We start from the raw sequence: 72,089 nt of genomic DNA, 5'->3' as shown, positions 1-72,089 counted from the left end.
ACCTCCAATAATGTAGAGGATAAGCTCATCATCACTAATTTGATGTCCTCCTGCCATTAGAGCATCAGCCAGGCATCTCATCTTGAGGATGTATTCATAGTTTGGTGTAGATCCTTTCTTTGTCGATTAAAGCATGCCTCAGGGTTGAAGAATTCTTGCTCAAGATGTATTGGAAAGAAATTGTATCAACACATTCTAGAGTTCAAAAGATGAGGCACATTGAGCTACATGTCCTCGCATGAATTCTAAGATGGAATTGAATAACTAGCTCATGAGGAATTAATCTAGACACATCCAGTCATTGAAGGCATGATTTGACACTACTCTCGTGGTATCAAGAGGATCAAGAATGGTTACAGGAGGTCAAGGACGAGAACTAGTGAGAAATCCTGCAAGTCAATGAGCACGAGCAGTGGAAAGCACTTGAGATCAACAGTACACCTAATTAGTGTGATTGAGACATAGATTGAGAGGGACTAGGTGATGTTGAATCACAAGCTCTGCTACGATTGGAGGAAGAAGAGTAGTAGCGAAAGTCGAGCTTTTAGATCGTGGAACAGAAGAGGAGGAGGCCATTGTTGAGAGCTTCAAGAATCACGATGAACAAAAAAAGGAAAAAAAATGGAACCAAAGCTCCAATACCAAGTTGAGAATAGTATATGAGATGAAGTGAGCTTGAGTGAAATTGTTACACAACTTTGAACGATGAATTATATTTATATGAATTCAGTGTATACAAGGCATGAAAAAGAAGATTGTTATTTAAAATGATTGGCCAGATGTGAAGAGTAAAAAACTCTATCCTACACGCACAACTGACATAACTAACTAACTCCTAACCATATTCACTAATATGGCCTAAAGCATGAACAACAAAGTTTATCAACCATGTCATGAGGAACAAAAATAGATCAATAAGAATAGAGAATTGATAAGAGCTAGGAATTTAATATCGGCCCCATATATTTTAACTTAATATTTATTGTAAAAATTGCTAAATACTTATAAGCTGTTATTTCATAGTAGTAATAGACACCATTAATACCTAATAGTAATGCTCATAAGAATATGCTATATTTTTACTAAAATATATATTATAAATATGGCTCAATATATATATATTTTAACTTATGAACCGTTCTTAAACAAATGTTCTTTTATTTTGATAATTTTCATATGCTTGGTATTGTAACATTTATCACACAGATAATGAACAAAATTAGGATTACTTGTCTTCTTCTCACAAATCTCCAAAAAAAAAAAAAAAATTAATCAACACCTTTGATTGTCCGTATTTTCCCCTAGTCATGACACGTGGATCCCCATTAAAAGGAAGCCTCATGAAAAGGGTCAAAAACATCATTGGTGCAATCACAAAGAAGGACCCGAGATTGAAATGCCTAAATGATTTCAGAAAGTTCATCCAATCGGTCTAAGTCAGCTTCAACCAAGTTATAGTTAGAAAAAGTCAACTATTTGGTGAAGCATCAGTAGGTCGGTAACGTCAGTGAAGCCAACTTCTCACCATGGTCTCAGGCCCATGCCTAAGAGTCTTGACAGTAAGCTACTTCAAATCATGATAGTTTTCATTGAGGTTATTCAAGAATGGAATCCAGTAGGAGTGAACAACTTCCTGTTGGGATTTTATGCCCTAAATAAAACTCATTTCAATATAATTTAATTTGTTATCAATAGAAGATTAGAAGTCATTTATATTTACATGTAGTATTCATGCTGATTGTTTAATATACAATTTCTGTTAAATCCAGAACATATAGTTATTCACAATTACAGTGATGTCAACACAGTGGAAGGTAATTGTGATTATATGCTTCAAAAGATAATGTCCTATGATTCATCAGTGTACAGGATTAACACTGATGTGATAGTCAGCGATAAAGCTTACTTTTACCTTGGATAAGTATTATGTTCTTTCCAGAACATTAGCAAAGTATGCTAGTATCGGATGTATGGAGTATACATTGGACTGGGACCGTTATTGATCTTGGTAAAGATATTATAATCTTACCATTCTATCTTTCTAAGTCAATATCACTAGTTGATCTTAGATCAAATGATCGTAATCTTGACATGGTTAGGTTTGATATCAAGATTGTTATTTGTGTTCTTTGAGTTGTTAGTTAAAGCCTACCATTTGGTTTAGGTCACACACACATCTTGGGAGCATGATAGTACAATTGAGTGTGAGCGTTAAACATAGATATGGAATCTATAGCTTCTATCTGGACATAGAATTGGAATAGTGATTTCCTTCGAGCTTGGCTTAATAGAGATAAATGGAAGAGCTCTTATTTCAGTGATTATATTAGTTTACAGAAATGTCATTTATAGGAAGCTAAGTATTTTAAGGATAAAATACATTGAGGGGTGAAACGGTAAATTTGTCCCTACTAAGTGTTAATCATCTATAGAGGATCTTTGATTATTGGGATTAGAACGATGGTTAGATTTTTATAGTGTATCTATATCGTGAAACATATAGAGCGTTCTATATAATTGAGAATGCAATTCAAAATCTATAGTGGTGCAAGGAGGAATTAATAAGTTAGAGAATTTACTTGGTAAATTCTAAATCTGCTTATTGGAAGCTTGGTTATATAGGCCCAAGGTCCCCATACTAGTTCAGATAGTACTGCTTGTAAGACTCATTTAATTGATTTTAATTAGTCATTTATAATTCTAAAATTAGATTATGTCTTATTTATGAATTTTCACTAAGCTAGGGCTAAATTGTGAAGAAAAGAGATTCTAGGATTTATTTGTTAATTAAGATACTTCATTAAGTTTGATTAATAAATATATTAAATGACAATTTTATTTGATAATTATTTTAATTATTCAATAAATAGTTTTGGCATTTAAGTGGTTGAATTTAAAAATATGGCATTTGTGAAAAATAGGATAAATAGTTGAAAAATGGCAAAATTGCAAGTGGTGGTCCTACATCCTATGGCCAACCACAAATTCTTATTTTACCATTTATTTATCAATTTTTTAGTGCCAAATAATTCAAACCTAAACCTAGAAGGATTCTTATAAATAGATAGTGATGGACTCAAAATTGACAATGGATGCACTTAAGACTTTTAGTGAAAATTGAGCCTTCTCTTTCTCTCTCTATTTTCAAATCCTTCTCTCTTTCTCTCTTAAATATTTGAACCCCTTATAGTGATAGAGTACATGCCCACGCATAGCAAGTTGATACTCAATTATAGTGTGTAAGGCTATGAAGAATCCAATCAATTGAAGGAGCGTCGAGCTCAGATCTTGATTAAACTCTGCGACAGAAAGAAAAAAGGGTTAGAGATCTAAGTGGAAGGAGTCATTTAATTCCGCTGCAACTAATGTAAGGTTCCTTGAACTTTATATGTGTTTAAATTCTATTGTTTTAGAAATTCATGTTTAGAATGTTAAACAACATACATGGTAGTAAATCTAGATCCTGGTAAGATAATCCCCAACAACTGGCCTCAGAGCCATGGTAATGATTTACTTTCATGAAATATGGATTTAAAACAATGTTTGTGTTGATTTGGATGTGTTCATGTTGGTTTATGTGCATATTTGATGATTGTATGGAAATCACAATTTTATGATGATAAATATTTTTTGCTTTGTTTTCAAAGTATTTTTTCTAAAAATTAGATGAAAAATTAATAAATTTAGGCTTTTAAATAACTCAATTTTGATTTTTTATGAATTAATTATGATTTTTTGAAGATAGAAAAATATCTGAGCTAGGGTTACTATGTTGGGTTTTGTGCCCTAAATAAAACCCATTTCAATATAATCAGATTTACTTATTAATAAAGATCAGAAATAACATTTAATGTTGCATGGTTCACATGATTTATTTCATGATTATATATACATAATGTATGAATTCTATTTAAGTCCGGAACATATAAATTTGTTAATGATTATAGTGTTGTCAGCACAGTGGAATATAATCTTAATTATATGTTCAAAAGTTTATTCCCTGATTTGTCAGAACACTGGATTTAGACTGACATGATAATCAGCGATAGGTATTCTTACACCTTGGATAAGTGTTATGTCATTTCCAGGGCATTGGCAAAGTTTACCAGTATCGGATGTATGGAGTATACATCGGAAGGGACTGATATTGAACTTTGATTAGATATGTTAAAACTTTCCGTAATATCTATTCAATTCAATATCACCCGTTGATCCTAGATCAAATGATCTTAATCCTGATATGTTTAGGTTCGATCTCAAGAGTGTTATACATGTTCTTTGATTTGTTAGTTAAGCCTACTTTTGGGTTAGGGTGATACGTACATTTTGGGAACATGATAGTATAATTGAGTGGGAGCGCTAACATAAATATGGAGTCTATAACTTCTATAGGAATTTAGAAGTGAAACGATGATATCCTTCGAGCTTGGCTAAACAGAGATAAATGGTGGAGATCTCATTTCACTTCGCTGAAATATGATTTATACGGAGCTAAGTGTTTTAAGGATAAAATACATTGAAGGTGTAACGGTAATTTAGTTCCTATTCAATGTAGATCATCAATTAGAGGGTCATTGATCAAATTAGGATTATAACAATGGATAATTAATTGCGTATCTATATCGTGGAACATATAGAGCGTTTTATATGACTGAGAGTGTAATTCCAAGTTCTAAGTGTGGATTCAATAAGGAATTAATTAGTTAGGGAATTTACTTGGTAAATTTGGTTTGATTTATTGGAAGCTCGAAAATATATGCCCATGGTCCCCATACTAGTTGAGACCATACTGCTTGTAAGACTCAGTTAATTGATTTTAATTAATCAATTATAATTCTAAAGTTAGACTATGTCTACTTTATGATTTTTCACTAAGCAATAGCGAAATTGTAAAGAAAAGAGATTCTAGGTTTTATTTATTAAATAAGAGACTTTATATGTCTAATTAATAAATATATTAAATGAAAATATTATTTAATAATTAATTTTTAGTTATTAAATAATAGGAATTGGTATTTAAGTGGTTAAATTGGAAAATTGGCATTTTTGAGAAATTGGGATGGAAAAATGACAAAATGGCAAAATTGCAAAGTGGGCCCAATCCAACATCCTATGGCCGGCCACACTAAGCATTTACCATTTATTTTTCTATTATTTTAATGTCAAATAAATCTAACCTAAACCTAGCTGGTTACCTATAAATAGGTAGTGATGGCTTCAGGAAAAAGATGATGCATCTCATTCCTTCAGAGAAAATCTTCTAGCCGCCACCTTCTCTCTTCTTTTCTTCTTCAATTTTGAAATCCTTGAGTGATAGAGTAGTGCCCACACACATCAAGTGGTATCTCAATCATAGTGTGTAAGACTGTAGGAGATTCCAAACAACAAGAAGGAGAATTAGCATCAAAGGAAGGAGAGAAAGAGATCCAGGTTCAGATCTTGATTATGTTCTGCTACAAAAAGGAATCAAGGGCTAGAGATCTGAACGGAAGGAGTCATTATATTCCGATGCACCCAATGTAAGGTTTACTAAACTTTATATGTGTTTATTTTCATTGTTTTAGAATTCATATTAGGATGTTAATGAAACATACATGGTGTAAATCTAGATCTTGGTAAAATATTTCCAACAACTGGCCTCAGAGCCATGGTAATGATTTACTTTCATGAAATATGAATTAAAACAATGTTATATGTTGATTTGGATGGTTTCATTTGGTTTATGTACTTATTTGATGATAGTTTGGAAATCGCAATATATGTTACTGAAATATTTTTTATTTCGATCTGTAATTATTTTTTCTGTAAAGTAGACAAAAAAATAATAAATCTAGGCTTTTACAGAACCTAATTTGGATTTTTTATGAATTAGTTATGATTTTTTGAAGTTGAACGAAAATATCAGGGTTTGAAAGCACACTCGCGCGCGCATGGGACAAAATCCCTTCAGACAAAGCCTTGTCCGAAGCATACCCTTGTCCCGCCCGTGTCCCTTGGTCAGATAGGATGCATGCAGCCTTGATGCTCGGTCAAACACCCCAATCCGCGCGCACAGGGGTATGCAATGTATACCCCTGTGCCTCAAACTTGTTTTCGTCATAACGTTTGATTCAAAAATTGTTTTTCATTGAAACAAAAGCTAATTTTTGGTAGAATTTTGTGTAGAATCTGAATTTTCAATTAAAATTAGTTTCTCATATTAGTAGGCTTTGAATTTTGAAAATTTGATTTCTCACAAAGGAGCCTTATGGTTAATTTTGAAATTTTAGATTATTTTAATTAAATTTGAATGATCTTACTTTGATATTAAATTATTATCTTTTAAAATAATCTTGTTCAAATTTCAAAGTTTGCTAACCATATTATTTTTTTAAAATTTTTTTATTTTTTGAAATAAATTTTATTAATTAAAATTATAAGATTAGGAATATGTTAGGTTTCACATTTTATCTTATTAGACATTTTTATATTTTGGCAAAAATAACATGAAGATTTGAAAAATTTGTTAGTTTAGTTTGAATAGATATTTTAGGGTTTCAAACCTTAAATTTTTCAAACTTATTATTATTATTTTTAAAAAAATATTCTAACCATATAAAATATCTTATTTTTCAATTATTTTATTTATGTAATATTTAAATTTATTAAATTATAAGACTTAGAATATAATAATGAAATATCTAAATTTAAAATTCAAGATATTTTATTATATTATCTTATTAGAAATTTTGAATAAACTTGATATTTGAAAAATTGGTTAGATATTTTTTATTTTTTTGTTAGAATTTAGGAAATTTAGGAGTTTGTTGAATTTTTAATTTTTTCAAATATTCTCTAACAACCTAAATTTGAATTCTAGTTAAGATATTTATTTTAAAATTTAATTTTTATTTTATATTATAAAATTGAGATATTTTAGCTTACTTTCCAGATATTCCAGATCAGTTATTTGTTTGTATTGTTTGTTTATATATTAATATACAATTTTTTTTACAAACTTATTATTTATTTGATCTAAATTGCTATGATTAACTTGTTGACAGATCTAATGATTTGATTTTAATCATAGTCCAATTGTCAATCGATCTTATAAATCATTTGTAACAGGTAAATTTTTACAATTTCTTTCATCTGTGTAAACCTAGTAACATGATAGGGCCCATCCAAATCATTTGACCTGTGTGAGCCTATATGTTTGCTATTGGGCTTAGATGCATATAGGAAGCCCATTTAAGTTTTTATTAAGTAAATGGACTAGGTTGCTAAAATAAATTTTGACATAAGTAAATTTATTTAGGCCCAATTAGATTTGGACTTATTCAATGAATAACAATTGTTTATTTAAAGGATAAATTCCTCTCTTTCGGGCCTTGTGTGAGAGTTGGGGGCCAATAGAAGTGGGTACGATATACTGAACCCAGCTCCCCCTCACATGAGCTACCCCAATTGTGAAGGCCCATTTGCCTTATTTAAATAATTGTATTAGGTTAATTATATTAGTCTAACCTAATTAAAATTGAATTAGCAACATAATTAACATTTAAAATATATGAAATTTATTTTTCATTTAATATTTTAAAGTTAATTTTAGAAAAACACTTAGTAAATGAAATATATTCTAGATAGTTATTTCTAGAACTAGTTATTTTTTTCTAATATTTAATTAGGAAAATATCATAGATTGTGAAATTAATTGTTTAATAATTAATTTTGGTACAATCTAAGTTAAGTATATTTTTCCTATTATTAAACTAGAATTAATAATTAAGTCTCCTCTATACTTAATTATTTATTTCTTGAATTTAATACATTTAATTAAATTGAAAATTCAATATCTAAGTTGATTTTCATCATGACACTTAAATATTGTTATTTTCATGATATTTAATTAAATAGAAAATTATTTTAAGTTTTAAATCTTATTTCAGAATAACTTAAATTTGAATAATTTTCAAAATATATATTTTATTTTATTTTATTAATCTTTTCCCACAATTTCGAAATTGCATTTCTTAAATGCAGAAATTTCGAATTTTAGATGAGTTGACTGCTAATGAATGATATCTTTGACTCTCGCCTAAACGGGACACTGTATTAGTTTGTTGGAAACTTTGGAAATTATTTAGGATTGTTTGTTTTTGTATTTTGACTTGACATTCCTACTTGCTAAGTGCTTCATAATTTCTGAATGTGTATGATTTTGTATTGAACCTTGATTTCTATTTATTTATATTGTAGTACCTAATATGACTACGAACAACCCCATGGTGTCACTGTTGACTGAAAACAAGCTCTGTGGAGCTAACTTTGCCAAATGGAAAGAGAACATTAATATTGCTCTCATAGGTGAAAATTCTCTGTTTGTGTTAACTGAAGAGGCTCATGAGCAGCCAGGTGAGAATGAGACCAAGGCAGTCAAGGAAAAGTTTGAGCGTTGGCTGAATGCTAACAACAAAGCTCGATACTTTATGCTATCTAGCATGGTCGATACCTTGAAGACAAGGTTTGCTAATACTCTCACGGTAGCAGAAATCATGAAACAATAAATTGAACTGTTTGGGATGGCGTCACATCAAGCTCGGTTTGAGGTGACCAAGAATTTTATCAATGCACGGATGAAACTTCATCAAAACATGCGTGATCGATCACCTACTCCAGATGGCTAGTTACTTCCAGGAAGCTGAGAATCATGGAGCTATTATAGATTAGGAAAGTCAAGTGAGTTTGATCTTAAATAGTTTAACTCCAGCTTTTCTACCCTTCACATCAAACTATGTCATGAACAAGTTGATTTTTGACTTCCACGAGTTAATCAACAACCTTCAGACATTTGAGAATTCGATTGGAGGACCACAGAAAGGAGGAAACAAAGCTCTTAGTTCTGGCTCTGCTAATGGTACAGCGAAGGCTGAGGCAAACATTGCCTCTACTTCGAAACCCAGCAAGAAGAAGAAGTTGAAAAATAGCAAGAAGCCTTTTAAAGCTGTTAACACAACTAATAAGAATAAAAAGGTTGCTGATTCAAAGGCAAATCAAAAAGGAAAGTGCTTCTATTGCAACGAAAAGGGTTCTTACGAAACGGCTTTTAATCAATTATCTGAAAAAAATTTTAAAAAATTTCAAAGTAGAGTGGGTTTGCAATATATCATGTATTTCTAGATGAATTTCGGTTAATCATACACACACACATATATATATGCCTCTCAAGTAATTTTAAAGAGTAAAACTTTGTAATTACTTGAAAAATGATTCAACTTTATTAATAATTGAAGTTCAAAATTGCTGATTCAAAGGCAAATCAAAAAGGAAAGTGCTTCTATTGCAACGAAAAGGGTTCTTACGAAACGGCTTTTAATCAATTATCTGAAAAAACTTTAAAAAATTTCAAAGTAGAGTGGGTTTGCAATATATCATGTATTTCTAGATGAATTTCGGTTAATCATACACACACACATATATATATGCCTCTCAAGTAATTTTAAAGAGTAAAACTTTGTAATTACTTGAAAAATGATTCAACTTTATTAATAATTGAAGTTCAAAATATTACATCAAAAATAGAGATTACAGCATCAATTTATTTGTAGTAGGGTCGCAAATGCTCCACGTTCTAGTGGTTCTTTATTAGCGAGCGGTTCAGCCGAGCTAATCTGTAAACCCTTGTTCCTACTATTGCCTCGATCACATAAGGACCCACCCAGTTTGGGTTAAATACTCCTGCAGATGCATCCCTCGTGTTTGTAAACACTCGCCTCAGCACCAAATCACCGACATTGAAAAGTCTCTTCTTCACTTTCTTGTTGAAGTATCTTGTCACTCGGTGTTGGTAGGCTGCATTACTAATCTGCGACTTGGTACGTTTTTCCTCAAGTAGATCCAAGAACAATTTTAAAAGTACATGGTTTTCTTCTTGATTATAGAAGCCTTGTTTGTGGGTTGCAATATTAACCTCTACTGGCAACATCGCTTCCGAGCCAAATGTCAGCGAGAATGGAGTATGCCTTGTTGCTATTTTCTCAATTGTCCTGTGAGCCTAAAGTACTTGAGGTAGTTCATCGACCCATCTACCCTTTGCAGCATCCAACTTCTTTTTGATAGTATCCTTCAAGGTTTTATTAACAGCTTCTACCTGTCCATTCGCTTGAGGCCTTGATACTGACGAGAAGCTCTTAATAATCTTGTTCCTCTCGCAGAACTCAGTGAATAATTGACCATCGAACTAAGTTTCGTTTACTATCTTAATGGGTATTCAAAACCTACAAATTATGTTCTTGACGACAAAGTCGAGAACTTTTTTGCAGGTTATGGAAACTAGAGGTTCAGCCTCTGTCCACTTTATAAAGAAGTCGACAGCCACTACTGCGTACTTTGCTCTTCCTTGCCCTATGGGGAGTGCCCAAATCAAATCAATACCCATATTGTGAATGGGTAGGGCGAGATCATCATTCTTAGTTCTGTTGGTGGCATGCGAGGTATATGTGAAAACTTTTGACGCTTATCGCATTTTTTGACAAATTTGTGTGTGTCTTTGTTTATAGTTGGCCAGTAATATCCTTGTCGAATTATTTTCTTTGACAAGCTTTTCCAACTTGCATGATCTCCACAAAAGTCCTAGTGGATTTCTCTGATAATCTCGTTTGCTTCTGTGGGGAGAACACACCGTAGGAGAGGCATTGAGTAACCCCTTCGATACAATTTGCCTTCTACTATTGTGAAAATCAAAGGGACGCCTGGTCAGACTCACATCGAGTCACGAACAGATGCATTCGACATGTGTCACCCATTCAAATGTAAAGTCAGCTCGGATGAAATCTACACGTAACTTCGGAAGTCCCGTACAGACTTGGGGGCAAATGTTATTCCAATTTTTACACTTTGACGCGGCATCACATGCTGGTGACACGTGGACTTGATTCTCCATACCTGCCTGAAAGAGATGTTCCGAGTAGAACAGTGCATATACCTGCACAGACGAGGTCCTCCCAACCAAGCAGTGGACAATCCGAGCCGCATATCAACACTTAGCATTTCAAGCAATTGGATCGTGAAACACAAGAGCAATCCCTATAACTCTGGGATCATATCACATAGATATGGCAAGCTGTCCAAATCCCATAATCTGTGTATTCTATATATGTAATCTGTATTCTCACCAATCATAGACATTTTAAGCAAAAGGGAAACCTTCCCTCAAACATGTAGCCTTATAAATAGTGATCCATTCTCACTGATAAAGGGGGCGAAAGAATTACTTGAGGGAGATCTAAGAGAGCATACTCAGAGATTTCATCGTAAGAGCTTTAAGAGAGGAATCATTGTATTCTTTGTTCTTAAGTCAATACAAATCAAGGAGAGTAGACTATTACTGTTGGGTTTTGTGCCTTAAATAAAACCCATTTTAATATAATCAGATTTACTTATTAATAAGATCAGAAATAACATTTTATGTTGCATGGTTCACATGATTTATTTCATGATTATATATATAATGTATGAATTCTATTTAAGTCCAGAACATATGAATTTGTTAATGATTATAGTGTTGTCAGCATAGTGGAATATAATCTTAATTATATGTTCGAAAGTTTATTCCCTGATTTGTCAGAACACTAGATTTAGACTGACATGGTATAATCAACGATAGGTATTCTTACACCTTGGAAAAGTGTTATGTCCTTTCCAGGACATTGGCAAAGTTTACCAGTATCGGATGTATGGAGTATACATCAAAAGGGACTGATATTGAACTTTGATTAGATATATTAGAATTTACCGTAATATCTATTCAATTCAATATCACCTGTTGATCCTAGATCAAATGATCTTAATCCTAATATAATTAGGTTCAATCTCAAGAGTGTTATTCGTGTTCTTTGATTTGTTAGTTAAGCCTACTTTTGGGTTAGGGTGATACGTACATTTTGGGAACACGGTAGTGCAATTGAGTGGGAGCGCTAACATAAATATGGAATCTATAGCTTCTATCTGGCGAATAGAAAGTAAAGGATGATTTCCTTCGAGCTTAGCCAAACGAAAATAAATGGTGGAGTACTCATTTCACTTAGCTGAAATATCATTTATACAGGGTTAAGTGTTTTAAGGATAAAATACATTGTAGGGTGTTACGGTAATTTAATCCCTTTACAGTGTAAATCATCTACATAGAGGATCATTGATCAAATTAGGATTATAACAATGGATAACTAATGACGTATCTATATCGTGGAACAAATAGAGCGTTCTATATGACTGAGAGTGCAATTCCAAGTTCTAAGAGTGGATTCAATAAGGAATTAATAAGTTAGGGAATTTACTTGGTAAATTCGGTTCGACTTATTGGAAGCTCAGTTGTATAGACCCATGGTCCCCATACTAGTTGAGACCACACTGCTTGTAAGACTCAGTTAATTGATTTTAATTAATTAATTAAAATTCTAAAGTTAGACTATGTCCACTTTATGAATTTTCACTAAGCAAGGGCAAAATTGTAAAGAAAAGAGATTCTAGGTTTATTTATTAATTAAGATATTTTATATGTCTAAATTAATAAATATATTAAATGACAATATTATTTACTAATTATTCTTAAGTTATTAAATAATTAGAATTGGCATTTTAAAGGTTAAATTGGAAAATTGGCATTTTTGAGAAAATAGGAATGAAAAATAACAAAATGAGAAAGTTGCAAAGTGAGGCCCAATTTCCTTATATGGGTCGCCCACTGTGCATAGGCTTTTACCATTTTAAGTTTTCATTATTTTAATGCCACACAATTCTAACCTAAACCTAGAGGGCATTCTATAAATAGAAAGTAATGGCTTCAGGAAACAACACACAATTGCATCTCATTCTTTTCAGAGAGAATTCCTGAGCGCCACTTTCCTCTCTCTTTTCTTCTCTAAATTTTGAAATCCCTTGAGTGAATGAGTAGTGCCCACACACATCAAGTTGTACCTCAATCATAGTATGTAAGACTATGGAAAATCAGCATCAAAGAAGGAGAGAAAGAGCTCCAGGTTCAGATCTTGATTATGCTCTGCTACAGAAAGGAATCAAGGGCTAGAGATCTGAATGGAAGGAGTCATAATATTCCGCTGCATCCAATGTAAGGTTTTCTTAAACTCTTATGTGTTTATTTCATTGTTTTAGAATTCATATTAGGATGTTAATGAAACATACTTGGTAGTAAATCTAGATCTTGGTAAAATATTTCCAACAATTACCGAACTGCTCGGGGTCGAACCTCTTTAAGAAACCTTGTGTTCTTTATTTATCTTTTCATATTATATCTGAATTGTATCCTTCATCGTTTATTATCAAGACTCATTGTTGTTGGCTAAAAGCGAGGTCAACACTTAGCTAAAAATTATAACTTTAAAATAATTTTTCTTATTTAAAATATAATTATATATATTTTTTTAATAGTTTGTATTATTATTGTTTAGGCTAATTAGGATTTTTGCTCCGTAAACTTTGACGTGTACGAAATCATGTCTCTCAAACTTTTCATGTCATTAAAAAATTTTCCCGATCTAGTGAGATTGTTGGATTCAAGGACTTTGGTCAAATTTCTTTCAATTTTATTAAGCTAACAATTGTCCATGTACTAAATTGTGCCTCTTGAAGTTTAATATCTACCAAATGGCGCCCCCAAACTTTGACATGTACTGAATTGTGCATTTTGAACTTTCATCCACGTCCGATTTTTATTAGTAAAATTAAACAAAAAAAATTTAGTCCAACGATCTCAATAGTTCAAAGAAATTTTTTTACGTACGTGTTGAAAAGTTCAAGGAGTATAATTTGGTACAAGTCAATGTTGGGGGAAAAAATCATAAATAGTCTATTATTATTATTTATGAGCTAATTAAAAAATTATAATAAAATAGTTATATACTTTGTTGATAAGATAGAAAACATATATTAAGTATTAAGCGTTAATTTTATATTTTATTTATTTTTTACTTACATTTTGTTATAGAGCATTGTTATCAGACATTAGTGGTGTTTATCATTATCTAGATGTGCAAGCTCTATGATTGGTCAGTGATACTCTTAAAAGTTATTAATCAAATTTTATAAGATATGATACTTAATTGCGTCAATAGTAATATGACATCTAGGAAAATACTAAACATCAATAATGTTTTTGGCATTACTTTAATTTTTTCTATTAAAATGTATATTATATTGATACAAAATTATTACTAATACATTTATATTTTTTTAATAAATAATAATTAATAAAATATTATAATATATATAATTTTAATTTTAAAAATTAAAAGATTATTTGTCTGTAAAATTGAAAAAAAAAAATTAATAATTTAATATATAGATTTGATTAGTATATAAATATTTTTTTTGTAAGAATTATTTTTCATTATAAATACATTACTAAAAAAAAATAATATAAAGAATAACTCCTTTAAGAAATAATTATGTATTTTTTTATACAAAAAATTATTTATAGAAAAACACATTAAAAAATTACATTATTAGAGTTATCTTATTTTGTGAATAATTATTTGCTTTATTTATTAATGAGGTGCTAATTGAGTGCCACATGCTTGATATGTGTTTCCAAAGAGTTTAATATCTCTTCTATTTTCTTTAAAAAAAAAAGACAGAATTAATAAAACACTTTTCTAATTTATATAGGTGGCGTTTGGTAACACTTTTTTAATCAGTTTTCTGTTTTTAAAAGTGGAAAAGTGAAAATATTTTTTAAAAACATGTTCTATAAAACTGTTTTTACTTTTCAATTTTATAATTAGAAATCAAAATTTTAAAAACAAAAAAAAAATCACTTTCAATATTTTTTTAAACAGTTTTTTTTTTCGTAATCAATCTTTTGGATTACGACCAGACCCGGACCAAATCTCCTCCCCACGGCCCTGGCACTGAACCCGGCTTCTGATCCGAACCCGAATCCGACCCCAGACTTAGACCCGACTTAAATAAAATCAAAAAATAAAAATAAAAATGAATTTTACAGAACACACTTTTGTCTTCTGTTTTTAAAATTGAAAAACAAAAGTTGTTACAGAACGCATTTTTGTTTTTCAAAAATAAATTTTTTAAAAACAAAAATTTTACTTTCATTTTGTGATTAAAAAATTGAAAAACAAAAGTGTTACCAAACGGCACCATAATGTACATGCTATTTCATAATAAATAGTTTAAATCTTCAAAAATTAACATAATCAATGGCTAACAAAATATCTCAATTCTATATAAACAAATAAAGTATTCTTATTGTAGAATTTTCCAATAAATATATATAATATAGTAGAGGAAAACAAAGTGCTTTGAACGTTAATATTTAGAAGTAAAAACACACATCTAATAATATTCACAAAATGTGAAATAATTTTTTTCATTCTTCTTTCTTTCTTCATGTATAGGGGTCTTGAAAAAGGAACATATTTCAATCGTTGATTCTTATCTTAAAAACTAAAATAATAATAAGTACAATTTTTTTTTCCCTATTTGGTGTTAAATAAACAATTATTTTTCAAAAGTTTTGTAATGCGTTAAAAAAAAAAAAACAAACAAACAAACAAACAGAACATAAACTGAAATAGAGCAATTATTTATTTTAATCAAATAAATTTTGTTTGTTGCAAGGCATGGATCTTTTTTTTTTTTTTTTTTTTTTTAGAACAAGGCATGGATCTTTTCAATACATATAAATATAAGAACGAAAAAGAAACTATATATACAAAGGGTATTTTGTTTGAAAGATGTGAGTAGCACCAAATTTTTTATCTTTCCATTCTTGATTTTTGTAGTCGAAAAAAAAATGTAGTCTACGTGCTATTTGTCATTAATATTTGGAATTTTAGCAGTTAAAACACTTGAATTTTAAATTTTTTAGCACTAAACCACAAAAATCGATTTTTTGGAGGCAAAACTACCTAAACTCCCATTCCGTTTTGATCTGTACCCCTCCGTCCAAAAATCACAGTTAAGTGCCACAGTGGATTGTCCACGTGTACACACTTATACACGTGCCAAATTTTTAGTGGCCCACATAATATTAATTTTAAAAAATAATTATAAATATTTAAAAAATTAAAAAATTAGAAAAAAAATATAATTTTAAAAATATTTTCGTTTTGGGATATTGGAGGCTAAACCATCCAAAATTTAAATTTTTTAACACTTAACCACAAAAATCGATTTTTTGGAGACAAAACTAACTAAACTTACATTCCGTTTTTAACACTTTTCCTTTTTCTTTTCTTCTTCTTCTTAACTAAAAAAACCCTAGCACCCAATCACCTACCCCACAACCCAACCTTCTCTGACTCCCCTTTGACACACTCTCTCTCACGATACACAACGCCGGCCTTCTCCGACCACCCCATGTCAAACGGGCCACAGAACTGAACCCCACGACCCAAAAAATCCCCACCCCGATCTGCCCTCTTCTCTCTCTCCTTCGATCTTTCTCCAACCCCATCTATTTTTTTTCGTTTAGTTCGATTCCCCTCAGGCGACCACCACGAAGAGAGAGAGAGAGAGAGAGAGAGAGAGAGAGAGAGAGAGAGAGAGAGAGAGAGAGAGAGAGAGAGAGAAAGAGATGGCAAATGGCTCCAGCGAGGGCCTGGGTGCTTTGGCTCCAACGAGGTCTTGGGTGGTGAGACGAGAGAGAGAGAAAGAGAGGGCCTGGGAGGTAGGGCTGAGAGATTAGGGTTTCAAAAAGCTTAAGACAGAAAGAAGAAAGAATAAGAAAAAGTAAAAAAAAAGTAAAAAAAAAATTTTTTAAAATTATTTTCGATTTTTGTGGTTAAGTGTTAAAAAATTTAAAGTTTGGGTGGTTTAACCGCCGATATCCAAAAAAAACAATATTTTTAGAATTATTTTTTTCTGATTTTTTAATTTTTAAATATTTATAATTATTTTTAAAAATTAATATTACGTGGGCCACTAAAAAATTGCCACGTGTACACGTGTGTAACGTGGGCAATCCACTATGACACTTAACTGTGATTTTTGGACGGAGTGGTATAGAGCAAAACAGAATGGGAGTTTAGGTAGTTTTGCCCCCAAAAAATTAATTTTTTGTGGTTAAGTGTTAAAAAATTTAAAATTCACAAGTAGTTTAACCGCCAATATCCCTTAATATTTTATGGGATAATGTTTTGTAGTCCAAGTGTTAGTTTGTTGAATTTACTACATCAAAAAATAGAAACATACCATTTAATTGATCAAACTTTCACAAACTACCTACAATGAATTGTCAACTAACTAATTTTACAAATGATTCTATGCTCAATACAATGATATAAAAATCACAAACAATTACCAGATATCAAACTTATACGAGTCTCAAATAAAACAATTCAAGAAATTATAAATAACAATAAACGAACAAAATGACAAATAAAATACATTTTAATACCTGTTTGTTAAAAAAAAAAAAAAAAAAAAGACAAATCCAAATACTAGAGCCTGTTTGGTCATTTTAAAAATTTAATGGTGTTTGCCACAAATTTCTTAAAACTATTTTTAGATTTTTTTCTTACTAAAAAAATCAATATTAAAACACTATGTCATGACATGAACCCATTCAGGTCCGGGTTCGAGTCTGGTTCCGGATCTAGGATCCGAGTATGTGAGTAAAAATGTAAAATTTAATATCTTAGACAAAAAAAATTGACATGAAAAAAATTGTTTTTAAAAATTAAAAACAACATTTTGATGTTTTCTATTTTCGAATTTTTTAAAACTCAGTTTTTAAAAAACTTTTTTTAAAAATTTTTGCCAAAAGACTCCTATTAATTTTTTAAAACTGTAATCTGTATTTTAAAACTGAAAACAATTTTTAAGTTATGAAGCAAAACAGCCTCTAGACCTATATCTTCGTTGTCTCTATTTCAGATCAATAGATAAAAAAATAAAAATGATTAAACAGTGTCATCGTTATCAATGCATTTTTTATCTTCTATGATTTTAAAATTTTTAGGATGTATTTGGTAACATTATTTTTAATTAGTTTTTTATTTTTAAAATTACAAAAGTGAAAATATTTTTCAAAATCATGTTCTATAAAACAGTTTTTACTTTTTAATTTTTTAATTGAGAATTAAAATTTTGAAAATTAAAAAAAAAAATCACTTTCAAAATTTTTTAAACAGTTTTTTTTATATCAATATTTTAAACTCTCAAGAAGAATAATTAAGCACACACAATTTTTCTCTCGAGCTATCTCTCTCTCTCTCTTGCAGCTCCCTTCAAGTTGGTGCTATGGCGAAAACAAGAGCTAAGATTCAGGGAAAGATTCAACTGTCTGCTAAAAAGAAGAAAAAATGACCTAATTCAACAGTTGATGTTAAGAAAACTAAGTTGATGGAAGAAGTCTTGGGGGTGAAACCACTTGAATTCACTGATGAAGAGGATGATGGAGCAGCTACTGTTGCTGCAGTAGAATCAGATCCATTGCGAGACATACTACCAGCTCCTATGTCTCCAAAGTCTTCGTTGAATTCGATAACTCAGCAAGATATTCGATTTGATTTTGCTCACATCATGGAGGCCAATAAGAATTGCTCTGTTTCAATTGCAAAAGGTAACTCGATAACACTCCCAATGCTCAGATCTGGGAATATGGCTAGGAATCTAGAGTCTACCTTTGATAAGTCTGAGAAAGAGAAGGCAGTTAAGATCACTATGGAAGACATTGAAGAAGAGATAGCTTACTGGAAATCATCTATAGTCTACTATGTGCTAGGAGCCAATCCACCATTATCAGTATTGGATGGATTCGTTCGACGCATCTGGATTAGAAAAATTGACAAGGTAGGCCTGCTCTCGTATGGTGTATTCTTAATCAGATTTGATACAATGGAGCATCGTGATGAAGTTATTAATGGTGGTTTTATATTCTTCAACAAGAGGCCTGTCATCATGAAGGCTTGGGATCCAAACACCAACTTCAAAAAAGAGGATATCCGTACTGTTCCAATCTGGGTACATCTTACTAATTTGGAGTAAAAATATTAGGGCCAAAGAGCTTTGTTCAAAATCATAGGCCAAGTTGGAAAACCTATCATGGTTGATGATGCTACCAAAGAGAGAGACAAACTGAGCTATCCAAGAGTCCTTATCCAAGTCTCAATTCATCAAGATTTCCCAGGTACTATCTATTTTGAAGATGAGCATGGTAATAACATACTTGTGGAAATCTATTATGAATGGAAACCTATAAGTTGTGGGAATTGTAAAAGAATAGGGCATGCCACTGCTGATTGCCGCAAAGAAGAAAGTATGAAATAGGAATTGGTTGTCAAGAATGATAAGAGGGAAATAGAAGAAAAGCCACATCCAGTACCAGGGGAGTTCCTATTGGAATTTATTTTACCAGGATCTTAGATCTACTCACAAGTATGTTGTTTAACACCCTAAATATGAACTTTCTAAAACGATAAATAAACACATATAAAGTTAAGAAAACCTTACATTGGTTGCAGCGGAATAATGTCTCCTTCCACTCAGATCTCTAACCCTTGTATCCTTTTTGTCGCAGAGTATTATCAAGATCTGAGCCCGAATGTCCTTCTCTTTGTGTGTGATCCTTCACAGTCTTCCAATCTATGATTGAGGTACCACTTGTTGTGTGTGGGCACTACTCTATTACTTAGGGTTTCGAAATTTAGAAGAGGAAAAGAGAGAGAGGTTGGTTCGGCTATACAGAGAGAGAGAGGGAAGGCTCAGTTTTCTGAAAAATAATTTTTCTGACAGAAAAGGTTATGAAAACTTGTTATTTGACTGAGGCATCACTTTCTATTTATAGGCAACTACTAGGTTTAGGTTAGTAATTATTTGGCATTAAAATAATGAAAATATTAATTGGAAAAAGCTATCCAAGTGGCCGCCCATAGGTGTTAATGGGCCTTACTTGGATTTTGCAGTTTTCACAATTTTTATTTCTATTTTCTAAAAAACGCCAATTTTCTAATTCTAACCATTTAAATGCCAAAACTAATTATTTAATAACTAAAATAGATTATTAAATAATATTGTCATTTAATTTAATTATTAATTAGACATATAAAGTCTATTAATTAATAAATAAACCTAGAATCTCTTTTCTTTACAATTTCGCCCCTGCTTAGTGAAAATTCACAAATCAGACAAAGTCTAACTTTAGAATTATAATTGATTAATCACAAATCAATTATCTTACAAGCAGTATAGTCTCAACTAGAATGGGGACCATGGATCTATATGCTGAGCTTCCAATAAGTGAACGGAATTTACTAAGTAAATTCCTACTTATTAATTCTTCGTTGAATCCACTCTTAGAACTTAGAATTGCACTCTCAGACTTATATAGAGCATATTATATGTTCCACGATGTAGATATGCTATCTCATTTAACCATTGTTATAATCTTATTGTGATCAAAGATCCTCTATATAGATGATTTACATCGAGATGGGATAATTTTACCGTTCTCACCCCTCAATGTATTTTGCCCCTTAAAACACTTAGCTACCTGTAAATGATGTTTAGTGATCTAAGAATTAGTCACTTAAACAAGAGCTCATCCATTTACTTATATTTAGCTAAGCTCGAAGGGAATCATCACTTGACTTCTATACACCAGTAGAAGCTATAGATTCCATATTTATGTTCAGCACTCCCACTCAATCATACTATAATGCTCCCAAAATATACGTATCACCCTGACCCAAAAGTAGGCTTAACTAATAAATCAAAGAACATGAATAGCACTCCTGAGTTGAGCCTAAGCATATCAGGATTTAGATTCTTTTAATCTTAAGATCAACTACTAATATTGACTTGGAAAGATATGACGGTAAGTTTATAATATCTTAACTAAGTTCAATATCGGTCCAGTCCAATGTATACTCCATACATTCGAAACTAGTATACTTTACCAATGTCCTGGAAAGAACATAACACTTACTCCAAGTGTAGGTACACATCATCGCTGATTATCACATTAGTGTAAATTCAAAACACTGATGAAACATGGACTTAGTCTTTTGATTCATATGATCACAATCACATTCCACTGTGTTGACGATACTTTAATTGTGAATAAACATATGATCTGGACTTAACTTGTAACACCCTAACTAACATAGGCATATTACGTGATTTTTAAACATGCTGTGCAGCTCATTGCTAATCAACGAGGTTTATGGAAAACGTGATTAATTAAAATTTTTGCTTTTTAATTAAACTTATAAAATATTTATACAAAAGACTCGGGATCCCGATTACAAAATCATTTACAAAAGTTTACTGTTCATACAAAATAATTGTTGCCTAGAGACTAGTTACAAAAATAGCCTTGCTGTCCCGAGGATCGTACGCTCCAGGCCTAACCGCCCCGACATGTACAATCTTCACCGGCTCGCTCACGGTCCATCAGCTCTAGCCTTGCCTTTACCTACACATAAACGTAGCACTGTGAGTCAACAGACTCAGTAAGAAAAGCATAATAATACTCATACATAAATCCCGGTCATGATCAGACGCCCATACCCCTGATCATAACCCTAACTGCCGTGTCCAACACGATACTGAGTCCCCCTAACTGCCGTGTCCAACACGATGCGAGTTCCGAACGTTCATAGGGACGGTACTATTGACAAGTAACAGCCTGATCGGTCGAACCGGTCATACTCCGCCGTGGTCATACTCCACTCGTACCGACGTGTTACAAGATCAGCTGATCGGCCGAACCGGTCATACTCCGCCGCCGGTCATACTCCGGCTGTACCGACGTGATACGTCAATAGTACGGAACCACCAACCTAAGTGTCAGCCTGATCGGTCGAACCGGTCATACTCCGACTGCTGGTCATACTCCAGCCTGTACCGACGTGACACAGTTGGATGGTTCGAAGCCAACATACATAACTAATGTAATCTAACAGGCTTCCTACATGCACGCTAAACATGTAATCTACATATGCATACTGTTATACTAATCTTACCTGGATTCCGAATTCAGGTGTGCCAGTCAACCTGACTGGAACTTATCTGCGCTACGGACATGTGCTCCTAAACCATAAAAATCACAACACTATAAGCGACATGCTAAATCACTTCCCGGAGACTTAAACTAGGAACTAAAAGTTTCGCTATCGATAAAAAGCATGGCAATACCCCCAAAAACATAAAATCGAGGAAATCTAGGGTTCCTGAATTTTCCCCAACTGGTAGACCGGTTGCCCAACCGAAATTCCGATTCTGGGAAATTTCAGAACCCCATCCGGAATTCCGAATGTACAACCGGAATTCCGGTTCCTCGCAGGCAGCAAATTCAAAATTTCACACAATGCTCAAATCAACTCCAAATCAAACCAAAACTTCCAGACCTGTTCTATACAACCCCTAGAACATTTCTAAAGCATCAAATCCACCCAGATTGCACATAATCAAAAATCACCATTAAAGCTCAAGCTTTGAGTTCTAAACTCAAACTTGATCAAACACTACCAACATGCATCCAAATCATGATTCTAACTCATATTCAAGCATAAAAACACTGCAGAAACTAAAACCTAACTCATGCAAACACTATAGCCACTAAAACCTCAATTTCTCTTTGAAAACTCAAGCTTTTAACATAGAAATTCTATCCAACTAGAGCAAGAACAACTAACATGCAATTCAACCTAATTAAACCTACTTAACTCAACATTTTAATCATGGAAACAACAACAACAATTAACAGCAGCAACATCATCAAAATCCCAAGCATAACTCATTATTTTTCATCATTTTTTTCAAGAAATCAAAGGAAGGAAAGTTAGAGAGAACATACCACAACAAGAGTTCACAAATTTAGGTTGAAACAAGCTTGAAATCACAAGAAAATGGACAGCTTCTTGCTGCTCCAAGAGGCCTGAAATAGAGAGAGAGTTGAGAGAAAAAATGGTTTTTCCTTTGAATATTTTCTAACTTTGAAATAATGAAGTTTTGTAAAATAAAAATAAAGGGGTTTCACTTAAACATTTCAGCCAACATATAATACCCAATAAACATATATTTCCACTAATAAAATCACTAGAAGACAAAATACTAATGGGGCAAAAAGACCATTTTGCCCCTCCCCCTAAAACCACATAAATAACACTAAAGGGGTATTTTTGGGAAATTCTAAATTCCCGGCCATTCCCGACATTCCCAATGTCTAATAAACCGCCCCTAACTACTAACATACCAACTTGTGATTTTTACTGAGCCAAACACCGAGTTCCAAAATACCGGGCACCGAAAATGCAAAATTATGAAAACTACTGAATGACATACAATGCATCTCAGAATTCAATAATAACAGCATAAATAATTATTTAAATAGCTATAAATAATTTTCATAATTAAACGTGATTAACTGCTAATTTCTAAATTAAACTAAGCGGTCTTTACAACTATTCCCCCCTTACAAGGATTTCGTCCCCGAAATCTAACCTGAATAACTCTGGATATTGAGCTCTCATATCTGACTCTAGCTCCCAGGTGGCTTCCTCCACCTTGCTGTTTCTCCAGAGAACTTTGACCAATGCTATGGTCTTATTCCGAAGGACTTTATCCTTTCTATCCAGGATCTGCACTGGCTGTTCTTCATATGACATATCTGGTTGCAGCTCAAGGCTCTCATAACTGAGTATATGAGAGGGATCTGAAACGTATTTTCTCAACATCGAGACATGGAATACGTTGTGAACTGCTGATAAGGTTGGAGGCAATGCTAACCGGTATGCCACTTGACCTATCTTCTCGAGAATCTTGGAAGGTCCTGTAAATCTAGGGCATAACTTGCCTCTTTTCCCGAAACGTTTGATCCCCTTCATCGGAGATACCCGTACAAACACATGGTCCCCTACTTGGAACTCAACATCTCTGCGTTTCAGATCTGCGTAACTCTTCTGTCTACTCTGTGAGGCAAGCATTCTAGCTTTTATTTTCTCTACTACCTCATTGGTCCGCTGCACTGATTCTGGACCTAAGTATTTCCTCTCCCCTGTCTCATCCCAGTGAATGGGAGATCTACACTTTCTACCGTATAACAGTTCATAGGGAGCCATCCCTATCGTACTCTGATAACTGTTGTTGTAAGAAAATTCTATCAACGGTAGATACTTATTCCATGAGCCTTCAAAATCCATAACACAGGCTCGCAACATGTCCTCCAATATCTGAATTGTCCTTTCGGACTGACCATCTGTCTGAGGATGGAATGTTGTACTGAATTTCAGCTTCGTACCCATTGCTCGCTGCAAACTCTGCCAAAATTTGGAGGTGAACTTCGGATCCCTGTCCGAAACTATAGACTTCGGTACCCCGTGAAGTCTTACGATCTCTCTGACATACAACTCTGCCAACTGATCCACTGTAAATGTTGTTCTAACCGGCAGAAAATGAGCAGAGTTCGTAAATCGATCCACCACTACCCAGATGGAATCAAATAAACCCGTGGTCCTAGGTAACCCGACCACAAAATCCATCGTGATATCTTCCCACTTCCATTCTGGTAGAGTTAGAGGCTGCAACAACCCTGCTGGTCTCTGATGTTCAGCCTTAATCTGCTGACAAGTGAGGCATCTCGATACGAATTCTACCAAATTCTTCTTCATACCGCTCCACCAGAAGTACGGTTTAAGATCTTGGTACATCTTGGTGGTGCCGGGATGCAGAGAATACGGGGTAGAATGAGCCTCCTCAAAGATCTCATTCCTGAGTTCCACACTATTCGGAACACAAACCCTAGCTTTATACAGAAGTATCCCGCTGTCTGACACTGAAAAGTCCTTGGCTTGACCAGCCAACACCTCATCTCTGATCTTCACTAACTCTGGATCCGTCATCTGAGCGATTTTTATTCTTTCCAACAGATCAGATTGCAGCGTTAAGTTGTGAAGCTGACCTACCACAAACTCAATGCTGGATCTAACCATATCCTCTACTAGCTGGGGTGAGATCTGAACCATACTAGCTACTTGCCCGGGACCTTTTCTGCTCAGGGCATCGGCCACTACATTGGCCTTCCCAGGGTGATAGAGGATCTCACAGTCGTAATCTTTCACTAATTCCAACCAACGCCTTTGTCTCATATTCAAATCCTTCTGAGTAAAGAAATACTTGAGACTTTTATGGTCGGTATAGATTTCACACCTTTCTCCGTAAAGGTAATGCCGCCAAATCTTCAATGCGAAAACCACTGCGGCCAACTCTAGATCATGAGTCGGGTATCGCTGTTCGTAATCCTTTAACTGACGAGAGGCATAAGCGATGACCCGATCGGCTTGCATTAACACACACCCCAGACCCTGTCTGGATGCATCACAGTAAACTACGAACTTCTCATTGTCTGAAGGCAAAGCTAGCACTTGAGCGGTAATCAACCTCTGCTTCAGCTCCTGAAAACTAGCTTCGCACTTGTCTGACCAGATAAATCGCTGATTCTTCTTTGTAAGTTTGGTTAGGGGCATTGAAATTTTAGAGAACCCTTGCACGAACCTACGGTAGTACCCAGCTAAACCCAAGAAGCTTCTGATCTCTGTCACTGTCTTCGGTCTCGGCCAATCCCTAACGGATTCGATCTTCCCGGGATCTACCTTGATCCCATCTTTGCTCACAATGTGCCCTAGGAAGGACACCTGAGATAGCCAAAATTCACATTTCTTGAACTTGGCATAAAGCTTGTGTTCCCGAAGCCGTTGCAGTACCATCTGAAGATGTAATTCATGCTCCTCTTCTGATTGAGAGTACACGAGGATGTCGTCGATAAACACAATCACAGAGATATCGAGGAAATCCTTGAATACTCTATTCATCAAGTCCATGAATGCTGCAGGAGCATTGGTTAGTCCGAACGACATAACCAGGAATTCGTAATGTCCATACCTAGTGCGGAAAGCCATCTTCGGAACGTCCTCCTCTCGGATTCTCAACTGATGATAACCCGAACGGAGATCAATCTTAGAAAAGACCGTCTTTCCCTGAAGCTGGTCGAACAAATCATCGATCCTAGGTAGTGGATATTTATTCTTCACCGTCAGCTTGTTCAATTCTCTGTAGTCGATGCACATCCTCATAGATCCATCTTTCTTCTTGACGAATAAAACCGGGGCTCCCCAGGGTGACACACTAGGCCGAATAAACCCTATGTCAAGCAACCCCTGGAGCTGAATCTTTAACTCCTTAAGTTCAGCTGGAGCCATTCTATACGGGGCTTTGGAAACCGGTTCCACCCCTGGTGCCAAGTCTATCACAAAGTCAATCTCCCGCTGAGGTGGTAATCCTGGAAGTTCTTCGGGAAAAACATCTAAAAATTCCCGAACCACCTTAATGTCCTCTAGCCGAATGGTATCTGGCCGAGTGGTGTCCACCACCACGGCCAGAAACCCTAAGCATCCGCCATGTAACAATTCTCTAGCTGACATGGCCGAGATCACCGGGATCCGAGATCCCTGAACTGAACCAACAAACACAAATGGTTCTTCACTTTCCGGTTGGAAGATCACCATCTTCCTTTTGCAATCAACGCTTGCCGAATATTTAGATAGGAAATCCATTCCTAAAATAATATCAAACTCTACTAAACTCATCTCTATCAGGTCAGCACTTAACTCTCTACCATCTATCCTGATCGGCATAGACCTAACCCACCTGTTGGAGATAACCAACTCTCCGCCAGGTAATAGGGTTCCAAACCCTGATTCATATCTATCGTATGGTCTATCCAATTTACTAAAGACTCTGGCTGCCACATAAGAATGTGTAGCCCCAGAATCAAACAGCACTGAGTAAAGCGAGTTATTAACAGAAAGCTGACCTGTCACAACTGATGGGCTGGCATCTGCATCAGCCTGAGTGATGGCAAACACCCTGGCGGGAGTGGGTATCGCCGGAGCTCTCGGTGCCTCTGAGCGGAGCTGGGGATAGTCCCTCTTGAAGTGTCCGGGCATGCCACAGTGAAAGCATCCCTGACCTTTGCACTCACCCCGATGGTGCCTCTTGCAGCTAGGGCACTCGGGATAGGAGAATCGGGTCTCAGTACCACTGGAACGACTACCTCTATTCTGGATCCCCCGGAACCTCTTGTTCTGACTCGAGCCACCGGATGCAGTGGGTGCTCTCTTCCTCTGATCAATGGCCGAACCACTACTCCCCCTGCTAAAGCCTGATGCGGGAGGGGTAGGAGCCCCGCCACTCGCCGGAGTACTAGCTGACTCGGACATACACCCAACTGCGCCCTCAGCTCGCAGTGCCTTCTCCACCATCTCAGCATAGGTGGTCTTGTCGTCAGTGGTGATCATCAAATCGTGTTTGATCTTCGCATTCAACCCATCCAGGTACTTCTCCTTCTTGCTGAAGTCGGTTTGCACAATTCCCGAGGCTAACCTCGCCAACCGGTCAAACTGAGTAGTATACTCGGTCACGCTCATATTCTCACGCTGGGTCAGGTGAGCGAACTCTTTCCTCTTGGCGCTTCTGACCGCCTCATTATAGTATTTGGCGTTGAAGAGTTCCTGAAACCTTTCCCAGGTCATGGTGGTGACGTCGTGAATCTGAGACACCATGTCCCACCAGACGAGAACGTCCTCCTAGAACTGGAAAGTGGCACACACCACTCTATCATTACCGGTGACATCTATGAAGTTCAGGATTTTGGTGATCACCGTCAGCCACTGCTCGGCCTTCATTACATCTGGACCTCCCAAGAAAACCGGAGGTGCTTGCTTCCGGAACCGTTCATACAAAGGTTCCAATCTATTGGCCGCCACCACTAATTCGGCCTGAGCAGCAGGGGCAGGTGCCACTGGAACTACTGGCACCGGAACTGCAGGAGCACCCTGCTGTCTCAACCTCTGAATCTCGAGGTCTTGCTCTTCTATCCGCGCTTGCATTTTCGCAAACCTAACCTCCCAATTTTGGGCTCCCTGATCGGCTGGGGGAGCCTGGGCGGCCTGTGGCGGGTTCTCATCACCCCGACCACGAGCCCTGCCCCGGGGACCTCTACCTCGGCCCCTAGCTGGCAGGGGAAACTGAGCTCCCTATCCTTGATTCGACCCCACTGAATTGCCCTAGCTCCTGGTAGTCCGCCTGGCGTCCATCTAGTCAGAACCGCCTGCGAAACCAAGAGTTGGCATATCAGGTCGTATTCAAGGAGAGCTTACTAATGCCGCTTAATTTGGAAATAAAAAACGAAACATGCGCCTATTCTACTATTAGGCCACTAACATGCTTCCTATCAGGCTTTTCTTATTCATAAAATAGATAAATAAACTACTAAAGCAATAAAGGCTTACTGAACCGTGAAGCGAGCTAACTGCTGATGATGATTGTACATGTCGTGACGATCTTCAGAAGACAACTTGGCGGCTCTGATACCAAATTGTAACACCCTAACTAACATAGGCATATTACGTGATTTTTAAACATGTTGTGCAGCTCGTTGCTAATCAACGAGGTTTATGGAAAACGTGATTAATTAAAATTTTTGCTTTTTAATTAAACTTATAAAATATTTATACAAAAGACTCGGGATCCCGATTACAAAATCATTTACAAAAGTTTACTGTTCATACAAAATAATTGTCGCCTAGCGACTAGTTACAAAAATAGCCTTGCTGTCTCGAGGATCGTACGCTCCAGGCCTAACCGCCCCGACATGTACAATCTTCACCGGCTCGCTCACGGTCCATCAGCTCTAGCCTTGCCTTTACCTACACATAAACGTAGCACTGTGAGTCGACAGACTCAGTAAGAAAAGCATAATAATACTCATACATAAATCCCGGTCAAGATCAGACGCCCATACCCCTGATCATAATCCTAACTGTCGTGTCCAACACGATACTGAGTCCCCCTAACTGCCGTGTCCAACACGGTACTGAGTTCTGAACGTTCATAGGGACGGTACTATTGACAAGTAACAGCCTGATCGGTCGAACCAGTCATACTCCGGCTGCTGGTCATACTCCAGCCTGTACCGACGTGATACGTCAATAGTACGGAACCACCAACCTAAGTGTCAGCCTGATCGGTCGAACCGGTCATACTCCGCCGTCGGTCATACTCCCATGTCGTACCGACGTGACACAGTTGGATGGTTCGAAGCCAACATACATAACTAATGTAATCTAACAGGCTTCCTACATGCACGCTAAACATGTAATCTACATATGCATACTGTTATACTAATCTTACCTGGATTCCGAATTCAGGTGTGCCGGTCAACCTGACTGGAACTTATCTGCGCGGCGGATTACAGGCTCCTAAACCATAAAAATCACAACACTATAAGCGACACGCTAAATCACTTCCCGGGGACTTAAACTAGGAACTAAAAGTTTCCCTATCGATAAAAAGCATGACAATACCCCCAAAAACATAAAATCGAGGAAATCTAGGGTTCCTGAATTTTCCCCAACCGGTAGACCGGTTGCCCAACCGGAATTCCGGTTCTGGGAAATTTCAGAACCCCATCTGGAATTCCGAATGTACAACCGGAATTCTGGTTCCTCGCAGGCAGCAAATTCAAAATTTCACACAATGCTCAAATCAACTCCAAATCAAACCAAAACTTCCAGACCTGTTCTATACAACCCCTAGAACATTTCTAAAGCATCAAATCCACCCAGATTGCACAAAATAAAAAATCACCATTAAAGCTCAAGCTTTGAGTTCTAAACTCAAACTTGATCAAACACTACCAACATGCATCCAAATCATGATTCTAACTCATATTCAAGCATAAAAACACTGCAGAAACTAAAACCTAACTCATGCAAACACTACAGCCACTAAAACCTCAATTTCTCTTTGAAAACTCAAGCTTTTTACATAGAAATTCTATCAAACTAGAGCAAGAACAACTAACATGCAATTCAACCTAATTAAACCTACTTAACTCAACATTTTAATCATGGAAACAACAACAACAATTAACAGCAGCAACATCATCAAAATCCCAAGCATAACTCATTATTTTTCATCATTTTTTTCAAGAACACAAAGGAAGGAAAGTTAGAGAGAACATACCACAACAAGAGTTCACAAATTTAGGTTGAAACAAGCTTGAAATCACAAGAAAATGGCCAGCTTCTTGCTGCTCCAAGAGGGCCGAAATAGAGAGAGAGTTGAGAGAAAAATAGTTTTTCCTTTGAATATTTTCTAACTTTGAAATAATGAAGTTTTGTAAAATAAAAATAAAGGGGTTTCACTTAAACATTTCAGCCAACATATAATACCCAATAAACATATATTTCCACTAATAAAATCACTAGAAGACAAAATACTAATGGGGCAAAAAGACCATTTTGCCCCTCCCCCCTAAAACCACATAAATAACACTAAAGGGGTATTTTTGGGAAATTCTAAATTCCCGGCCATTCCCGACATTCCCAATGTCTAATAAACCGCCCCTAACTACTAACATACCAAGTTGTGATTTTTACTGAGCCAAACACCGAGTTCCAAAATACCGGGCACCGGAAATGCAAAATTATGAAAACTACTGAATGACATAAAATGCATCTCAGAATTCAATAATAACAGTATAAATAATTATTTAAATAGCTATAAATAATTTTCATAATTAAACGTGATTAACTACTAATTTCCAAATTAAACTAAGCGGTCTTTACATAACTGATTTTGTGTTTAAATGTAATAAACATATTAAACCATTAGCATGTAAAATTCATGCAAACATAAATCACTTCAAATTTCTTAGATTGATAACTAATCAGATTGTAAAGGGTTTTATTTAGGGCACAAAACCCAACAGTTCCAAGAGGTCACCAAAGGTTGGAAGGTTAAAGCAAAAGAGCCAATGATTGGCCCATCTACATCCAATTCATTTCAAGTTTTGAATTCTAGTGCTCTCACAGAAGAGAATATGACAGAAATAATTGTAGATTCACAACAGAAGGAGGAAATAGAGAAGACAGTAGGAGGAGATCCTCCTCTTTTCAATGGATAAAATCATCTGCTAGAACGTCCGAGGAATCAACAGCCACCAAAAGCAAAACATGGTCAAGCAATTTATTGCTAATCAAAAGGCTGGTTTGGTTGGTCTCCTTGAGACGAGAGTTAAGGCTCCAAAGCTTGAAGCCTTATACTTGAATATGTTTCGGGTTGGTGTTTTACTACTAATTTGGGATGGCATAAGAGAGGAAGAATTATCTTGGCTTGGAACCCTAATTAGTTCACAGTAAGTATTCTTAGCTGTTCGAGTCAGTTTATCCACACTCTAGTAGCAACCTTTGATGGTAAATATCAATTACGTATATTTAACAGATACATATTTTGAAAAGCTATCATAAAAAGTCATAACTTACATTTTTAACAGCTTAATAAAAAAGATTAAATAATGTCATCGTCATCAAGGCATTTTTTATCTTCTAAGATTTTAAAATCTCTAGTTTCTCATCTTACCTTAGAATATTTCCTAAACTTAAGAGTAGGGATGAGCATGAAATTCAGAAAATTAAAAAAACTGTTCAAAACGACCTAATGAACACTGTTAGAACCGAAATCGGGGAAAGAAAACCAAAAAAACCACTAACGGTTAAAACCGCCATTGAACGCTCAATTTTTTGGTAATAAACCGACCAAAAAAATTGAAACTCAACGTTATACATATATTTTCATTTATTAATTTTTTTTTTTTTTTTTTTTTGCTTTATGTATCATAATTATTAATAATATGTAATAATAATATATTATTATTTTATTAATATTAAAGATAAAAAAAATAAAACAATTAGTTTTTAAACAATTAATTTGTATGGTTATAATTGCAGAATGATAAATAATGTGCTTATAGAATAAATTGAATCATATTTTAAAGAAAACAAAATTCAGTTTGAGCAATTTAAATCAACCAAACCGAAGTTCAAAACAATCAATTTTAAGATAAGTTATGGATTGGCCAATTAGTTTTCAAATTGCACTAATCTAGACCAAAAACCAAATTCTAGATTTTTATGTAGTATAAAACTGACCAAAACCGACCGATACTCAGCCTTGGAAGAAAGGTTGCAACCTAATACGCATATTTAACAAATACGTATTTGAAAAGCTATCATGAAAAGTCATAACTTCAATTTTTAATGCTTACTTAACTATTTCCATTAAACCTAACATTTGACACAACAAATTCTGTTAAGTATAACAAAATGGGTTAGATACACATTACATAATACGTAAGATTTATCAATAGAGAGAGGGATTTCATTTTGTTTCTTTCTTTTTTTTCAAATTTATACAACACAATCAATGTTCTCCCATCTCCTCCCCCCACCCCAACCCTCCCTTTTTTTTACTTTCCAGGAGAGAACAATTATCATTATCAAGCACAGTACTTGTGTCATGGTTTATGCAGAGATGATCATGCCAGCCAGCATGTAAAATGGATGTAAAACTACATAACAAGGAATTAAAAAAAACATCATTTGACAGTTTTTTTTTTCTCTTGGTATGATTGGAAATGGAGTAATAGAGCGAGAAACTCTTTACCTCCATTTAACTAAGTTGGGAGTAGCTAAGCATCTTATTTTATATTTATCAGAATGGTGATTTTCCACTTTCATTGAATATAATCTTCATAGTAGTTGTCGCTAATCACAGACACGAACCTCTCCAGCCATGGCAGCTGATGGAGATCCTTCATGGCATCTACGTAAGAATCTGTACATCGAGGCGGGGATTGGTAAGGGTGATGATCGCTGAGACTGAAACCACCAGCAAGAAACCTCTGGATTAAAGCTAGCTGAGATCTCTCTTGGTCGGAGTAAGCATCCGAGACCATTGGGAGCGAGTTAAAGGTTTCCCATGCCCATTGCTCTGATTCTTGAAGAGATTGATTACCTAGATCCTCAGTAATTTCTTCGTCCCAAAACGCACATTGACAGGTCTGTTGACTCTCACGGTATTCAGCACCACAAGAATAACAGAATTCATGTCCACACCTGAAATTGGAAGACAAGAGTGGTTTCAAGTTTAATGCTTAGTGTAAAGAAGTGGAAATACTTCAAATGTTGCATACTTAGTATGATAATACTAAAAATGATATTGATGGGTTTAGTTTCTTTATCTTCCTAGCAACATGGAGCTGCAAGTTGTTTATGTAACTTTTCTAAGGCATTCTACCCTCGCCACAAAAGCCATAATACACATGAATCATCGTGATTCAATTATGGTCCAGTTTTTCTTCATATTCAAGAGAACTAAAAGAGATACTGAGCATAACTTACAGATCACGATCTAAGGACAAAACATTTTACAAAGCATAATGAGGATTCCTATACATCTATTGACATGAGACAGACAGAACAAACGCAATCGCCTACACAGGACACTACTTAATATCTTGAATACAAATTAATAATGCAAATGTAAAAATTAAACATGTCTTTGTGTAAAGTAAATCTGTTCATTTCAACCTATATTTTCATGGTCCTTAGTTTACAAATCATCAATACATGTAGAATCTCTTGGGGTAATAAAAAAATTAATATAATAATCACAGTTCTTTCTTAAACACGAAACTAAATAAGTAGACTACTGTTTGGAATTGTATGAATTAAGATAAAATGAATTCCAACATTTCTCTCTTAGACACTAAGCGAATTTCAATTTCATCTAGTTGATACAGATTTCAATGTGGTCCATTTACAAATTTTACCATAACTTCAAAATTCCACACAACGTTACAATATACTAAAAATAAAAGGTCTTTGTTTAAGCATGGCATCACTCTAACATATAACCATAAATAAAAATGTTATAGAAATTGCAGTAAACTAAAGCATTTCCTCAAACAAGAATTAAAAGCTCTCAGTTCTGTCCATTTTACAGAATGCTTAAGCTTTATCCCTTTAAATTTTTGAAATGTTATTTATTTATTTATTTATTTTTGCATGGTTTAGTTTGCTGGGGTATATAAAAACTGCCCAGCACACCATGGCTGTATCCAGCTTGTCTTCTTCCAAGAAGGATTACTACTTAACATGGCGCGTGCACACACACATTGATAACCATTTTCTTATTAATCTTCTAGAAATTTAAAGAGCAACCACTAGAAGGAAGGAGATCTTACCAACAGGTCATGTGGTGACAGCCTTGAGTGAGCTCGATCATCATACGGCACTGCTGGCAACGCCTCCATCTTTTATTTTGTGCTAGGCGAAATAATGTAATATCAGCAGAATCTCTCTCTTCCCATGGAAGGTTTTGGAACTCTTCACAGCTCAATGCTGTATGCCAGGGAACCCCACAATCCACACAAACGAATCTCTGACAAACTGGACACTCTATGCAGCTATTATCTGACTGACTTGATGAACTTGCTCTACCTGATATGCTTTCATGAGGATCAAGAAGGACAGAGCAGTTTGGAAATGGGCAGTAAATTCTATCTGAGTGGTTAACATTGGCTTCTTCAAGGGCTTTCTCAAAAGACTCATAAGAAGTGGAGGTAAGGAAAGATTTGCACTCAGCACTAGAGATATAATATTTGCATTTCAACTGAGGACATCTGATGGGAACTTGAGAGGACTGTACCTTTCCATCAGCATATGTCCTCATACAATGAGAACAAAATTTATGAGAGCATTTTAGAGAGATCATTGTAAAACAAGGTTTGTCATCACAACATATTGAGCAGTTTTCAAGAAATATATCTCCCTTTGCAGGAAAAGAGACAACCCCCATTGCCACTTGAGCTAGTTCCATTGGTTGCTCAACATCTGCACTAGGAACACATTTCAGAACAAAAGCTTCAAGCTTACTGGCATGTTCTAGAATCCGTTCCCTTAGTGCAACAAGAATTGGAATGTCAGGTTCTTTATCATTTGTTATCTGCCAGAAACGTGCATTATTAGAACCCAGACGACACAATGTACGGGGGAAAATGATAACCATTAACAATCACTAGAAGAATCTTATTCTATTAAGAATTTATTAAGCAAAATTTTCATGAAGGAAATAAAACAACAAAATTATGTATATTCTGATGGGAGCCGAGCATTAAAATTGGACACTAATGCGAGACATAACATTAGGAAGTGATCATGCATTAGTTTTCCCGTGTTTCTAGGATTGGCATACAGGATTTGAAATTCTTATAGCTAGTTTTCTAGTTTTATTTGCTTATTAACATCTAAAAACCTTGGTGGTGTGTCAAACATTTTCAGGCTTGCTTATGAAATTGTTCTACATCACTGTATTATTCTCCAATTTTCCTTCAAAAGAAATATAGGTATATTATATACTCATAGCATGTGAATTAATAGTAAGTATATATGGCAAAACTAATCTCCAAAGCTTAGACAGTACAGTTCATAATAGGTTTTTCATTCTTTTCATAGAGCAACATAACTGACATTTTACTAACTACCCAACAAAAGCAATACAAAATCCTCATTAGTTACAAAGCCTACAGAGCTGAAAAAGAGTAATGACAAGGGAATTGGCAAGTGTTTTCAATTATGCCTACCAAATTTCTCTTTAAAGAAAAAGTTATAATAGTTCATGCTCACCTAGTACTATAATATACACACAATCAAACCCAAAAGCAAAAAAAAGCAAAAACTGAGAAAGTTTTCCAAACATATAACATAAAATTTTGAAAATAAAAAACAGGAAGAACTCCTCCTCCAATACAAACTGCCCCTAGGAAAAGCCAGACACTTTACAACTGATTCAAAACGGACTCACCTGATCATATAGAAGTTCAGAGTCTGTAAAAGCATACACTCGGCGAATATTATTCTGAAGAGCTTCCGTTAGACCGTCCAGCAGAGCTAAATAGTCGGCAACAGAATCCTCCACATGAAACTCAAGCTTTTTTTGGATCTTAATCACAGGGAAAGTGGATGATCTTTCCATAAACACCCCAATTCCTGACATCCCAGAATTTGAGTCTGCAAAGCCATCTATTGACTTTCCTTTGAAGAACATCTTCACAGCAAATTCATCAAGCTCATTGCTTGTCTCTTCTTCTTCTTTATCCGGTTCTTCAGTTTCCTTCCATACCTCTTCGTCTTCACAGCAACTCCTAAACTCTTCTTCATCTTCTTCTCTGAACAAATTCACAGAAGCTTCACGGCCAAAAACTGTCACTTCTTCCATTAATTCTCTTTTACAAAACTTTTCAATCCAACCAACAAGTGTGCAACTTTCAACACTTCTATCTTGGACTTCAGGCTCTAAGGTCCAACTACAACAACCCCCACCAAGTCAAACGGAAGACTCTGTTAAAGCATCTTCTTTTTCAAACAATCTTAAAACAATTCTACAAAAAACCCATTAAAGAATCGATCCTAAACTTCATCTTGTAGCATCAACCCTCCTATAAGACAAAAAGAAAATACGTCATTTTTAACAGGAAGAAAAGCCCTCATAAAAATCTTTGAAAACCAATAAAAGAATCACGCTTTTTTATTCAAAAAATCAAGAATACATACATACATATATATATATAAATAAATGATGGAGGCTTAAAAACAGAAGATCCTTGACTTTTCAGTAATAAAAAAGAAACCCCATTAAGCCCCAAGCAACAGTGATTACGGCATTGATTATCTTTCTAAATTGCAGAAAAAATGGAAGATCTTTCATTTACAAAAAAGCTAAGAAAAACAAGTGAAGAAGAAAATGAAGGTTCCATTCCATACCAGAGAGATGGATTGTTAGGAGCTTATCTCTGGAGGGAGAGAATTAAATTGAAATTGATTCGTTTAAGGGTCTGATGAGATGAATGATTGCACTTTTTCAGCTAAGGGTTAATAAAAAAAACCCTAAACTGACAAGCTGTTTCCTTTGTGCCTCTCTCTCACTGAACCTTTCTTTTTCAGATATTTTCTTTTTTATTATTTATTTTTCATGGCTTTTTTGTATTTATATATTAAAATAAATTTGTAAAATGGATTAGGATTGTGGAGAGAGAATAATAATGAAATCAATGATGATTGAAGGGCTAGTATTGCTGTAATTGGCGTATGAGAAAAGGAAGCTTTCTCTCTCTCTGCTTTGTTGGCATTCTTCCTCCAATCACATACAATTTCACACTTTACGGTTCTCAATGCGGATAACTTGTCTTTAGAACGCAACTATTAATCTGGAGCATTCCTATTACAGCATGCAGATGATATGAAGATGCTTGATGATATTATTATATTTATAGTATTTTTTGAAGGGAAATTTAATTTTCTATACTTAGATATATTTAATATTTTTTCTCTAAACTAATACTTTTCTACGTTATATACGCAACTAATTAAAGTCTTGTCTCTTGACATGTTTTGAAAGTTTATTAGGTTGTTTTTCTATGTGTTTCTAGTTTTATTTCTTGTGGATCTCGGTTTGTCTCTTGTGGTTATTGGATCTTTCAGTGATGGCTTCGAGTAGTCACGAAGGGGGTGATTGGACGGATCAATATGCTCAATTACAGTTGGAGGAGGAGGAGGAAGGGGTTCTGATTTCGGATGATCAAGAGGGAGAGGTGCAAGCTTTTGATGATAGGTGATGTTTGGTTGGTAAATTCCTCACAAATAGAACGATCGATTTTGACACTATGAGACACATGTTGGCATCTCTTTGGAAGTCGGGTAAGGGAGTCTATGTCAAAGAGCTTGATACAAATCGCTATCTTTTTCAGTTTTATCATGAACTTGATGTTCAAACTGTGATTGATGGGAGTCCTTGGACTTTCAATAGAATGCAACTGGTTTTTCATCGTTTGAAGAGGGGAGAAGACCCTTGATTGGTTCCATTGCATGAGTTGGATATGTGGGTTCAACTTCATGATTTGAAATATGGTTTTATGTCGGATTGGGTGGTGAAACATGCTGGAAATTACATTGGAAAGTTTGTTAAGTCGGACCCCAAAAACTTCATTGGAATTTGGCGGGATTATCTTAGAGTTCGGGTTACAATTGACATCAACCAACCTCTAAAGAGGCGTATGAAATTGATCAAAAAAGATGGCACTTGGATCTGGACTACATTCAAATATGAACATGTTCCCACATTTTGTTTCATTTGTGGACTCATTGGCCATTCGGATAGATTTTGTCTCCGGAGATTTGATTCCCATTTTGATCAAACCGTCAAGCCTTATGGTGAATGGATGAAAGATGTCACTAGGAAAAACAACTATCTCATTGGTGCACAATGGTTGCGCTCAGATCGTGAGGAAGATGAGGGTGTGGTGGCTGGCAGGGGACCGTCCCGGAGTACGGAGGAGGCGATGGATATTAATTATCCAATCAGGATTCGATCTGATGGAGATAGTTCAGGTGTCAATGGGGGCGGTAATCAGGCTCCAAATTGTGGAGTAAATAAAGGAAAGACTATCATGGAACTTAATGAGAATCATGACAATGAAGATGCACAGTTGGAATATCAAAATGATGATTCTGTTCTTATCTTAGATAATAAGAGGAGGCATACCAATAAGGAAAGAATGAAGGAGGTTGTTGAAGTAGGTGATGGTAATATGGGCGGGTTGGAGAACCTGAATGACATGTCAAAAAACAAATTACAGGTGGGCCTTGGTGTTCAGGCCCACCAATCATTATGAGTATATTGTCTTGGAATTGCCATGGGCTTGGGAACCCATGGGCTATTCAATTCTTGAAGGATTTAGTTATCCAAAAGCAGCCCAAAGTTGTCTTCCTTTGTGAGACTTTGTCAAGAACTAAGGTGTTGGAAAGATTGCGTGTGTCGCTGGGTTTTGGGGGGTTTTTTTCAGTTGATGTTAGAGGGAAAAGTGGTGGTGTAGCTTTGTTGTGGCGTGATAGTGATGATATTAAAGTACTTGGTTATGGGGTGAACTATATTGATGTTGAAGTTAGTGAGAATGATGGGAATCGTTGGCGTCTTACTGGGCTCTTTGGTGAGCCAAACCGAAGTCTTCGAAGGAACACCTGGGATCAAATTCAAACTCTTAAGGATATGTATGCATTGCCATGGTGCATTATTGGTGATCTCAATAATGTAACCTCTGAATCGGCCAAGAGGGGTGGTAATCCATACCCTAATTGTCTTGTTGATGGCTTTGGTAATATGTTGGAAGAGTGTAATTCGGTTGATATGGACTTGTGTGGATATCCTTATACTTGGGAGAAGGGTCGGGGGTACTAATGCCTGGATTGAAGTGCGAATTGACCGGGCTTTAGTCTCTCCAAGTTGGATTCACTTTTTTCCATCTGCTAAACTTAGAGGTTTCAACATCGGACCATTGTCCGATTCAATTGCTTCTTGATGTTCTGAAGAGGACTGAGGTTAAGAGGATGTTTAGATTTGAAAACATATGGCTCAGGGAGCCTGCTTGTTTGCAAATAGTGAAAGACACCTGGGAGCTTCTTTCGGGTTGCTCTATTATGGAGAAGATTAGCTATTGTGGTGATAAGTTGCTGGTGTGGGGAAAGGACTATGTAGGGAATTTTAAAGACCGAATACAAGCTTGCAAAACTAAAATTCGAAAATGGAAGAAAGGCAGAGATGAGGCTTCTGTTCTAAACTACAAAAATGCTGAGGCACGGTTCCAAGAGGTGCTGATTAAAAAAGAAATTTTTTGGCGTCAGCGATCGAAACAATTGTGGTTAAAGGAGGGAGATCAGAACTCTAAGTACTTTCATGCTATGGCCACTTCAAGAAGAAGAAACAATTCAATTCAGCGGCTGAAAAACGATCAGGGGATGTGGATCGATTGGGATAACAATTTGTCAGGCCTCATGGTTGATTATTTCAGCAAGCTTTTTTCATCTTCTCCATTGGAGATTCGGGAGGTAACTGATGCTATTCCTAATGTTGTTTCCGATATGCAAAATGCTTTACTACTGGAACCAATTACTTATGATGAAGTTCGAAGAGCCCTTTTCCAAATGCATCCAGACAAATCGCCTGGTCCGGATGGCATGACTCCGGGTTTCTTTCAGAAATACTGGAGTGTGGTGGGTGGTGATGTTGTTTCTCAAGTCAGGATGTTCTTTGATACAGGTTATTTTTCTCCTTTGCTTAATGAAACTTGTATTGTGCTTATTCTTAAGAAGAAACAACCAGAGTCCATGATGGACCTTCGTCCAATATCGTTGTGTAATGTTGTCTATAAAGTCATCTCAAAAGTGCTTGCCAATAGAATGAAGAGTGTCTTGCCTTGTGTTATCTCTGAAACCCAGAGTGCTTTTATACAAGGTAGATTCATTTCCGATAATATTATGATTTCTTTTGAGATAATGCATTACCTGAAGTGAAAGAGAATGGGCAAAACTTGTACTATGCCTTTAAAGTTGGATATGAGTAAAGCCTATGATAGGGTGGAATGGGATTTTCTAGAGATGATGATGATTCAGATGGGTTTCTCTAGTAAACTGGTTTCGTTAATCATGTATTGTCTTTCTTCAATCACTTACAAGATTACTCATGGCGGTAAAGTGATGGGCCCTATATCCCCAAGTAGAGGAATTCGTCAGGGGGATCCTTTATCTCCCTATTTGTTTCTTATTTGTGCTGAGGGGTTCTCTTCGCTTGTCAACATGTTTGTGCGAAAACAGTGGTTAACAGGCTGCCGTGTAGCTAGAAATGCTCCTATCGTTTCTCATATGTTGTTTGCAGATGATAGTTATATTTTCTGCAAAGCAAATGAGATGGAGGTGGCCAGTATACTTCGGCTCCTTGATATTTATGAGCGAGCTTCAGGACAGAAAATAAACTTTGAAAAATCTTTGATTTTCTTCAGTAACAATGTTCAACAAACCGATCGATCTTATTTGTGTGGGTTACTTGGTATGGCTCCTGCTTTGGAAAATAACTCTTATCTGGGTTTACCCTGTACCATGGGAAGGAGTAAGAATGCTATACTAGGATTTCTCAAGGATAAGATGATCAAGAAGATCCAAAGTTTGGAGACGAGATTTCTGTCTAAAGTTGGTAAAGAAGAACATAAATAATACAACTAAACTGAACCTAACTATATCAATATTAAGATCAATAGACCTAAGATCAACCAGTGATATTGACTTAGAAATATATAACGGTAAGTTTATGATATCTTATCCAAGTTCAATATCGGTCCAATCCAATGTATACTTCATACATCCGATACTGGGAAACTTTGCCAATGCCCTGGAAAGGACATAACACTTATCCAAGGTGTAAGTATACCTTATCGCCGATTATCATGTCAGTCTAAATCCAGTGAACTGACAAATCATGGGAATTAAACTTTTGAACATATAATCATGATTATATTCCACTATGATGACGATACTATTAATCATGAATATATATATGTTCTGGACTTAATAGAATTTATACATTAAGTATAATCATGAAATAAATCATGTGAACCATGCAATATAAAACGATTTCTGATCTTTTTTTTTATCAAGAAGAAAAAGCTTCATTAATCAAAAGAGCAAAATACAACAGTTAGCAAAAGCTACCAAGCCACACACAATGCCCCTTACAACCCAGCCAAGACAAGCTAAGACAAACACAACTACCTATCTTGTAATCTCAATAGGTAGTCTCTCTCCTGCTTTGACAAGTTTTGCCTGTTTACAAGTTGTAATCTGTACTTAATAAAACTGTTTACATCATCAACTAAACCACAAACTGATCTAGAATAATTACTAACAGTACAGCTATTCCTGTTAAGCCAAATGTTGTAGATTACAGTCGCCAAGATAGTGGTATTGAGCCAATATATCCTAGCATGACCTGTCAAAATAACCCAATCATACCAACCAATGTAAGCTATTGGCCAAGCCCTAAAACTCAACCACGAAAAAGTTGAATCCATGACTTTTCGAGACAACAGACATCTAAAAAATTAGATGTTCATGGGATTCCTCCTTCTCCTCGCAAACCAGACATAAGTTTGAATTAAGCACAACATGAAATCTGATCTTTTATTAATTAATAAATTTGATTATATTGAAATAAGTTTTATTTAGGGCAGAAAACCCAACAGTGTCCTAAATAAAACTCTATTTCAATGTAATCTTGAATATTCATTTATCAATAAAGAAACAGATTTATTTCTTTACTTGTTTAATGTGTTATTTGGTTCACATATTTATTTCATGATTATTTGTTTGATTTATAAATTCATCCAAATCTTATCACATTGATATTATTGATTATTGTGTTATCAATATAGTGAAAAGTAATCAGGATTATGTGATTAAATAAATTTCTATGATTTATCAGTACACAAGATTTCATTGATATGAAATCTACAATGTAGTTTACTTGCACCTTGAATAAGTGTTATGTCTTTTCTAGGGTATTGGTAAAGTAAGCTTATATTGGATGTATGGAGTATACATTGGATGGGACCGATATTGAGCTTGGATAAGATATCATAAACTTACCATAATATATATTTAATTCAATATCACCTAGTTGATCTTAGATCAAATGATCTCAATCCTGAGATGGTTAGGTTCTAGTTCAAATGTATTATTTATGTTCTTCAATTTGTTCGTCAAAGTCGACCAATTGGATCTTCTCGTGACATACAGATTAAGAACATGGTAGTTCAATTGAGTGGGAGCCCTAATTATAAATGCAGAATCCATAGCTTCTACAAATGCATAGAAGTGAAATGATGATTTCCTTCGAGCTTGGCTTAATAGAGATAAATGGTAGAGTACTCATTTCAGTAATTATATTAGTTTACTGAAATATCATTTATAAGTGTTTTAAGGATAAAATATATTGAAAGGTAGAACGATAAATTTGTCCCTACTCGATGTAGATCATCTATAGAGGATCATTGATTATTTGGATTATAACAATAGATAATTCATAGCGTATCTATATCATGGAACATATAAAGAGTTCTATATAATTAAGAGTGCAATTTTGAATCTATAGTGGCGCAAGAAGGAATTAAATAAGTTAGAGAAATTACTTGGTAAATTCTAGAGCTACTTATTAGAAGCTTGATTATATAGGTCCATGGTTCCCACACTAGTTGGGATAATACTGCTTGTAGACTCAGTTAATTGGTTTTAATTAATCAATTATAATTTTAAAATTAGATTGTGACTTATTTATGAATTTTCACTAAGCAATATCTTAATTGTGAAGAAAAGAGTTTTAGGGTTTATTTGTCAATTAAGAGACTTTGTAAATTCTACTTAATAAATAAGTTAAATGGTAATTTTATTTGATAATTAATTATAATTATTAAATAAATAGTTTCGACATTTATAGGATTAAAATTATGAAATATGACATTAGTGAAATAAGAGATAAATGGTTGAAAAAATAGCAAAATTATAACTAATGAGGCCCATCTCGATGGCCGACCACTATTTGATTTATTTTGCTATTATTTTACCTTTTTTTACTCCATACAATTTAAGTCGTAACCCTTGGTGAAATAGTATAAAAAGAATAGGATGCTCTCATTCTCATCCAATGCATTTAACCTAGTTTATACTATGTCAGATAACTAAAGTTTTTGAGAGCCTCCTTTCCTCTACTAATTTTAAAATTCTCTCTCTCTCTCTCTCTCTCTCTCTCTCTCTCTCTCTCTCTCTCTATCTATCTCTCTCTCTTCATATTGTTCGAGCCTATAGTAAAAGAGTACATGCCGACCCATAGCAAGTCAAGTACTTAATCATAGCGTGTAAGACTGTGAAGAATCCAACACTTGAAGGAGAATTGGGCTTAGATCTTGATAATACTCTGCGACAGAAAGGAACAAGGTTTAGAGATCTGAATGGAAGGAGACATATTATTCCACTGACACCAATGTAAGGTTTCTTGAACTTTATATGTGTTTAATTCCATTGTTTTAGAGAATTCATATTTAGGGTGTTAATCAACATACTTGTTAGTAAATCTGGTTCCTGATAAAATGTATTCCAACAACTGACCTCAGAGCCATGATAATGATTTACTTTCAAGAAATATAGATTTAAAACGACAAATATGTGATTTGGATGTGATTCATGTTGATCTATATGTTTATTTGATGATTGATTGATGTTTACAAAAATTTTACGTAAAATAATTAGATTCACGATCTGAAATTATTTTATTTGGATAGTATGGAAAAAATTACGCAATTTACTTTTTTACAGAACTTAATTTCGATTTAAATTGAATTAGTTATAAATTTTTGAAATTTGAGAAAAAATTAGGGAGGGGTTACTCCTCTACGTGCGCACACACCAAGTGTCACTTGGTGTCACGCGCATGGAAATGCTCCCAGCAGCCTTATCCACCGAAATTTGTCGGCCAGCCTCATCCATCCACCACGCACGGAAATATACCAGCAGCCTTCATTTTTTTTTTTTTTTCATTTTTTCATATTTTTTCGTGGAATTTAATCTCTATTTTTTATGTAAATTTTAATTTTTTTAAATCTTAAATCTAATTATCAGTTAAAATTAATTTTGGATATTAGTAGATTTTGAACCTGAAAAAATAATTTCTACATTTTTTTTTTTTTGCTTAATTGGTTATTGTAATTTTAAAATTAGATTATTTTATCTTATTTTCAAATTTAAGGTCAAATACTTTATTTTTGATTATTTAAATAATTTTTATAAAATGATCATATTTAAAATTTAAAAATATGATATATTTTAATAAAATAATCTAGATTGTTTTGAAAAATTAATGAGAGACTTTATCAACTTTCAAAAGTTTATTATTTTTTTTTTAAATTAAATTATAAAATTAGATAAATGATATTTATTTATCATTTTATTTTATTAAATATTTAATTTTATATTTTAAAAATAACATAAATTTGAAAAGTTAGTTGATAATTTGGAAAAGACATTTATGTTTGATATAAACTTAATTTTTAAATTGTAGGTTTAATTTTAAATTAATTATTTAATAATTTCAAAATAAATATTTATTCATTTTGGATTTTTGAAATTTGATTAATTAATTATTTGATTTAAATTAAATAAATTCTATAACCAATTATCCAATGTTGTTACATGTATGTTTTATTTATTGTTTATTCAAACTTGTTATATAAAACCTATTATTATTTATCTAACTTGCTATGGTTAACTTATTGACAAATTCAATGATCTGACTTTAACCATAGTCCAATTGTCAATAGATCAAATAAATAATTTGTAACCCTCCCTCACATAAATAACCCCAACTGTGAAGGTCCATTTGTCTTATTTAAATAATTGTAATAGGTTAATTATACTAGTTTAACCTAATTAAAATTGATTAGTAACATAATTAATTTTCAAAATGTATAAAATTTATTTTTCATAAGATTATTTTGAAATTACTTTAAGAAAAACAAACTTAGTTTAATGAAATTAAATCAAGATAAACTATATGTATTTTTTTGATATTTAATTAAATGAAGAAGTTATAACTAATTAGATTTTTCTAGACACTTAGTTATTTAAATATTCATAGAAAATATATTGAAGTTGAAAATTAATTTTTTTAAATTAATTTTGGATCAACTTAAATTAGAATACTTTTTAAAATTAATATTTAAGTTAGATTTTTCTAGAACATTAGTTATTCAGATATTCTTTGAAAATATATTTAAGTTGAAAATTTTGTTAATTTTAGATCAACTTAAATTGGGATATTTTTTAAATTAAGTTGATTACTTCAAGATACTTGTTTAATTAATATTTTTTTTGAAAATTATTTAAGTTCAAAATTTAGTTAATTTAAAACACCTTAAATTAGATATATTTAGACATTTATTTTATTATATTTAATTTCGAAATAATAATAATATTTAATATATATAGATTTTTAAAATTAACCTTGAAAATTAAATCAAAGTTGAAAACTAATTTTTTAATTAATTTTAGACCAACTTAAATTAAGTAATTTTCATTATTAAAATATATTGATTAAAATAAATGGTTAAATAAAAATACATTATTTTTTTAAAAAAATAATGAGCTTTAAATATAAGGACATTCAATCTCTATTGTTGGTTTTACATAGTTCTTGTTTTAATAAGATTCATCCTTAATAGATGTTCATTCATTAGCAATTTAATGTCGTAGAATCTTGAAAGATAAGTATTATTGTAAGTTTTTTATTCTTAGTAACGATCACCCCAATAGTGACTGCTAAAAGTGGGGCTTCAAAATATGAAACAATGACAGAAGCTCATGAAATTAAATGACCTTGACTCTCACCTAAACGGGACAACGTCAGATTCTCTTTTCGATGGAATAAAAGGTTACTAGAATGGTGTCCATTTTAGATGAGCTGAACACTCTATTCAATGAATGATATCTTTGACTCTCGCCTAAACGGGACACTATATTAGTTTGTTGGAAACCTTGGAAAATATTTGAATATGTTTTATTTTTGGTATTTTTGCAAACATATTTTCTTTACTTGTTATTTTCTAAATATGTGTATGAATTTATTTAAACCAAGTAACTTTTTTCTGTTTATTGATATTTGTAGTGTCAAAATGTTGTTTAACGATCCTCACCCTAATACTCAACTAGTATATGCATTTGCAAACGAACTCCATAGTGCGAAGATGACTCCTGATCAGAGTATCACTTCACACTTACTTTTGATGAACTTGACATTCCAAAAAGCAAATTTGCTGGGAAATGTCCTATCAAAAGATCAATGGGTTCAGTTTATTCTCAATAGCCTATCACCTGAGTATAATAAATTTATTGTATCTTGTATGATAAACAATTGGAACTCATCTGACATAGACAAGTTGGACGCTGAATTGCATGGTTATGAAAGGACATTGTCACTTGCAAGGAAGTCCCACTCCAATACTGCAGAAAAGGGCAAAAGGAAAGCTGAAGATATTGAGAATAATTACTTCGACAATGCTGCAACTTTTGGCTCAATTATGAAGGCCAGAATTCAAATTGAATCAGTAATAGAGACAATCAAAGAATAGCTGAGTAGACGTATTCTTCTATGTTCTCATTGTGGATAGAACAGACATTTGAAAGCAAGATGTCCTAGACTTCTAAACCATAAAAACAAAAGTAACACTTTTGTTTTTGAATCATGTGTTTTAGAGAATGACAAATCCGTTTGGATTGTTGATTCTAGATCTACTAACTATGTTTGCTCTTCATTGCAGCTGCTTGAAACTTGGGATTTCTTAAATCCAGGAGAGTTGAACCTCAAGGTTGGTAATGGCGAATTAGTATCCGTCAAAGCTAGAAGAAAAGCTCGCCTCAAGTTTCAGAATAAATTTTTGATTTAAAACAATGTTTTGTTTATTCCAAATTTTAGTGGAAACTTGATTAGTGTTTCATGTTTACAAACACAAAAATTTTCAATTGAATTTTTTGAGTTCTATTTCAACTATTTCTCGTAATGGCATTCAACTATGTGTTGCTCACATGGAACAAGGGCTTTATGTTTTAAGACCAAATATACCAATTGCGCTCATGAACGAACTTTTTAATGTTGCTAAACCTAGAAACCATAAAAAGCAAAAGATTGATAATAATGATGAAACATATCTATGGCATTTATGACTTGGTCACATAGGCTATGATAGACTTCACAATTTAACCAAAGGTGGTCCATTGAAAAATGTCACCTTGGGTAAAATATTAAAGATCTTGCAAACTGATAGGGGTGGAGAATATATAATTATGTAGTTCAAAGATCATTTAATTGAACTTGGAATTGAATCCCAATATATTACCCCGAGCACTCCACAACAAAATGGAGTTACAGAGAGAAGAAATCACACACTTTTGGAATGGTTAGGTCTATGCTAATCTATTCAACTCTGTCAATGTCCTTCTGGGGATATGCTATTCAGATGGCAAACGATATTTTAAATATTGTTCCATCAAAACCAATCCTCAAGACACCTGTAGAACTATGGAATGGTCGTAAACCTAGTTTACTCTATTGTTATAGTGTGAATTTTTGCCTAGAAACAAGACCAGGCTCCCATAAGAGTGACATGTGGACTCACATCCCTAGAGGATTGCTGAGCTTTCAAGAAAGGACTCCTCGAGAATAAACCTCGCTTGAACTAAACTCGCAAGATGATGTGACCATGACAGACTCTAGTCACATTATTACGCTTCGTAGTATAAAATAAGTAAGACCAAGAGGGATTATACAGGTTGCGCATATCCCTAGATACATGCGATGATTAAGTAGCCTTCTTCTGCAACCTAGTAAAGATTGCTTCTTTAAATAATGAATTAGTCCGAATGACACGGCGTACTCGATGACTCAATAAGGACTCGCATTTCCTATGTTATCAATGCATATGAGGTGTCCATATATGTGACTCATTTAGAATGCAAATACCTTAACACAAGGCCCGTTAGCCCTCTTTAGAATGATAAAACACACCTTCAACCTGTGAGCTTGTGCGAGAATATGAACAGGTAACTCTCACCATAGAAGTTGCATACGTTGCTGCACTTATTCAAATGGATTTAAACTGTTCTTCATCTATTCTTTTATGTTTTATCATAATTTAATGTTAATATTTATTGTAAAACAGTTCTATGACCGAGGACACTTACTTTGTATATAAATGAGTGATCCAACATGAATAAGACTAATACAATAGTGGACTAAGCAGACTATGATCTGACTGAACCACTATATATCTTTATGTTCATTATTTTTACTACTTTCTCTATTGTCTGGGCAGTCTTGCTCGAATACTCGCTGTTTTAAGTCGAGTTTGCTACTTTCTATTAAATATTTATTATTTATTTTCTATTTGGTGTTGTCCAAATTCCTCCAACAACATTTGGCGTTGTTTGTGAGAACTTTTCTCTTTTTTGTTTGAGGAGAATCAACATGGCTGCGAACTAGATAAACAAAAACAGCACCACTGGATCTTTCAATGTTGGAACAATGAATGTCCCACTCCCAGGTGATGGAACTAATCCAACTGATAGAATCATCGGAGGTGTGGGATAGACCAATGTCATCCCTCTCAATTTGTGCCTAGAAACTACTGGTCACGTTGGGGAAACATCGATATAGCAGCCACTGTGGGCCACTTCCCGCCTATCACACCAGCCATAATCTTCGAAGGTGTTATCCAGCTTACGACAACACAATACATAGCCATGTAGGAACAAATGCAAGCATTGCAGGCTGAGGTCGATGGAAGAGTCAGGACTCGACGTCCACCTCGAGTCCTAAATATGCGTTCAGGAAATCCTCAGGTAACCACCACAACTAGATGACAAAATGAGCGTCCTAATAATAATCGTACTCGTAGGGAATGTGTGAACGAACAAGGAGGTCTCAATTTGAATTAGCCTACACATAATTCTACGCCAAATAGGGAACCAGTTGCATCTGATCCTAGTCAAGAAAATGTAGGAAGAGAAGAGAGACCGTAGGAGGAAGACCCTAAACGGAGAAACCCACAAAGTCGGGCCCAAGTGCGAGTAGAGGTAAATGAAGTTGAATCTCATTCTTCTTCTACTAATAGTCGTTCTCCTAGTATTTATACCAGGTCAAAGTCCGTTGAGACTCAACAAGGAGGTAGGTACCATGTACATAGAGGCGATCTTCCTAATCATCTCAATGAGATTTTTAAAGTGCGATCTCAGACACCAAGGAATCGCAATGACAACGAGCCCCATGATACCCAAGTGGGCGATCAAGGCATGCAGAATGTGAGTAACCCGACTAATCCAGTCAACCTGCCAATCTCACCCGCTGCAGCCATAGAAGTAATGATGCCTACCAACATAGTCGCAGTTAGTGCTGTACCAGCAGAAACATAGACCAATCCCATGTTGCCAAAAGGTATTGACCAGGAGAGCCTCTTGCGAGCATTAATGTAATGCCCTAATGCTAAGGCACGCTATAGTAATTTTTTAATTGCAGTGCTAGCTTTGCTAATCAAAGAATTTTCTTAAAAATTGTGTCAAGTTAAAACTTTAATATTAACTATGAAACTTTATAAGCTTTACATAATTATTTACAAAGGTCGGGATCTCGTTTCTAAACTTTTTACAAAATATTCCAAAATACATTAGTCAAGTCGCACAGCGACTACAAAATGGAAACCCTAGATGTCCCGAGGCTGAACACTACAGGTGGCACCGCGATCACATGTACAACCTCATCGTAGCTCAAGCTCACTCCTGTTCACCTTTTGTCTTTCCTTTACCTACACATGAAAGTAGAACTGTGAGTCGACAGACTCAGTAAGAAAAGCATATAACATATCACATAATATCGACTTGTATCTAGGCGCCCATACACCTATTTACAAGGCTTAACAGATGAGAAGGAACGTTCTAACTAAGATATGACCACATACCACTGTGCCACATGCACTTAGTACCACCATTGTACTAGTGCAGGTAGGGTATGAAATGTACCCCGAGTACTGTTAAGTGTTGTACCACATACATCGTGTACCTTCTCGTACTAGTGTTGGTAACACCATGATGTACTCTTCAGACATCATACACATTACCAATGCACTCTGTACCGCCACCGTACAAGTGTTGGTCGTGTATGAATCACAACAAGCATGCATATATATATATATTTCACACGTACATACATTCACAAATATATCACATATTATACGCCGTTCTTACCTCTTTTCAAAATTCAAGTGAGTTGGCCGACCCAAACAGAAAGTCTCGTACTGGACGGATGCCCTAATCACATATTAAAGCCAGGTAAATCACACGTCAAAACCCTAATCCGAGAAACCTGAACCTACTACTTAAGGTTTTGCCATTACTAATAGGAACTACAATATCTTCGAAAACATGGAATTGCCCAACCAAGGCACTAAAATGGACACAAATTGGGAAAATGAATTGTTCGGGGAATCTGCCAAAATCGATTAACCGGTTTTATAGGCAATGGCAAACTGGTTAACCGGTTTGCACCAGGTTTCCCCAAACAATTCCAAACTTGCTCAAAACTTATCCAAATGCCACCAAACTTTTCATAACACCTATAATGAGCTTACACAACATATTCCAACCAACAGAACTCAAAAAAAATACCAAACAAAAACATGCCATGGTTGAACCAAGCTTAAGTTTTCAAACTCAAACTTGTTCAACCATAACCCCTCAACCCAAAAGCAACTAGATCCACAATAAAACTCAAAATAAGCTTAGAAAATAATTTCCAACCTAACCAAACCCTAACAACCCCTATATCTCAAAGTTGCATACTCAAACCAAAATCAAAGCTTTATAAACCAAGATTAAAAGTTCTAAGGGTTACCTTAGCTTGAATCCTACTTGAATCTCTTGCTGAATTCCAAGAAAGATGAAGAATTAAGGTGGTTCTCTTCTGGTTTTGTGGTGGCTGAACAAAGAAAGAGGAGAAGGAAAGGGTTTTCCAATTTTCTTGATTTTTCTTTGTTTTTCTCCAAATGAAATAAAGATTGATTAATTAATCTTTGCTGAAATAAAATGGCTAGGTGTTAAGTTCCTAAGCTTCCACCTAACCCCCTCATCAAAAATGACCAAAATGCCCTTTTAGCTTAAACTTAGCCTAATTTAAGCTTAGGGGTAAAATGGTGAAAAACCATAACCCCCGCTCAAACCTGGTATTCTACTTTCTCCTATATAAATCCCACTAAGAAATAAGATTCTAGACTTACCCATGTGATTAAAATAGTCATCCATCGTATTTTTGTTGACGCTGAGCGAAAATTGTAAAAATAACATAATTTATAATAATACAAATAATACTCCTAGAGTTTAATAAAATCTCCGAAATTGAGAAATTATAACTCTAATGCCCACTTTATATAATGGGACCCACAATTAAATAAATTCACAAATAATTATAAAAATATCAATAATCAATGCTAATTGCCTTACTAATCCATATTATAAATGCGGTCATTACAATTATCCCCCCGTTAAAAAGATTTTGTCCTCGAAGTCTAACCTTAATAGCTCTGGATATTGAGTCCTCATATCAGACTCTAATTCCCAGGTGGCTAGCTCCACCTTGCTGTTCCTCCAGAGCACTTTGACCAAGACTATGGTCTTGTTTCGAAGAACTTTTTCCTTCCTATCTAAGAATCTGAACTGGCTGTTCTTTGTATGATAAGTCTGACTGTACTTCAAGGGCTTTGTAACTCAAGACATGGGTCGGGTCTAAAACATATTTCCTCAACATTGAAATATGAAATACATTATGGACAACCGATTGTTGGAAATATTTTACCAAGATCTAGATTTACTAACAAGTATGTTTCATTAACATCCTAATATGAATTTCTAAAACAATGAAATAAACACATATAAAGTTTAAGAAACCTTACAGTGGGTGTAGCGGAATATGACTCCTTCCGTTTAGATCTCTAGCCCTTGATTCCATCTATAGCAGAGCATTATCAAGATCTGAACCTAGATCTCTTTCTCTCCTTCTTGAGCCCGATTCTTCTTCTTGTTGATTGGATTCTTCACAGTCTTACACACTATGATTGAGATACCACTTGATGTGTGTGGGCACTCACTCTATCACTCAAGGTATGAAAATTTGAAGAAGAATAAGAGGAAAAGTGGTTCGACTATGGTATAGGAAAGATGGCTCAATTTTTCCTGAAGGCAAGAAATTTCATCAACTTTAAGTGTGAGCCATCACTATCTATTTATAGGCGACCACTAGGTTTAGGTTAGATTTATTTGGCATTAAAATAATGAAAAAAAATAAATGGTAAATATGCTATATAGTGGCCAGCCATGTATTGGATTGGGCCCCACTTTGCAATTTTGCCATTTTCTCATTTTCCATCTCATTTTCTCAAAAACGCTAATTTTTCAATTTAACCACTTAAATGCCAAAACTAATTATTTAATAATTAAAATAACTATCAAATAAAATTGTCATTTAATATATTTATTAATTAGACTTAATAAAGTCTCTTAATTAATAAATAGGACTTAGAATCTCTTTTCTTCACAGTTAAGCCCTTGCTTAGTGAAAATTCATAAACTAGACATAGTCTAATTTTAGAATTATAATTGATTAACTAAAATTAATTAACTGAGTCTTACAAGCAGTATGGTCTCAACTAGTATGGGGACCATGGGCCTATATAACCGAGCTTCCAATAAGCAGACCTAGAATTTACCAAGTAAATCCACTAACTTATTAATTCCTCATTGCATCCACTCATAGAACTTGGAATTGCACTCTCAGTCATATAGAACGCTCTATATGTTCCATGATATAGATATGCTATTAATTATCCATTGTTATAATCCCAAAAATCAATGATCCTCTATAGATGATCTACATTGCATAGGGATAAAAGTACCGTTACACCCTTTCAATGTATTCCATCCTTAAAACACTTGGCCACCTATAAATGATATTATAGTGAATTAATATAATCAATAAAATGAGCGCTCTATCATTTATCTCTATTTAGCAAGCTCGAAGGAAATCATCATTTCACTTCTATGTCGGATAGAAGCTATAGATTCCATATCTATGATTAGCGCTCCCACTCAATTGTACTACCATGTTCCCAAAATGTACGTGTCACCCTGACCAAAAAGTAGGCTAAACTAACAAATCAAAGAACAAATATAATCAATAAAATGAGCGCTCTATCACTTATCTCTATTTAGCAAGCTCGAAGGAAATCATCATTTCACTTCTACGTTGGATAGAAGCTATAGATTCCATATCTATGATTAGCGCTCCCACTCAATTGTACTACCATGTTCCTAAAATGTACGTGTCACCCTTACCAAAAAGTAGGCTTAACTAACAAATCAAAGAACACAAATAACACCCTTGAGATCGAACCTAATCATGTCAGGATTAAGATCATTTGATCTAGGATCAACTAGATAATATTGAATTGAATAGATATTACGGTAAATTTATCGTATCTAATCAAAGTTCAATATCGGTCCCTTCCAATGTATACTCCATACATCCGATACTGGTAAACTTTGCCAATGCCCTAGAAAGGACATAACACTTATCCTAGGTGTAAGTATACCTATCGCGGATTATCATGCCAGTCTAAATCCAGTGAATTGACAAATCAGGGAATTAAACTTTTGAACATATAATCAAGATTATATTCCACTGTGCTGACAACACTATAATCATGAAATAAATCATGTGAACTATGCAACATAAAATGATTTCTGATCTTTATTAATCAGTAAATCTGATTACATTGAAATATGTTTTATTTAGGGCACAAAACCCAACACTGATAACGCTGGTGGTAAGGCTATCCGATACGCTACCTGCCCGACCTTCTCGAGTATCTGAAATGGCCCAATGAACCTAGGGCTTAACTTACCCCTCTTTCTGAAGTGTCTAACACCCTTCACTGGAGAAACCCACAGAAAAAAGGTTCCCCTGCCTGAAATGCAATATCTCTTCGCTTCGGATCAGCATAACTTTTCTTCCTACTTTGCAAAGCAAGCATCGGAGCCTTGATCTTGTCTATAGCTTCATTGGTCTTTTGAACAAACTCTGGACCCAGGTACTTCCTTTCTCTAGTTTCGTCCCAATGAATTGGGGAACAACATTTCCTACCATACAACATCTCATAAAGAGCCATCCCTATCGTACTTTGGTAGCTATTGTTGTAGGAGAATTCAATTAAAGGTAAGTACTTACTCCATGAACCCTTAAAGTCCATGACACAGGCTCACAGTAAATCCTCTAGTATCTGAATAGTTCTCTTTCATTGCCCATCAGTCTGAGGGTTAAAAGTTGTACTAAATTTTAGCTTTGTACCCATAGCCCTTTGAAGACTCACCCAAAATTTTGATGTAAACTTTGGATCCCTATCTGAAACAATGGATTTAGGAGCTCCATGGAGACGAACTATCTCCTTTACATATAGTTCAGCATACTGATCCACTGTGTAGGTAGTCTTCACTGGCAGAAAATGAGCTGACTTTGTGAATCTGTCCACTATGACCCATACCGAATAATAAAATCCCGTGGTTCTAGGCAAACCAACCACGAAATCCATTGCAATCTCCTCCCACTTCCACTCAGGAAGGGCTAATGGTTGTAATAACCCTGCCGGTCTCTGCCGTGACCACAAGGATTCTAAGGAATTTTATTTCCTTGACCGCCTCCGGTCTCGACCCTATTACCCTGACTTCTTGTATTTCGCTGGGCGTCCATTTCATAGGACTTAGTCTATGAACCCATAAGCCATGTAGGTTAGACAGCGATCAAACAAACTTAATACCGCTCTTGTAGATTTCAAGGCAACGCATAAAATAAACAACTATAAACTAATATGCTTCCTAACATGCTTTAATAATCACATATAATACTAAACAAGTACGGATTTATTGAACCGTGAACCAAACTTTCTTTGATGATGATTGTACATGTCTTGGCGAGCTTCGGTAGACAAACCCGGCGGCTCTGATACAAAAATTGTAATGCCCTAATGCAAAGACACGCTACAGTGATTTTTCAATTGCAATGCTATCTTTGCTAATCAAAGAATTTTCTTAAAAGTTGTGTCAAATTAAAACTTTAATATTAACTATGAAACTTTATAAACTTTACATAATTATTACATAGAAGACACATCTCAAATTCTATTCAAAATGGAATAGAGATAAAAACAGTTAATAATTTTCTTTAGTTTGAATAACTTTCTAGTACTTTTCGTAAAACAACTAAGTTATTTAGCTTCACTGGTGGAACTAAATTATTACAGATTAGTTTTTACACTCTTATAGAATAATCCCTCCACCCCCAGAGTAACCACCATCTCTAAAATTAAATTCTGAGTTGGTGTAGATAAAAAGATTCTAACATACACCCATATAACATATAGGTCACTTTTAGAGATTCTTTCTTGATTGTCTCTCAATGTTCCTGGTTTGATTACATCTTTGACAGCTCCCACTCAACAGTAGGAGTCTAGTTAAATTTTTACACAAGTATGCATTTAACCTCTTACCATTGATTGTTAGGGACCTCTTGTTGTGACATTTTATCTTAGTCTGGAAACATTAAGTTCCTTCTAGACTAAGTCATCAACATAGCATTCTAGTATTAACATTAATGTAAAATACTTTCTTAAGATTAAGTAATCAATATAGAGATACCATAATACTTTTCACAAGGATTAAGAATTTTGCTTGAGTTAGTCGAATAGACATTGCAAAAATTTCCTATCTTATCCTCATAATTCTGATAAGTTACTACTATCCATATGAATGTTTAGATTAACTTTTTTTAGTTTTATTCTAAATAAAGTTCCTATCTTGAACATATCATAGTAGGCTATCACTAGTGTCACCCAAATAGTAATGGGCTGCAATTTTAAAATCCTCCCACTAAGATAAGGTACATGGACTAATTCATTGTAATGGCTTTGGTCATCTACTTTGTATTAATGGAATTTAAGTGTAAGTCTCTCCGCGGCAGAGAAATAAAATATCTTCTCCTATAGAAGATATGCACAATTCGTCAGACACGGTCATCCGTGGTTCCGTATAGGGGGTACAGATTCTGTCATGGAAGTTTTGGAGTGACCAAAAAAAATTTGACAGAGCAATAACCTGAAATAGTTCATGAGCCACTTCCAGTACCAGTTCTATCTAGTTCCTGGAATTGATGTTTACAATGATGTTGCCTATTTATCTACAAATGTACTATGCTATGGGATTTTTCGGTATCAAAAGTGGGTAGAGTTGTCAAAGTTTGATCAATGGGCTCTACAGTAGTTGACTTGGCTCCACTTACTTACTGGATTGGCTGCTTGCTTGGACTTACGAGTGAGTAAGTAAGAAAGACCTACTACCAACCTCCTCTTAATTTAGCTCATTTGTCTTCTTCCACTTTTAGAAAGGGGCATGGTAATCAAAAGGGGGGTTTTAATAGAAAATGCCTAGAGCCAACAATATCCGGAGGCGCTACGGCATGGAAGTCACGCATGCAATACTCCCCCATGACCCTTTAACAAAAAAGGTACCTTTATCCGAAACCTAAACATGTCGATTTCTACCAAAAAGTTTGGGATTTCGGGTTGGGTCTGATTGTGGTTCTTTTTTTTCCCAGAATAATTTAGAGCAGCGCTCTCCCGAGGGTATCCTCCTTTGGAGAGGGACCAAAATGCGAGAACCCTCGATTTGGGGGATTAAGTAGAAATAAAAGAGTAGGGAGAAGAAAAGGTGGAGAAGGGGGCTAGTACGGATTCTTTAGTAAGCCATATTATAAACAATATCTACCTTAATAGAAGGTGCCTACTTGAATACTTTCTTCGGGTTGTATCCGGGAACCACCAAGATGTATCAGGATCTAAATACCTATTTTTGGTGGTATGGGATGAAAAGAGATGTGGTAGAGTATGTATCTAAGAGTTTAACCTGCCAACAAATCAAAGCTAAACATTAGAGGTCTGCAGGGTTATTGCAACCATTAGCCCTTCCTTAATGGAAGTGGGAGGATATTGCAATGGACTTCATGGTTGGTTTGCCTAGAACCACGGGAATGTATGATTCAATATGGTTCATAGTGGACCATTTCACAAAGTCATCTCATTTTCTACCCGTAATGATTACCTATACAGTGGATCAATACGTTGAACTGTATGTGAAGGAGATAGTTTGTCTCCATGGAGCTCCTAAATCTATTTTTTCAGACCGAGATCCAAAGTTTACATCGAAATTCTTGGTATGTCTTCAGAGAGCTATGGGCACAAAACTAAAGTTCAGTACCACTTTTCACCCTTAGACGGATGGGCAGTCAGAGAGAACCATTCAGATACTAGAAGACTTATAACGAGCATGTGTTATGGACTTTGAGGGTTCATGGAGTAATTACTTGCATTTGATTGAATTCTCCTACAATAACAGCTACCAAAGTCAATAGGGATGGCTCCTTATGAGATGTTGTATGGTAGGAAATGTAACACCCTAACTAGCATAGGCGTATTACGTGATTTTTAAACGTACTGTGCAGCGCGTTGCTAATCAACGAGGTTTATGGAAATCGTGATTATTTAAAATTTTTGCTTTTAATTAAACTTATATAATAATTCATACAAAATATTTTGGGATCCCATTTACAAAATACTTTATAAAAAGTTTACTGTCTATTACAAAATACTTGTCGCTTAGCGATTAACTACAAAAGCACTGCTGTCCCGAGGATCATACACTCCAGGCCTAACCGCCCCGACATGTACAATCTTCACCTGCTCGTCCTCACGGTTACTCAGCTTTGGCCTTGCCCTTACCTACACATAAACATAGCACTGTGAGTCGACATACTCAGTAAGAAAAGCATAAACATAATCATACATAAATCCCGGGTTATGATCAGACGCCCATACCCCTGACCACAACCCTAACTGCCGTGTCCCACACGATACTGAGTCCCAAACGTTCGTACGACGGTACTTTTGACAAAGTAACAGCTTATACTCGGTACACTGGTCATACTCCAGCTACTAGTCATACTCTAGCCTTACCGATGTGTTACAGTATCAGCCTATACTCGGTACACTGGTCATACTCCAGCTGCTAGTCATACTCTAGCCTTACCGATGTGATACAGTCAAACAGTACAGTACCACCGACCATATTATCAGCCTATACTCGGTACACTGGTCATACTCCAGCTGCTAGTCATACTCTAGCTTTACCGATGTGATACTGTCGGATGGTACGAAGCCAACATACATATCTAATGTAATCTAACAGGCTTCCTAACATGCACGCTAAACATGTAATACATATGCATACTGTTATACTAATCTTACCTCGATTCCAAATTCAGGTGTGCCGGTCAACCTGAGTGGAACGAACTGCACGGCGATTTACAGGCTCCTAAACCATAACAACCACAACACTGATGACTGATACGCTAAATCACTTCCCGGGGACTTAAACTAGAAACTAGAAGTTTCCCTATCGATTAAAAGCATGGAAATACCCTAAACAACATAAAAATGGGAAAAAACTAGGGTTCCCAAAATCCCCCAACCGGCAGACCGGTTCTACAACCGGAATTCTGGTTCTGGGAATTCCCGAACACCATCCGGAATTCCGGTTGCTGAACCGAAATTCCGGCTCTGAGCAGGAAACACTCAAAAATTCATAACTCACTCAAATCAAACCCAATTCATACCAAACCTTCCAGACCTGTTCTAATTGCCCCACTAAACATTTTCAAAGCATCAAAACCAAGCTTCAAGCAAAAATACACAATTCACCATGTGAGCTCCAAGCTTTGAGTTTAAAACTCAAGCTTGGCTAAAACTCACCCACAAGCATCAAAACTTGATTTAATCCACTTAAACAAGTATAAAATAACTGCATAAACCAAACCCATGCACGGACAATCTCTACAACAACCAATTCCTCAATTTTCCATAAAAATCATAATTTTGAGCTAAAATACCAAACTTGCTTAGAATCCACTAATCATGCTTTACAACCTGCTCAATTCACCATGTTTCATCATAATGAAATCCCAGAAAACAACCTTAAACAATAACAACAACTACAGCAACGAAAATCACCATTTCACTTTAAAAATCATAGTTTTGAGTAAAAATTTTCAAGCTTGAATCAAAGCAACTAACATGCATCATAACCAGCTCTAATCTACTCAAATTAACATGATTAAACTTCTGCAATTAACACACAAACACAGCAGCAACCACACTTCAAAACTATACATGCAACTATCATCTTTTCTTAATTTTCAAGAAATTTAAAGAGAGAAAGAGTAAGAGCTAACCTAGCTTGGATTGAACGCAAACAAATCTTGAATCCACATAGAAAAAGTGACAATCCTTGCTGCTCAAGGAGGCCGAAAGAGGGAGAGAGAGTTTGAGAGAAAAATGATTTTTCTTAATCTTTGATTTTCCTCAACTTTTTCTAACTTTTAATAAATGATAAAAATACATAAAATTAATCTTTACTTCAGCCAACAAATAACAAATACAATATTAAACTCATTTACTAAGTCCACTAAAGGACAAAATATCAATGGGGCAAAATGACCATTTTGCCCCTCCACACTAAAATAACATAAAAGGGGTACTAAAGGGTATTTTGGGAAATTCTAAATTCCCAACCAATCCCGACATTTCCAATGTCTATAAACTGCCCCGCTATACTAACATGCTAAGTTGTGATTCTACTAAGCCAAACACCGAGTTCCATGTTGCCGGGCACCGGAAATGCAAAATTATGAAATTTCACTATATGACATAAAATGCATTCAGAATTCAAATAACAGCATAAATAATTATTTAAATATCTATAAATAATTTTCCATAATTAACTCATAAATAACTGCTAATTTCCAAATTAAACTAAGCGGTCTTTACAACTATCCCCCCCTTAAAAGGATTTCGTCCCCGAAATCTAACCTGAACAACTCTGGATATTGGGCTCTCATATCTGACTTTAGCTCCAAGGTGGCTTCCTCCACCTTGCTGTTTCTCCAGAGTACCTTGACCAATGCTATGGTCTTATTTCGAAGGACTTTATCCTTTCTATCTAGGATCTCCACTGGCTGTTCCTCATAGGTCATGTCTGGCTGCAGCTCAAGATTCTCATAACTAAGTATATGAGTAGGATCTGAAACGTATTTTCTCAACATGGAGACATGGAATACGTTGTGAACTGCTGATAGAGCTGGAGGCAACGCTAACTGGTATGCCACTTGACCAACCTTCTCGAGAATCTCGAAAGGTCCTCTAAACCTAGGGCATAACTTGCCTCTTTTCCCGAAACGTTTGATCCCCTTCATTGGAGATACCCGTAAAAACACATGGTCCCCTACTTGGAACTCAACATCTCTGCGTTTCGGATCTGCATAACTTTTCTGTCTACTTTGTGAGGCAAGCATTCTAGCTTTAATTTTCTCAATTGCCTCATTGGTCCGCTGCACTAACTCTGGACCTAAGTATTTCCTCTCCCCGGTCTCATCCCAGTAAATGGGAGATCTACACTTTCTACCGTGTAACAACTCATAGGGAGCCATCCTTATCGTACTCTAATAACTATTGTTGTATGAAAATTCAATCAACGGTAGATATTTACTCCAAGAGCCTTCAAAATCCATAACACAGGCTCGTAACATGTCCTCCAGTATCTGAATTGTCCTTTCGGACTGTCCATCTGTTGGGTTTTATGCCTTAAATAAAACTCATTTCAATATAACAAGATTTACTTATTAATAAAGATCAGAAATAACATTTTATGTTGCATGGTTCACATGATTTATTTCATGACTATATGTATATAATGTATGAATTCTTTTTAAGTCCAGAACATATGAGTTTGTTAAAGATTATAGTGTTGTCAGCACAGTGGAATATAATCTTAATTATATGTTCAAAAGTTTATTCCCTGATTTGTCAGAACACTGGATTTAGACTGACATGGTATAATCAGCGATAGGTATTCTTACACCTTGGAAAAGTGTTATGTCCTTTCCAGGACATTGGCAAAGTTTACCAGTATAGGATGTATGGAGTATACATCGGAAGGGACCGATATTAAACTTTGATTAGATATATTAAAATTTACCATAATATCTATTCAATTCAATATCACCTGTTGATCCTAGATCAAATGATCTTAATCCTGATATGGTTAGGTTCAATCTCAAGAGTGTTACTCGTGTTCTTTGATTTGTTAGTTAAGCCTACTTTTGGGTCAGGGTGATACGTACATTTTGGGAACACGGTAGTGCAATTGAGTGGGAGCGCTAACATAAATATGGAATCTATAGCTTCTATCTGGCGAATAGAAAGTAAAGGATGATTTCCTTAGAGCTTAACCAAACGAAGATAAATGGTGGAGATCTCATTTCACTTAGCTGAAATATCATTTATACAGGATTAAGTGTTCTAAGGATAAAATACATTGAAGGTGTAGCGGTAACAGTAGTGCCTTTTTAGTGTAAATCATCTATATAGAGGATCATTGATCACATTAGGGTTGTACCAATGGATAACTAATGACGTGTCTATATCATGGAACATATAGAGCGTTCTATATGACTGAGAGTGTAATTCCAAGTTCTAAGTGTGGATTCAATGAGGAATTAATAAGTTAGGGAATTTACTTGGTAAATTCGGTTCGACTTATTGGAAGCTCGGTTATATAGACCCATGGTCCCCATACTAGTTGAGATCATACTGCTTGTAAGACTCAGTTAATTAATTTTAATTAATCAATTATAATTCTAAAAGTTAGACTATGTCTACTGTATGAATTCTCACTAAGTAAGGATGGAATCGTAAATAAAAGGGTTTCTAGGTTTAATTATTAATTGAGAGACTTTGCATGTCTAATTTATAATTATTTTAAATGACAATATTATTTAATAATCTATTTTAGTTATTAAATAATTAGTTTTGGCATTTAAATGATTAGAATTGGAAAAATGGCATTTTTGGAGAAATATAAATAAAATTGAGAAAACTGCAAAATCCAAGTGAGGCCCATGAAACTCCATGGCCGGCCACTCCCTTTGCTTGTTTCCCAAGTAATGGCTAATCAAAGCCTAGCAATAATAGGAAAGTGGTGGATCACACTAAATAAGGCAGTTAATCAATTACACAGTAAAAGAGGAAACTGCTTATTTGGAAAGTTGTGCTCTCCTTTTTCCCTATATAAAGCAACCCTTGTTCTCTTCTCATGTATGCTTGATAAGCCACGAAATTATGAGAGAAAAAGAGAGAAAAATTTCGAAATCCTTGTGAGAGAGTAGTGCCCACACACATCAAGTGGTATCTCAATCATAGTATGTAAGACTATGGAAATTCTGCATCAAAGAAGGAGAAAAGAAGATCCAGGTTCAGATCTTGGTGATGCTCTGCTACAGAAAGGAATCAAGGGCTAGAGATCTGAACGGAAGGAGTCATAATATTCTGCTGCACTCACTGTAAGGTTTTCTAACTTTATATGTGTTTATTTTCATTGTTTTAGAATTCATATTAGGTTGTTAATCCAACATACATGATAGTAAATAGATCCTGGTAAAATAATTTCTAACACCATCTGTCTGAGGATGGAAGGCTGTACTGAATTTCAGTTTTGTACCCATTGCTTGTTGCAAACTCTGCCAAAACTTGGAGGTGAACTTCGGATCCCTATCCGAAACTATAGACTTCGGTACCCCGTGAAGTCTTACTATCTCTTTAACGTACAATTCTACCGATTGGTCTACTGAATAGGTTGTTCTAACAGGCAGAAAATGAGCAGACTTCGTGAATCGATCCACCACAACCCAGATGGAATCGAACAAACCCGTGGTTCTAGGTAACCCAACCACGAATTCCATCGTGATATCCTCCCACTTCCGTTCAGGTAGGGTTAAAGGTTGCAACAACCCTGCTGGTCTCTGATGTTAAGCCTTAATCTGCTTACAGGTTAGGCACCTCGATACGAATTCTACCAAATTCTTCTTCATACCGCTCCACCAGAAGTACGGTTTAAGATCCTGGTACATCTTGGTGGTGCTAGGATGCAGGGAATAAGGGGTAGAATGAGCCTCTTCAAAGATTTCATTCCCGAGTTCCACACTATTCGGAACACAAACCCTAGCTTTATACAATAGCATCCCGTTGTTTGACACTGAAAAATACCTAGCTTGACCAGCTGAAACCTTTTCTCTAATCTTTACTAACTCTGGATCAGTCATCTGAGCGACTTTAATTCTTTCTAACAAATCAGATTGCAGCGTCAAGTTGTTGAGCTGGCCTACCACAAACTCAAGGCTAGATCTGACCATGTCCTCTGCTAACTGAGGTGAGATCTGAATCATGCTAGCCACCTGCCCGGGACCTTTCCTGCTGAAGGCATCGACCACTACATTGTGTTGGGTTTTATGCCCTAAATAAAACTCATTTCAATATAATCAGATTTACTTATTAATATAGATCAGAAATAACATTTAATGTTGCATGGTTCACATGATTTATTTCATGATTATATGTACATAATGTATAAATTCATCTGAAACCCTTTACACACACTTGATCCTGTTTATTGTGCCGTCAACATATTGGAAAGTAAACATGACTATGTGAATAAAGTTTCCTAGATTTATCAGACATAGGGTTTTACTGATATGATAATCTACAACAGAGTTTACTTGCATTTGGAGAAGTGCTATGTTCTTTCCAGAGCATTGGTTAAAGTAAAGCTCAGGTTGGATGCATGGAGTATGCATCGGAAGGGACCGATATCGAAATTTGACTTAGATTTATTAAACTTACCGTAATATCTATTCAAGTCAATATCTCCTAGTTGATCCTAGATCAAATGATCTTAATCCTGTTATGATCAGGTTCAATCTTGAAAGGCTATTCGTGTTCTTTGATTTGTTAGTTAAGCCTACTTTTAGGTCAGGGTGATACGTACATTTTGGGAACACGGTAGTGCAATTGAGTGGGAGCGCTATCATAAACATGGAATCTATAGCTTCTATTTGGAGAATAGTAAGCAAAGGATGATCTCCTTCGAGCTTGACCAAACGAACATAAATGGTGGAGTACTCATTTCACATAAGTTGAAATATCATTTATACGGGGTCAAGTGTTTTAAGGAATAAATACATTGTAGGGTGTAACGGTAATTTAATCCCTTTACAGTGTAGATCATTCATATAGAGGATCACTGATCAAATTAGGATTATAACAATGGATAACTAATGATGTGTCTATATGGTGGAACATATAGAGCATTCTATATACTGAGAGTGCAATTCTAAGTTCTATGCGTGGATTCAACGAAGAATTAATAAGTTAGTGAATTTTAGTGCTAAATTCTTGATCTACTTATTGGAAGCTCGGTTATATAGACCCATGGTCCCCGCACTAGTTGAGATAATATTGCTTGTAAGACTCATATAATTGGTTTTGATTAATCAATTATAATTCTCAAATTAGACTATGTCTATTTGTGAAATTTTCACTAAGGGCGAAATTGTAAAGAAAGAGTTTTAGGGGCATATTTGTTAATTATGATACTTTGTATGGTTCAATTAATAAATATGATAAATGACAATATTATTTAATAATTATTTATAGTTATTAAATAGTTAGAATTGGCATTTAAATGGTTGAATTAGAAAATTGGCGTTTTTGAGAAAATCAGATGCAGAAAAGATAAAACTGTAAAATTGCAAAAAGTGAGGCCCAAATCCACTATGTAGGACCGGCCACTTTTGTAGGGTTTTTCCCTATGATATTTTCATTATTTTAATGCCAAATAATTCAAACCTAACCCTAGTGGAATGCTATAAATAGATAGTGAAGGCTTCAGGAAAATTACACTTTTTTTTTGACACTTTCTTAATCAGAAAAAATTGACCCTTCTCTCTCCCTATCTTTGGCCGAACCCACTCTCTCTCTCTCTTCCTCTTGAATTTCGAAATCCTTAGTGTATGAGAAGTGCCCACACACAGCAAGTGATACCTCAATCATAGTGAGGAAGATCGTGAAGAAAGACTTTCAGCAAGAAGGAGGTTTCAGCATCAAAGATTTAGAGAAAGAGATCCAGGTTCAGATATGATAATGCTTTGCTACAGAAAGGAATCAAGGGCTAGATATCTGAACGGAAGGAGTCATATTATTCCGCTGCACCCAATGTAAGGTTTCTTAAACTTTATATGTGTTTATTTCATCGTTTTAGAAAGTTCATATTTAGGGTGTTAATCAACATACTTGTGAGTAGATCTAAGATCCTGGTAAAATAATTTCCAACAACTGGCCTCAGAGCCATGGTAATTGATTTACTTGCAATAAATTTGGACTTTAAAACGATTGTTTGTTTGTTTTTGGATGGTATCATGTTGTATTGAGTGTTATTTGATGATTGATTGGTGTTTGTGAATTTTTCGTTAAAAATAATTGAATATCTATCTCTGGAATTATTTTTAAAGAAGGTTACTTTTTTACAGAACTCAATTTCGATTTAATTTGAATTAGTTATGATTTTTGTAAGATTCGAAAAAATCGGAGTTGTGCTGAAATTTTCCTGCGATCGCGAAAACTGTCCGTACAGCTCGCAATTTTTTCGTTTTTCTTCGATTTTTCATGTTTTTTCATGGAATTAACTTCCGATTTTTTGTGTAGTTCTATATTTATACTATTACTATTCCTAATTCAATTCTAATTATCATTATGAATTAATTTAATATTTTTTAAATTTAATTCAAGATATTAGTGTAATTTGAATTTAAAATAGTTAGTATGTATCTTATTTGCTTAATAATCTATCTTATTTTTAAATTTGATTATATCTTATCTTTTTTTTTTTTAAATTTAAGGTGAGATTTTAAATATTTTAAATTTATTTTTTTTTTTTAAATAATTTGACCTTATTTAAATTTAAAATAAGATAACTATAATCATGTAATTTTAAAAAGATGTAAGATATTTTGCTAACTTTTAAATTTTTTTATTTTATTTATTTAAATTACATTTAAAATCTGAAAAAGATATTCATTGATTTTTTTTAATTTTTTATTTAATTTTTATTTATAAAATAACATTTAAATTTTAAAAGTAGTTAGCAAATTTTTGAAATGATATTTAGGTTGGTTGAAACCTAATTTTTCAAAATTGTAGGTTTAATTTTAAATTTATTATTTTTTTTAAATTTCGAATTATTCAATTTTTTTTTTCAAAATTTTCGAAAATTATTTTTTATTTAATTAATTATTTCGAAATTAATAATTTAATTTAAAATTAAATAAATCCTACATCCAACTATCCAGCTAACCTTGTTGCAGGAGTATGTGTTTTAGCTTGTGTGTAAGTTTTCAAAACCTATTATTACTTGATTGCAAATAGCCATGGTTACTTTTTGCCAGATCTATTGATCTGATGGCTACCTTGGTCAAGATAATAATTTGTAACAGGTATATTTACAAACTTCTTTCATCTGTGTATGACCTAGCAACATGATAGGACCCATCCAAAGTGTGCCTGTGTGAGCCTATGTGTTTAATTTTATTATAGATGCATATAGGTTGTTGTTGCTAAAATAAATTATCATAGTTCTTGATAGAATTTATTTAGGCCCATTTACTTTTTGTGCCTATTCAATTAATAACAGTTGTTCTTATTAAGGTTAAATTCCTCTCTTTTGGGCCTTGTGTGAGAGTTGGGAGCCATAGTAGTGGGTACGACATACTGAACCCAGCACCCCCTCACATGAACCACCCCAATTGTGAAGGCCCATTTGCCTGATTTGAATAACTGTACTAGGTTAATTAAACTAGTTTAACCTAATAAAATTGATTAGCAACATAATTAATTTCTTTTATTTTGAAATTAATTTAAGAAAATTATAGTTTAAAGAATTTTTTATTCTAAGCTAAACTATATGTATTTTCTTGTATTTAATTAAATATAGAATTATAACCATCTAGATTCTTTCTGGAGCTTAATTTAAATTTTTCATTAAATATTTCTATTTAAGTTGATATTTAGTTATCTACAACTAACCAACTTAAATCTGAATATCTTTTGAATTTCAAATTTCAAAATTAAGTTGAGGAATTTTAGGCATTGGTTATTAAGATTCTTTAGATATTTTTTAAGTTAATATCTTTTCGAATATTAACTTAAAATGGAATATTTTCAAATTAAGTGGTTACAACTTAATTTTTGATATTTAATTAAATTTAAATTTGAAAATATTTAAGTTCTTGATTTTTTCTAATACAACTTAAATTAGATATTTTTTCAAATTTTGTGGAAAAGATACTTAGTCAAATAAGATATTTTCTAGATAATTATTTTTAGACTACGTATTATTTCTAATATTAAATAGGAAAATATTATACATTGTGAAATTAATTATTTAAATAATTAATTTTGGTACAATTTATTTTAAGTATATTTTTTCCTAGTATTAAACTAGAGATTAATAATTAAGCCTTCTCTACACTTAATTATTTATTTCTTGAATTTAATACATTTAATTAATTTGAAAATTAAATATCTAAGTTGATTTTCATCATGATACTTAAATATTTCTTTTTCATGACACTTAATTAAATAGAAAATTATTTTTAGTTGAAATTTATTTTTTCAACTAAATTTAACTAATTTTCAAAATATATTTTTTTTTTATTAATCAAATTTCGAAATTGCATTTCTTAATGCTGGAATTTCGAATTTTATTTGAAAAATAGATTAAAGTTGTAAATTATTTATTTTAATTTTGGACCAACTTAAATCAATGATTTTTTCATTTAATGATTAATTAAAATAAATGAAGTAAAATATATTTTTCTTTATTTTATTAATCAATTTTCGAAATTGCATTTCATAATGCAAGATGTTTTTGAATCTATCTTGAAAAATAGATTAAGTTGTAAATTAATTATTTATTTTAATTAATTCTTGGATCAACTTAAATCAATGACTTTTTCATTTATTGATTAATTTAAAATAAATTGAATTAAAATATATTATTAGAAATTGAATTAATTAGTCAAAGAAAAATCTAGATAGGTGATATTTTTGCTTGAAGTATTTTTCTAGTGCATTTAATTAAATAGAAAATTAATATTTAAGTTGATTTTCATCATCATACTTAAATATTTGAAAATTTTCTTATATATATTTAATTAAATAGGAAAATTATATTTTTTGTTGTAAATTAATTTTATTAATTAATTTTGGGCCAACATTAAATTAGAATAATTTTTCCAGGATTTATTTTTTATTTTAACATGCATTTTCGAAAATTGTATTCTCAAATACTTTAATATTTCGAAATGCAATATATATTTATAGAAAATTAAATTTGAGTTGTAAATTAATTTAAATTAATTTTGTAACAACTAAAATTGAATATTTTTCTAAATATTTATTAGAAATTATTACTGAGATGGAAATAATTCATATTATTTTCATATCCATCTAAGTAAAATTTATAAATATTAAATTAAAATTTATATTTAGAATTTTTCATTCTAAATTGGAAATTTTAATTAAATAAATATATATTTAAAATAAATAGAATAAATAAAGAGAATCAAAGAAAATACAACTCTTTTTAAATAATGAGCTTTTAATTAAAAGACATTCGATCTCCATTGTGGGTTTTACACCGCGTTTGTTTTAGTGAGTAATCCTCCCTAATGGAGGAACGTTCATTAGCAATTTCGCACCGTTCAATCTCGAATGATAAGTAGTTTATAAGTGTTTTGTATGGTATAGATCACCCTAATGGTGGCGACCCTAATGGTGGCGACCATACTTGACTTGCAGATTATGAAACAATGGTGGAAGCTCATAAGATAGAATTGCCTTGACTCTCGCCTAAACGGGAGAACGCTGAATTCCAATCTTGATCGAATAAAAGGTTGCTAGAATGTTTAACATTTTAGACGAGCTGACAAATCTATTCAATGAATGGTAGCTTTGACTCTCGCCTAAACGGGACACTGATATCAGTTTGTTGAAAACCTTGAAAATTATTTAGGATTGTATGTTTTAGTATTTTCGCTTATCATTCCTACTTGCTATATGCTTATAATTTCTGAATTGTGTATGAATTTATATTGAACCATGTTATTTTCTGTTATTAAGTTGTAGTTTAATTTCGAATCTTCATTGTTGGTCTAACTTGGCTTGTTTATCTAATGAGATAAATCCCTAGTGGATTTTCACCATTAGACATACATAATAGTGTTAGATCTCGAAAGATAAATATTGTATATGCGACATCTAGCTGTTCATCAATAGATGACACCTTAGACTAGTATTTTTACAATATGAAACAAGAAGATTACATAAATAAGATTACTTTATCTTTCGCTAATCGAAGCATCGTTAGATTCTTATTTATAAATGAAATTATCCTAATTCCTCTTAGCTTATTCATTTCGAATTAGCTCAATAACATATCATTGGATGAATGGTCTATAAATCATTTCATGTCATTCTATATTTTCTCTTAAGAAATTAAATGACGCATATGATTATAATCCCGAAATTCTATTCCCAATTGATATAAATCCTCAATCTTAGAAATCTCCTACTTGTATGGGCAAATCAGACTTAGAATTAAATAGTAGTGGTAGTCCAAGATAGAATTACTCATTATATTTGGTATAAATTTAAGTCTTTGACTTTAATTTTAGATTCCAAATAAAAATTTTCTTATATTTCTAATTCCAGATACAATACAGTTACACTTTCTCAAGTGTTTAATATCCATCTTTAATTAATGGATTCAAACTGTGAGGAATATGAGTTAGGTATTCTATGACCAGGATCCACTTGCACTATTCTATGAATTCTTTTATAAACCTAAGTCATCAAAAGACACTACCACATTTTTTTTAATCTATGGCATTTGTATCTTGTTCATAGTGGATTTGACAAGATCAATCTCTGCAAAGAGTTAATATGCCTATATCCACTGAAAGTAGTTCATCTCATTCGCAGATGGATGTACATTCAGGGGTGGATATGAGTTTTTCGTTGTATTCTTAAAACGATAACTCTAGATTATATCTTTTAGCAAGAAATTTGAAATGTTTGAAAAATTTCATTAATTTCTAGCAATGGTTAAAACCATTAAGGTAAGTGGTTAAAGATCTTGCGAACTGATAGGGGTGGAGAAATAGTTAGTAGATATGCAGTTCAAAGATCATTAAATTGATTTTTGAATTATATCCAAACTTACCTCCCCAGAAATTTCTTGTTGCATGTTGATGATTAGTTACTAGTCACTGCCTAATTCCTTCCATGGTAATACAATTTCAGAATGATGTAATGGTTGTATACTTAATGTAAATTATTACTAGATTCATGGATGACCTAATCAAAATCTTAAGAAAAGCTAGAACTGTTAACCATGGTTTGTTAGCTATTCTAAGTGATTAGGGGTGGACCATCCCATAGTCAATAGATAAGAAAGTGTTTGTTCAAATAAATACTACTTTTCTAAGATAATGACTAAGTCTGAAAATAAAGTAGCAAATAAAGGAGATATTTAATTCTTGATTCCAAAAGTGTTCTATCATCTTATTTGACATATGATGATCCCAAAGGTTCTCCGTTGTCTTGTCACAACCAAAGAGGTTAATACCATTTAGTTTTCTTAGACATAATTCACGGTACCTTGTTGTAGTGGGAGAGTTTCTAGGAACTCACCTTCTTATGACTTGGGAGACACTAGTGATTAAAATCCATTGTGAGTTTAAACAAGTAATGGATTTTCAAGAGAATAAACTAAGAAGAAAAGCCAATAGAAATATGGTTTAATCCATTCACCTGGAGTAACTTAAAGTTTTCTATTACAAGGACATAAAAGGAAATTTTCGTTTATAAGTCCATTCAACGGACTTAACAAAACTTCCTATTCCTAGTATTATAAGTTTGAGTTTATCTAAACCTATGGCTTGTGGTATACCTGGTAATTACTTACTCTAATGCAAGCAACTTATTTTAGTAAAATGCTGAAGCATTTTCTTTCTAATGGCAATCTATAGAAGCTTCACAACTTCTTAGGTATAGATTTTATTTATCTAAGAAAAAGTCTCAACTATTCAAGAAAAGATAAAGCCATGAAAGAATTTCTTAAATCAACAGTGAGAGGTCTTAGATATGCTTTTGTATGCCTTAGACCAGACACCTGCTGTTGAGTGGGAGTAATGAGTAGGTATCAGATTAATCCAGGAGAAGAACATTGGAAGACAATCAAGTAAATCTTAAGATAAAGAAGAGGAACTATATGTTAGTCTATAAGGGTGTGTTTAAAACTCTTAGACTACACCATATCAGATTTTGAAATTTGCCTTTGTGCTAGTAAATCTTTCTGATAAGATGGTGGTTACTCTAGGGGTGGAATAGTGATTTTGGAGAAGTGTAAAAACCTATTTGAAGTCTCTAGGTCTACCAGGAAGGGACTGAATGTTAAGGTTGCAGGAAAGGTACTTATTTAGTCTAAGAAAAGTTCTATACATTTTTGGCATCATTCCAAATTGCCTTAAACTACTAGTGTTAATTTCCTGATTAACCAAAAGTAGTTGCCAAAGGTATATAATCCAGTATCCCAAGAGAGTAGACATATAGAGAGGAATTTCACATTATCAATGATTTTGTGATTAAAGGAAGAGTA

At 34.2% G+C, this 72,089-nt stretch overlaps 2 protein-coding genes across 2 annotated transcripts; one reads left to right on the top strand and one right to left on the bottom strand.

Moving 5' to 3' along the window:
- Window positions 1-32,213: 32,213 nt before the first annotated feature.
- LOC115697425 (E3 ubiquitin-protein ligase RSL1) lies at window positions 32,214-37,152 on the bottom strand. The gene is made up of 4 exons (XM_030624424.2): window positions 36,681-37,152; window positions 35,722-36,355; window positions 34,103-34,863; window positions 32,214-32,972 (listed from the first exon to the last, which is right to left on the bottom strand). The coding sequence occupies exons 2-4, from the start codon at window positions 36,133-36,135 to the stop codon at window positions 32,591-32,593; spliced, it is 1,557 nt and encodes a 518-aa protein (XP_030480284.1). The 5' UTR covers window positions 36,136-36,355; window positions 36,681-37,152; the 3' UTR covers window positions 32,214-32,590.
- Window positions 37,153-38,583: 1,431 nt separating this feature from the next.
- Window positions 38,584-40,262, top strand: LOC115696692 (uncharacterized). Its single transcript, XM_030623581.1, has 2 exons — window positions 38,584-39,143; window positions 39,329-40,262. The coding sequence occupies exons 1-2, from the start codon at window positions 38,584-38,586 to the stop codon at window positions 40,260-40,262; spliced, it is 1,494 nt and encodes a 497-aa protein (XP_030479441.1).
- Window positions 40,263-72,089: the final 31,827 nt, after the last annotated feature.

This window comes from Cannabis sativa, chromosome 7, assembly GCF_029168945.1.
Source record: "Cannabis sativa cultivar Pink pepper isolate KNU-18-1 chromosome 7, ASM2916894v1, whole genome shotgun sequence".
Taxonomy (NCBI): domain Eukaryota; kingdom Viridiplantae; phylum Streptophyta; class Magnoliopsida; order Rosales; family Cannabaceae; genus Cannabis; species Cannabis sativa.
The sequence above is the reverse complement of the archived record's forward strand: the minus strand, read 5'-3'. Positions and strand labels throughout refer to the sequence as shown.

What these genes read in the sequence shown, in the direction of transcription:
- LOC115697425 (XM_030624424.2), bottom strand. Translation starts at nt 36,135, where the DNA reads ATGGAAGAAGTGACAGTTTTTGGCCGTGAAGCTTCTGTGAATTTGTTC. An exon ending in CTGAACTTCTATATGATCAG is followed by an intron (nt 34,864 to 35,721) that starts GTGAGTCCGTTT and finishes CGTTTCTGGCAG; the next exon opens with ATAACAAATGATAAAGAACC. An exon ending in TGTCACCACATGACCTGTTG is followed by an intron (nt 32,973 to 34,102) that starts GTAAGATCTCCT and finishes TTCCAATTTCAG; the next exon opens with GTGTGGACATGAATTCTGTT.
- LOC115696692 (XM_030623581.1), top strand. Translation starts at nt 38,584, where the DNA reads ATGAGTATATTGTCTTGGAATTGCCATGGGCTTGGGAACCCATGGGCT. An exon ending in ACTTGGGAGAAGGGTCGGGG is followed by an intron (nt 39,144 to 39,328) that starts GTACTAATGCCT and finishes CATATGGCTCAG; the next exon opens with GGAGCCTGCTTGTTTGCAAA.